The 72,089-nt window shown below is 43.8% G+C and overlaps 1 long non-coding RNA gene across 1 annotated transcript; it reads right to left on the reverse strand.

Annotated features, from left to right (window-relative positions):
* Nucleotides 1–32,242: 32,242 nt before the first annotated feature.
* LOC147577148 (uncharacterized) lies at nucleotides 32,243–38,832 on the reverse strand. The gene is made up of 2 exons (XR_015255759.1): nucleotides 38,234–38,832; nucleotides 32,243–33,887 (listed from the first exon to the last, which is right to left on the reverse strand). It is a non-coding gene; the product is annotated as an uncharacterized LOC147577148 (long non-coding RNA).
* Between the last annotated feature and the right edge of the window lie 33,257 nt (nucleotides 38,833–72,089).

Raw genomic sequence — 72,089 nt, forward strand, 5'->3', positions numbered from 1 at the left:
CTGAGGCTTATAGACATTAAGAAACTTGCCCAAGACCAAACCATAGTGAGGATTCAGGCTTCAGTTTGACTGCAGGGCCCAAGGACATGACAGGTGTGAGAATAGTTAGAACCACACCTGCCCCGTGGTAGACACTCAGCACAGCTGTCACCTCTGCCACTAGATGCCATCACTGAGCCCAGGGAAATGGGCAATTCCGACCACTGCTGCCCAAATCAATCCTCTGCCATATTTGCTTTTTACATGTCTCCTTTCAGCTATGGATGGCTTAAATTAACTAAGCCTAAGTCATGTATTGGAGCTTCCAAGATGTTCTGGGAATTGCTACGTAGTGGGCAGGAAAATTCATAACCACTGACCTGGCCTGATGCACACAAGCATGTTCAGGCAGCCCTGTTGTTAGTTGAAACACAATACGGTCAAAGCATCTGTTAAAATATCAAAATCCTTCCGAACCAGCCGGTAAGTCATCACCATCTCCAGCTCCCAAGTGCCCACCACCATCCAGGAAATCCCAGCTTTCCCCTAAGATACTCCCTCAGTTCAGCGACTGGGATGGTTACCTTTATGTCACCTTTACTGGGCCATGGGGTGCCCGGATATTTGGGTAAACATTATCGTGGGTGTGTCTGTCTGTGAGGGTATTTCTATATGAGCTTAACATTTGAATCAGTGGGTCGAGGATAGCAGATTGCCCTCCTTAATGTGGGTGGCCCTCACCCAAACAACTGAAGACCTGAATAAAACAAAAAGTCTGGGCAAGAGGGACTTCTCTCTGACTGTTTCAAGCTGGGACATTGGTCTTCTCCTGCCTTTGGATTCAGACTCAGGCTGGAACTAACACCACTGGGTCTCCTGGGTCTCTAGCCTGCTGACTGCTGCTCTTGGGACCTCTCAGTCTCTGTAATCATATAAGTCAATTCCTTCTATATTGGAAGAAGATAGATAGAGGTAGATAGATAGATTAGATAGATAGATGATAGATAATAGAGACAGAGACAGACAGAGATGATAGAGAGAGAGACAGAGAGAGATCTGGTATATATCTGTTTCTCAGGAGAACCCAGATTAACACATTATCTAAAGGGTTGATGCCTGGCCAACAGCCTTTGGGACCTTCCACAAGCCAGCGTGGCAGAGTATCACCGTGATTAGCTGCTGCCAGAGATGCCCCAGTAATTAAACATTTTGGTTCCCCCAACAGATGCACGCCTCCGACTGCTCCAGGCAACAGCATCCCCGGAGAGCACAGAGTGGAGGAGTCACCAATCTGAACTTCTGTATCACGCCAGGTCCCACCCATCTGCTGGAAGAGAGGCGTCTCGTCCTGCCGGTCCATCATCAGTGCCTGCTCGCCAGGCCTGAGCCAAAATGCTTCAATAAGTCTTTGCCATCTGGGGGTGGAATCGACTGAGGGGAAGTGGGGGTCCCCCAAGAGGCATGGTGGTTGTTACCACGGGTTGTTACCAGACATCCATAGGTGTCTGACTTGTAATAGATCTGTGTCCAAGATCCAGGTCCCATACCTGTAAGTCCCTGTGCCAAGAGCCCACATAAAAGGAAATCGCAGTTTTGTCTTCATTCTTCCTGGACCCATTCACACACAGACCTAGATGGGAGGGAACTGCATGGTCTTTTCCACTCTGCATATATTTTCCAGGATAATCGGATGTAGGAGAAAAACATATTTAGTCAAATAAAGAAGTCAGTTTGTCACAGAAACTTCTGTAGGAGGGGAAAAGGCTCAGAAAAACCACAGGAAAGTAGACAAACCCCCAAGTTTATAGGGAGTGGCAATTGCTGTTTGTTGTCTGTGCTCAGCAGTAAAACAACTCAACATTGGAGATTTAAAAAAAAAAAAAAATCATCAGTTCCTGTGTGTTAATGCGGGTTTAGCTGCGGGCTTCGGGCCTCTGATTCTACTCATTCTGGGTGAGAGATGTGTGAAAAGAGGGAATGTGTGCGTGTGTAAGTGCTGGGGCAAAAGAGGGAGGAAGGGTGGGAGAAGGAGAATATAGAAAACAGAACGAAAGCAGCATTTGAGACAGATGGCGAGGGAGGAAACTACGACATTTCCTTTCTTGGCTTAACTGAGGCAGTGGATCGGAGCGGAGTGTTCGGCTCCAGAAGATGGCTGTGTGAGAAGCCCTAAGGGGGAGCACGGGGTGGCAACCAGGAGCCAGAGCAACGCAGCCAGGGCTGCCCCCAGAGTCCTGGGGGCTGCTGTGTTGGCCACTCTCTGACCCCTTTTGTGTCTAGGTTAGACAAGATTGACGAGAGACTGGAGCCTGGCGTTCCCCAACAAGCTGGTGAAGGTCCACATTGCTGTTTAGTCTTCAAATATTTCACCTTGACCTTCCTGCAGCTTTGGTATTTGTCTGGTCCTGCACTTGGGGGAGGATGCAAGCGATCCTGTTGGTGGCAAGATATTGGTGGCCAGCTCCAGATCCAGGGCTCTTGGCTGGCAGGTGGAGGGGACAGGATGCCTGGGGCCCCAGGGAGGAAGAGCGGACTCCGGAGACCCCAAAGATGAAGGTCACCAAACTGGGAGCAAAGGTAGCACAGGCTCCTTCTGTCTCTCCTGATAATGGCCTAGGATGTGTGCTGCCATGGCTACGGGAAGGGAGCGGGGAACAGAACAGTTTTATAGGCCTAGATAAGATTTCAGCTGGACTGGGAGGTCTCCTTGGTGTGCTAAAATGTCAAAAAGCCATTCAACTTTCCCAAGGTCCTGGGAGCCAGCCTGATCTCTGTCCTACTCAGAGGAATTTTCCAAGACCCATGACATTAATATGATATGAAGGAATTATGTTTCCTTCTGGGCAGGGGATGGACTGCAGCAGATTCTGTTTTTCAAAAACAGCTGCTACATCTCTCATCGTACATGTTCTTCTAGAACAGGGGTCAGTCAACAAACTACAGCCTGTGGGCTAGCTGTCTGTTTTTGCAATTAAAGTTTTATTGGAACACAGTCTTGCTCATTTTGTCTATGGCTGCCAGGGTGTTGCAGCTTCCTGACGGAGCACCGGGAGAGCTCCGGCAGAGTCTGGCTGCCTGCCGCCCATTGTTGGCGTAAGCCATGCATCTGAGCGCCACCCAGCCCCCCTTCCCTCGCCTCTGCTGGGCTTCTTCCGTCAAGGTGATGGGCTACAGCTTCAGGTCCCCTTCTGTACCCCGGCTCCCCCAAGCCCCACCTTAACTGTCTAGCCCTTCCCCGTGACTCTTCTCCCTTCCCCCTTTCTATGGCTGGAATGCAGAAGTGGTGGTGGCCTACCCCTAGGGCTAGGATGGAACGAAGACAAGCAAGAAAAAAAAGGGGGGGGGGGAGCCAGTCACCGAGAAAGAGGTCACAAATTTAAAAGATGCCTTTCTATCTGGGGAGGACTCACAGGGTTTCCCCCACAGGGCAGCTTTTAATTTAAATTACTTCCAACCCACAGCAAGACTTGTCTTTATCCAAGATGGGTCGGTTCCCAGGATGGCCCATGGCAATGTCTGTGCAGCTGAAGGGTTGAACTGTCTCAGGAAGCCAAATGGACAGCCGAGAGCACTGGAGACATGCCCTTAGTGATGCACATGCTGTAGCAAGGCACCGACACACCACATTCTCCCCCCAAGAATTGGGGATCATTCCAAATGGACCGGCTGCTCTGGGGAAAGGCACATCAAGTTCATCAAGTCAGGGCACAGTTGGCAAAAACAGCCATTTCGTTTTACGGCTGACTTAGTAGCTGTTTCAGCTGGCTTAAATTTCTTTGAACATTTAGCAATTAACCCCTTCTTAGCATGTTCTAGAAAATAAAGTATCTTGTAGGGTCTGCTGAGCATTCAGGTCTGGTCCACAGCCTATCATCTGCATGTTCCCAACAACAAATGAGAATCTCTAACAGCTGGCAATGGCATTTGTGTAAACAGGTTAGGCAAAATTTATTGATTTGTGCAACACCCTTTCAAGGAAATTTTCCAAGGTAGAAGGTTGGGTCGCTGCCTTTAAAGAATTAATTGTACTTGACTTTTTCATTATTGAGGGTGAAGAGGGAGGAAGTGAATGAACTTGAAGACATCAGACCTTCCCCTGGATCTGCAGAGATTCAAACTCTTAGTACCTCAGTTTCTTCCTCCAGAAAGAGGACGTGGGATTTATCTACCTTGTAGGGATGCGGTGAGGATCAAAAGGAGAATCTGGATGGAAGATTTCTGTCAACTGTAAGGTGCTAAAGCCTAGTCAGAGATTTGTTAAAACTAGTTCCCTCTTATATTCTCTCTCCTCCTTCCACAGGCACGTAAACTCCAAGTGTGCAAACTCAAAGTTTGCTGTTATTAAAATTATAGATGATCAGACCTGTGCTTGATCTTATTTTAGCTCCCTGTTTGCAATGTCATCACAAAACCAAGCTATGATTAGACCAGGAGCTCAAGCTAAATGAGTCACAAATTTGGCAGGATTTGCCTCTAGTGTTTTGACAAGTGTGTGTGTGTGTGTGTGTGTGTGTGTGTGTGTGTGCGCGCGCATGCGCATGTGAGCACATGCATATATACTCATGAGCACCAGGCATAATCACTCACTGGGATCACTCTGATTAACGACACCATAAAACCCGGTGAACTCTGCGAATGTCTCTCCAAGACACTCAGTCAAGGATCTTGCATACTATACTCATCTCTGCATTTTCTTTCCTGTGGATATTCAACAAATAGCTGATGGTGGAAGGCTCTGAGGGTGTTAGGCTGGGTCTGGGTGCTCCTTCTGGGCCCAATGTATCGAATTCTTTTTTTTTTTTTAATGTTTATTTATTTTTGAGACAGAGAGAGACAGAGCATGAACAGGGGAGGGGCAGAGAGAGAGGGAGACACAGAATCTGAAACAGGCTCCAGGCTCTGAGCTGTCCGCACAGAGCCCGACGCGGGGCTCGAACTCACGGACTGTGAGATCATGACCTGAGCCGAAGTCGGACGCTTAACTGACCAAGCCACCCAGGCACCCCTATCGGATTCTTATATATTCATGCATTTGGAGTTTCTACGACTTTATCTATTTTCTTTCCCATGTATGATCTTTACACTAGTAAGTTGGCAACGGTTCATGGTCCCACACCAAGTTGCCTGCCTTAGCATACTAGCTGCTGCCCTGGAAAAACTCACCTTGGGTCCTACAAGATCTCTTCCACTTGTACTTCCAATATAGAGCCTTTACTATAGGACAGAACTCCCAAAATAAAAGACTCCCTGTCCCTAAGATAAATGTGTCAATTGTAGAGATAAGGGGGAAGAATCAGAAAATAATAAAAATTTGCTTGAGATCCTGAATGTAAAATTCCTCCACAGTTTCCTCCTCTTCCTGTTAAAAAAAAAATTGTTTTGGAAAAGTGACTTTGGGCAGGGGAAGAGAATGTTGGAGCATGGCTGTGACTACTCTGGTCAGATCACTTCCACCAGCTCATTCTCCTGGAACTTCCACACCCTGGAATGCTACTTCTCGTTAGCAACATGGCCTAAAGATCTAGGCTGACATCTTTGGTGGGTTTTGAAAGAGAGTCATGCCCTGGATGAGGTAACTTCCACAAAGAGCTGCAAACTCAATGCTCCCTACTTATTCCCTATGCTCATCCTGATGGTGCGAGTCTTGGAGGGACAGAGGCCAAGAAACTTTGTCATTTGGTGAAATCCACAAAAAGGGCACAGTTGAGCAATTTCAAGAAAACCATAACCCAAGGTGAGTTCAAGATACAATGCTTTCTACCATCATTTGTAATCAAAGGATTATAAAAAGAAACCACTTTTTAAAATACATAAATTATTACTGGCATAGCTATTAGCATGCTTGCTTCCTGACCTCCAGAAAGCTTGTCTCCATTTTACAGACCATCAGATGTCTCAGTCTCCCAGCGCAGCTGTTACCCCCGGACCACTCTCCCCACCACTGCTCTGAGCATGCACTGGCCCACCCCAATCTTTGACACTGCTCTCCCTCAGACACTTCCACTGGGCCCTTCGGGTTTCACATTCCGCCATCGCTAAAATCTTCTAGAGCTTTGCCATCTTCTCTGAGCCTTCCCTTCACCTCTTGTCCTAACTCTGGAAACTGGGTCTGTTCTGAAGACACCACCTCCCCCTGAGCCCTACCAAGTGGAGGCTGGTTTGTTCTCTCACAATTATCCTCCTTTGCTCCATAATTACCACTTCCAAGCCATTTTCCATTCTTCTACTGAAAGAGCAGACCTAGGCTGGCCGACTCCATCTTGTTCTGTATCCTCTATCTTGAGTGACTATGTCCCCGACATGGCCGCAGAAAGAAGTTCCCGCTCAAACCTCAGACCACGCCTCCTCCCCTTGAGTAACTTCCCACTCACCCATTCAAACTTCCCGATCAAACCAGGCCCGGCAACCTTCGTGATGGGACTCTGACCTTTCCCCAGCCAATCGGCTAGCAAGCCAATCAGCTGAGGCCACGACCCTTCCCCAGCCAATCGGCTAAGGCCATGATCCCTATAAAACCTTTGTGCTTTTGAAACCCACTCCCCCCACCCCACCCCCGGCATCTCACCGCTGCATCAGTGCAGGTAGGGGATTGAACTCGAGCTAGCTCGAATAAAGGCTCTTTGCTTTTGCATTGGACTCGGCTCCCTGGTGGTCTTTGGGGATCACGAATTCTGGGCATAACACTCCCTGCAAAACCCAGGTTCCTCTGAAGCTCATGCTTCCAAATTAGATCTTCCCAACCTCTCTCTGGCCCTGTAATCTCATAATCCCTAAGGATCATCCCTTAATCATGGAATTTTCCAGCACTTGGCCCCCTATCTTTCTCTCCACTCAGGCTCTGTAACCACAACTTCAAATACATATGTGGATGACTCGTCTTCATTTCTCACCTCCATTTATCCTTTTCTCTAATGCCCTGCCCCCAGTCACCCTTGTCCATAGTCATTCTGACCTCATCACCACTGACAAAAGCACCACCTCAGAAACCTTCCTGCTCACTTACTCAGACAAGTCATTCCAACCTACCAACCCTGCTTCTCCATGGAGACTTTCAGTCCAGAAGTGATGGTTTCTTTATCCGTTACCCCCTCAAGAGTCTACCCTCCTGTTTCTCCAAATTACATTCTGTGATCCGTCTTTCCACTCACTGCCTGGCAACCTCCCCCGACTCCCTTATCCTCTCTCCCTGCCACATGCTCACCTGGTTAAGTCCCAGCTCACCCGGTTAATCCCAGCTCAGGTTGAATTCACCCTCCACCCACTCCAGACCTCTGAGTAGCAGCTCCCGCTGAAGGAAAATGCACAACTGTGCCAACGGGTCTCACATTAAATTCACGGTGACTGCAACCTTACGTGGGCCTTATCTGGATAGCTTGTCCCACCTGCCAACAGATGCCCTGCCATTCTTGAACATGACCCTCATGGACTTTCTTTTCTGTCCTCAAACTGCCCACATCCCCTCCTCTGGCTTTATTTCCAGATGAGTATCTTGTCTGATATTTTGATGAACAAAAAGAAATCAGTCAGAAACTCTCCCACCTTCCTACTACCAAATCTGTCAATCCACCTGTGTCTGACCCCAAACCTCTACTCTCCCTCCTGCTAAGATGGATGAAGTATCCCTGCTCCCGTCTAAAGGCAACACCTCCCTCTCACCTTCTCAAAGCTGTCGCCCTAAAGTTATTCCTGCTCCCTAACTTCGTGGACAACCTCGAAGCCAGACACTTACCCCAAGTAGCTCTCAAAAAAGCATCCCTTATCTCCCACACCTTATCTGGGGGCAAGGCCAAGACTAGCATGGAGAAGGAGAGATACCGGGGCACCTGTGAGTGTGACCTTTAACTTCCAGCCCTCAGTGCCTTTCTTGCCTCTTTCTAGTCCTGACCTTGTCTCTAGGCTCTTTGAAGCCATGCCCCAGTCTCTTTTTGTATCTTTTCCCCAGACTGTGACAAACTCCTAATTCCTCTTTAACATTCACCACAGTTATAATCAAATAATTGTGTAATTATTTGTTCGATGTCTATCTCTCCTACTGGAACACGAGCTCCCTGAGGCCAGGAGGAGATCGACCACATTCACTGTCATCTTCCATAACGACTCTGTTCCTCAGTTTCCCTGTCTGTAGAATGGGGGAAAATAAAGTACTTAATAGATGTTGGGTTTTATGATTAACAATATCCACAGCAGTTGGTAAATTACCAGCACATAAGAGGTACTTCGTCAATAATTTGAATGAATCCATAAATGAAGAAATCATTCCAGGACTGATGCATGGATGAAGATTCAACAGGTTTGAGTACTTTTCTGAATGTAGCAAACTATGAAAAATTGGCAACAAAATGACCTGAGGATACAAGGCTTCTCCTTTTTCTGGTGGCTCGTGAAATGCACTCCATATATATCTTCCTCTCCCATACTCGCGGTTACCTTTATTCTGCTGTCCCAGGTGCCCATTATCAAACCAGGTCCAACCTGCCCTTTCCTTCCCAGCTCCAGGGGAGTCACTGCGTGAAATCTTTGGCAAAACAAAATCATTAGCGCAGCTTTCCCCTGACATACTGGATAAGGCTTATCAAGCTCTTCAGGGAAATAGAAAGGCAGGGAGACTGTTCTGCAAGTTGCTACAGCAAAGTAGTTGCTAAGGAAACAGCCCTATCTCTGGTCTCCTTTGCTACCCCTCAGGGCCTTCCCACCCTTCCTAGGGCCCATGCCACCCTCCTGACAGGCCCCTGTACTTCTGTTCCCTCCATCTCCTTCCTCTCCTTGGAGAGGAACAAAGAGAGACCAAGTCTAGGCCAGACAGCCAAGGAGGCCCTGCAGAAAGCTTTCAGGCTCCTGTTCCTAGTGACCCATTGGCTTCAGGGGCCTCAGCTCTCAAATCTGATCCCCCCCCCTTCCCTGCACCTCCCTCTCCATTCCCCCCCTCCTCAAACACTGCAAACACGGCACCACAAAATGCCCAGATGCAGGCTTCGGTTTGGCCCTGCAGGATTGACACAGATAACCCCGGGCACTTGCCAAAAAGAAATAATAGCTACAACCTGTTCATAGTATCAAGAAGTAAGTGGTATGGGGCAACGCCTTGGTCTCTGGGTGTGGTTTCTCTCCCAGCCTGGTGGCCTGCACTACACATCTCGGAGGAGTCACGGCAGCACAGCCTTAGGCTCCCATGGGTGCATCCACAGGAGCAATTTTCCTTATTGCGTCCCCTTACCCACTGTTTCTCTTCCCCCCTCCCTCACTCCCTCCATACAGTCAGCTTTCTGACTTTCTTCAGCTTTCCCTCAGGGTCAGCCGTCTAATATTTGATTTCACTTCGAAGGTGCTATGGCCTTCTCTGTTCCCCTCTCTTGAAGCATGGCCCAGATCTGAATGGCTGCCAAGCTGGGAGTAGAAGCAGCCCCGTGTTTCCCAGCTTCCCAAGACCCTCCCATGTCTGCCTCCCTTACCCATCAGCCCTTGCTTCAGGGTGACCTTGTTTCAAAGCATCAGTCTTGGCAGACGCCTCCTTTCCTTAGCTTCCCGGGAAAACCTGTGGCTTCGCTACGAGACAGAAGCTCTTTTTTTTTTTTTAATGTTTATTTACTTATTTTTGAGAGAGAGAGAGAGAGAGTACGAACGGGAGGGACAAAAAGAGAAGAAGAGAGAGAATCTCAAGCAGCCTCCGTGCTCAGTGCAAAGCTCAATGCAGGGCTTGATCTCACGACCCTGGGATCATGACCTGAGACAAAATCAAGAGTCAGACATTTAACTGCCTGAGCCACCCAGGGCCCCAAGATGGAAGCTCTTTTAACTATACACGTTGCTAATAGAAAGCTCTTTAGATATTTGTTTTACAATAGGAATTAATAGAAAAACATAGACTTTTTCCAAACCAGGCTTTCCTTTATATTATTTTGAAGGGACACTCCTGGATCCAAATGAATAAGATCTTTCCACTGGGAACGACTCCTGAATGACTTGATTTCCAGTCACAGAAAAAAAAAAAAATATGCATATATATATATATATATATATATATATATATATAGAAAGAGAGAGAGAGAGAGAGTCAGAAAATCACTGTTGGATTTAACTGGACACTGAAAATTCACACTAACGTTAGCTCCTTATCTTTCTTATCTTTCTGTCTTTTACAAGGAGACTCTGCTGGCATGCCAGGCTTTTGGCAGAAAAAATACGTTATTGTTCCAAGTACCTGACTGAGTTGAAAACATCCTTGTTGGGTGTTTCATTCTGTGTTTGAGTGAACTAAAAAATGAGACAGGCACAGCTGTATGTGTAGGGACTTGCCTACTTCTTAGCTGTGTGACCTCAGGTGAGTTACCATTCCTCTCTGAGCTTCAGCGTCCTCATCTTTACAATAGGGATAAAACTGCGGTCCTTACGCCATTATTGTTAAGAATAACATTGAAATGACTTATGTGAAGCACCTCGTATGGTGCCTGATACATAGAGGCAATCAGTGAATGGAAGTCACAACAGGAAAGCTGGCCTGTGTGCAGGTTCAACCAAGGGTGGAGGGGGGTTGTGGAAGAGACTGTTTTCCACCTAGGGCACCAGACTCCTCACTGCACAATTATCCATTAGGCTCATCCTTCTCAGGCCTCCTATCTTTGATATCTAAAGACGTTCACTTATTAGGAACTTCCTTGGGACAAGTGTAGGTCTGACAAGGGACGTCTGAATCCAGGAGATGAAGTGGAAACTACATGTATTTTATTGTAGTAACTAAAAATCGAGTTAACTAAAGCTTGCGGTTTACTAAGAACGGATGGTGGGGCTGCCCACCAGGGTTTTCTCCCCGTCTTCCTCAGAAAAAGAAGCTGTCACGTCACAATTGGGCAAGTCTTCTGGGCCACTCTTTGCTACGAGCATGTAAGCCGGGGACACCCCTATAATGGAAAAAACACCTTTTTGAAAAATGTTTACTTATTTTTGAGAGAAAGAGAGAGAGAGAGACCCACCCCCCCACCTTCACCAGCGCTCCGTCCCACAAAATTCAAATCTTTGAATTTAGAAAAAGGGATCTTGGCCTAGGCCCATTGGCCCCAAACCCAAAAATATAGTTGAGAGAGAATTCATGAACTGGCTTTGACCCTAAAAGGGGAAACAGAAGGAAATGGTAGTTTTGTCCTTTTGAGGCCATGGCTCTTTGGATCTACTTATACCCTGGTAATGAGCAGTATATGTGAGTGGAAAAACACAGCTGGCCTTTGGGAGCTCAGACCCTTTAAGGCTTGGGGAGCCCTTCTGACAGAGAATAAAGGATGTTTTTTCTTCTTAAGGGGTGGCTGAGTCTATCAGTCTTAACCCAACCATTTATGAGGCAAATAGACTCCAAAAACAGCTCCGATTCCACTCTCATAGGACAATCTGTCATGAAAGGAAATGGCAGGATGAGATCAGCAAGCAGCTCCCAGATAGGCAAGCTTAGAAGGTGGTTAGATACAAACTCTGGTCTTTCTGATATTCCTAGCGAGCAAAGGAGGCCCAAGGGTTTCTCTTTAGGGCCCAATGACACATATTCATCCTAGCGCAAATGATAAAAAGAAAGTCAGAAAGAGAGACTGGGGAAAGAAAAATGTAAATCAGAGGCAATTGATTTACTGTGTGATTGTGGTATGAATTTCCAATCTCTCCTGACTATGAGTCAAAGGAATCCTCACTGGGGAGTGGGCAAGAACGTCTGTGTCCTGATCCTATCTTTCCCCTTCTTTTATCACCTGGTTCTGCAATCCTCACTGATCCCCCTTTGTGTGTCATGCCTTCCACATTTCAGGCAGTGGGAAGGATGCTTTCTTGAACAAAAGTGCCCTGGATATTTTAGCTTTTACACTGAGATTCCTACTCTCTCCAGCTTCCGATTGCTCATGGTTCCAACCTGAAGGCACAGAGCTTCATCACCTGTATTCGTAGCTTTAGCTCTGCCTTTGTTCTTGCGACATTGAGGGAGTTTGCCCTCTTTTCCCGAGTGAGTTGTGAAATGCCTGCTCCTGGTTTACTGGGAATGCCTTGTGCTGCCTGAGCAGCTGAACACCTGCCTCTCTCCCCTGTGTCCTCTCTGCCTGCCTTGCAAGAGGACGAGGAGATCTTAAAGCCTTCCTTGTTTATTGGGTGGCAAGAGACGTAAACAGACTGAAAAGCCTGTCCTGAATCATCACCAACTCTGCTAGTGCACTGTCAACAGCACCCCCCCACCCACCCCCCACCCCCCACCCCCCACTGGCCAAACCCCAGCCTCAGCTCTCTGAGGCCTTTATTTTCCTGGCTTGTTACTTACCTATTTCATGCCCATGTCTGTGCAAGCTCCCTAGGCTCCAGACACACACTGCCCAGCTCAGCTGGGCCCCAGGAATTCAGCCCGGAACTCTGTAATCAACCAAGGTACCACTAGGGCGGCCGCCACTAGGAGCACATTTAGTGACACAAAAGGTCCCAGACAGACCTTGGTCTCTAAGGCCTCCAGCTGCCGGGGACTGGCTTGTTAGGCCAAAGCTTGAGGAGTTTTAAGTTTAGAAAATTCTCAGTCCCTGATATCAAAATCACCAACTTTAGACGCCCCGTGTAAAACATACAAGGTATATGCACTGAAAGGGTATCAAATTATGAATATTGGAGTTTTTGATTGATTACAGGTTTTTTGTTTGTTTTTAAAATTATCAGCCTGGGGGCGCCTGGGTGGCTTGGTCGGTTAAGCGTCCGACTTCGGCTCAGGTCATGATCTCACAGTCTGTGAGTTCGAGCCCCACATCGGGCTCTGTGCTGACAGCTCAGAGCCTGGAGCCTGTTTCAGATTCTGTGTCTCCCTCTCTCTCTGCCCCTCCCCTGTTCATGCTCTGTCTCTCTCTATCTCAAAAATAAATAAACATTAAAAAAAAATTAAAAAAAAATTATCAGCCTTCACAAGAATCTCTATTGTGTTTTTGCAAACTTTGTGTGTAATATTCAAGTGCGTATTATAACTTCAAACTTTTTATTTTGCAACAAAAAGCCCAGAGGATCTTTTGAAGAAAAACACAAATAAGCACAGGAGAAATAATACAACAATGATAAGATCCCCAAACAGCCCATGCAGTAAAATTAAGGGGAAAAAGTTCTAACAGGTTCCATTCTAATTCCAGCAAAGTCCTCCTCAGAGAATGGAGATAAAGTATGTGTGTGTAAGTGTCTGAATGTGTCTGGGGGGCTGCAGGTGCATGTGTGAGTGTAAGTCACAGGAGTGTAAGCATGTATGTGAGTGGGGATGTGAATGCATAAGCATGTGTGAGGGTAAGTGTAACTGAATGTAAACGTGAGTGTATAAGTGGGAATGTGTGTGTGTGTGTATGTGTTGAGTGGGCGTAAACAGCAGTGTATTTGTTTGTAAGTGCAGCTTATGTGAATGTGAGTGAATGCACATTGAGTGTGGGCGTGAATGTGTGCCTTGAAGTTGTGTGAGTGTGTGTTAGGTGTGTGAGTGTGTAAACATAAGCTTGTGTAAGCAAAAGCGTGTGAGTGTCCACATGCACGAATATAAATTGTGTTATGAATGTGAGCGTGTGTGAGTGCAAGTTGTGTGAGCGTGTGCGTTTACTATGAAAGAGGATCCAAAGATGCAACGTGACAGGATCTGGGCTCGGAAAATCAATCACTTCTTCTTCTTTTTTTAAATGTTTATTTATTTCTGGGAGAGGCAGGGGGAGGGGCAGAGAGAGGGGAACAGAAGATGTGAATCGGGCTCCGTGCTGACAGCAGAGAGCCTGATGTGGGGCTCAAACCCATAAACTGTCAGATCATGACCTGAGTCAAAGTCAGATGCTTAACTGAGCCACTCAGGCACCACTGAAAGTCAATCACTTCTGAGCACGCACAACAGCTTGATTATGAGACCATCTCAGGAACTGGTAATGATGAGGATGACCATTTGTATCAGTTCGCTCAGGTCAGAGCTCACTTATGCCTGTTATCCTGGCATAATTATTATTTTGCAGCCATGTTGATATTGTGGCTGAGGTATAGTTTATATATCAGTAAAATACACACCTTTTGAGAGAGCTGGCCAATGACTTTTACAAACACACACACCCATGGAATCATCCCCCTAATAAAGATACAAATATTTCCAGCACACATTCTCAAAAACATCTTGCTTTGGAAGAGTTGTCCTAGTAAAGTCCTCCAGGATTTCTCCTCAGCCCACCAGGAGGAGGGTGGATTTCACTGACATTATGCCATCTTCTGGCCTTTGTATAAGATTTTACACATGCTGGGGGCACCTGGGTGGCTCAGTCGGTTAAACGTTCGACTCTGGCTCAGGTCATGATCTCACGGTCCGTGAGTTCGAGCCCCGCATCACGCTCTGTGCTGACAGCTCAGAGCCTGAAGCCTGTTTCGGATTCTGTGTCTCCCTCTCTCTCTGACCCTCCCCCATTCATGCTCTGTCTCTCTCTGTCCCAAAAATAAATAAACGTTAGAAAAAAAATTAAAAAAAAAAAAGATTTTACACATGCTGGAGAATTGCAGTAAACGTACCGCAGCTGTTTGGAAACCAGGAAGAGTTAAATTACATCGGGTTGACTTGATGGGCTCAGAGGATGTGTGGATTCTGGAAGGTGGAGACTATTAGAACAAACACCTTCATGGAAATTACCATTAATCCAAAGCGTCTGAACTTCCCTTTACCCCGTCTCCGCCACTCTGGCCTTCCCCTGCCAAACTTTCCTTTGATTAAAGGAGTGACTCATCCCCATCGGGAATCATATAGGATCTGTGGGAAAGAGTATGGGATTTGGAGTCTGCCAGGCTTGGCCTTGCAACTTGACTGTACCATTAGCTAGCTCTGTGTCTTTGGGTAAGTTAGTTAACCTCTTAAGGCCTCAGTTTCCTGATCAGTAAAGAGGATAACATGATCTACTCTGCAGAGTTGGGGTCAGGCTTTGATTGAATGAATACAACGTACTTGGTACATGGGCACCAAATATATGATAACTAACGTTTAAGTCAGATTTATTGATCAGAATAAAAGCAAGCCATGGCAGATCAGCTTTTCCAAAAATGGCCACAGCAATGTCTCCAGTCCCATTCATTCTTCTAGAACTTTGCCACTCCCCACCAAGAGGCAGAGTCTCCCCCACCCCACCTTGAATTTGACAGGACTTTGTGACTGCCTGAATGAATAACATGTGACAGAAACAATGCTACATGACTGCTGAGGATAGATGGAAAAAGGCAACATAGCTTTTGCTTGACACTCCCTCTCCCTCGGGATGATCTCCTCTGGGAACCAGCCACCCTCCTGTGAGGAAGCCCAAACTGGCCCCCATAGAGAGACTGAATGGAGAGGCCCATGGGAAGAGGAACTAAGACCCTCAGCCAAGAGCCATAATCAACCACCAGACACGCTCGAGTGAATGAGCTTTTAGATGGTCCTAACCCTCAGCCCCTGAGTCTTCCAACTGAGGCCCCAGAAACTGAGAGACAAATTTAAGCTATCCTTGCTGTGCCCTATTCAAATACCTACCCCATGAATCTATGAGCATAATAAGTGATTATTTAAGCTTCTAAGTTTGAGGGTAATTTGTTACATGGCCATAGCAACTGGAACTCAGGGTAATCAGGGTTTTGTTGGATGGGGCTGACATTTCTCACAGACGTCTGACTCAGACCAAATGAATGCGAACACAGCTCTCGGATTTTGCCCATCTGAACCTCAAAGGTGGGGAGTCTGCTACACAAGTGTGTCCTGTTGCTTGTGTCCTATTGCCTGTTCTTGCTCACAAAATGAATTGATTCCATTATTCAAACTCAAAGTGGTTTCCTATATGCCAACTCCTGGAGCCCTGTCTGTTCTTGAACACTAACCATTTACTAGCCTGTGGGAAGGGGAATCATAAAATAATCAACTATATTATATCCAAACACGCTTTAAGTTCTGTATGCAAACTGGCTGTTATCCTCTCCAAATATCAGTTATGAAAGCTTTAATCCTGTTTATTTTCTGTCTCACAAAGACGGAAACTTTACTCAGTGCCACGAATGCATCTGGGGAAGGAGGGGGTTATGGCAGACTAGCCAGACCTCCAGTGGCAGCCAAGAATCATCAGGAAAATCAGGCCAGAAAGAGGGGCAGCAGCAAGATCAGCTTTCCAGACTGGCCCACAGCAAGAAAAATGGGTCCAATGGGCAGACCATGCAAAAAGAGCCTGACCATGGCCTAGAGCCTGTCACATGGTCATGGTGAGGAAGCTAGTATAAGAGAGTAGTGAGACCATGGGCTTTGGATCAAACAAACCTGGGTTCAGCTCTGGTTTCTCCACATACAGGCAGTGTGAACTTGGTTAAGTACCTTAACTCCTCAATTCTGTCAACTGTCAAAACAGTACCTACATGTGGCAAAGGCAGCTCACTATCTACCAAAGATAGGCACTCCTCTTGCATAGTGCAGTTATGGCTGGAAAGCAGATGCCTAGCATCTAAGTCGGACCATGTGACAAGATGGACCAGTGTGATTGATGTATTAGTGTGCCTTGCCTACATGATCATCCCCTTTCATGGTGACCTTGGAGGCCAAAAGTTGAAGATGATGACCTCACAGGATTGAGTGAGGCTGTATCCCTATGTCACCACGTGGAAGAGACCCACTTGACTAGGAACATGCCCATCAGACTTTGTGTGAGCGAAAAATAAACTTTTACTAGGCGAAGACACTGAATATTGGAGGTGTCTGTTACAGAATGTAGCCCCCTAGTTTAGAGAATTGAGACATACATAGCTGTAGATAATTATAGAGTTGCTTACTATCTGGCTTCCCCATTTGGCTGATGCTCCTTAAGGGCAAGGATTGGGCCCTGGGAGCCACAGTGCCCTCCACTGTGTCTGGTACATACCAAGAAGGTAAGCAAATTTGAATTGTTTATCTGCAGCTTGATGAAGAGAAGAGAATTAGAACCTGGACTTTTTAGCAATAGGAGAAAGAAAAGGTTGATGTTAAAAAAGGCATTTACATTAATACTTCACTACAAAATGTACTTATTTAAACTTTTGTCAAAAGGACCAAAACAAAACAAAACAGAAAATAAAAACAAAAAACGAAAAACAACACCCACCTGGCAGTAAAGTCATAATTTGCCAGTTTGGAACTTTGATCCCAAAGAGGTCCAAGGAAATGAGTTTTCCCATTAGAAGTTTCGGAAAGCAAAGCTTACTATTAGATTTTCTTTAAAGTTCCACAAAACTTTTACAAGTTAATTAAATGGTTGGCTTAACCACTGGTTCATGTTTCCAGCAGATGGAGTGGAGTGGTCTAGGGGAAGAAACAATTGTGTAAATGCAAATTTGGTAGAAAAAATGTACCTGAAAATAATATCTTATCAGTAACATCAGGGTTTTCTCTTTGAATCATTAGGGTGAACAAACAACTCGCATTTATATAGAGCACTTTCCTTTTTTATTGTTCCCAGTGTGTTCCCGCAACAATCCTAAGAGTTAGGGCATGTTTTATTGTCACCGTTTCACTGACAGAAAATCCATGAAATAAAGTGAGCTGTGATTTGGCCAACATCTCATGGCTCACGTGAGAATCAGAAGCCAGGCCCCCTGACTCTCAGCATAGGACTTTTTCTCCACAAGACCTCCCAGGTTGATATGGGTTCAACATGGATGACCACCCACAGAGAACCAAGTCAAACAAACTGTTTTTGAGCCCAGTCTGGGTAACATCTCATGATTGGGTGTCTTACAGGGTAAAAAGTAAACTAAAACACAGTTCCGCAATCCAACAATAACCCGAAAATAATAAGTAGGTGAACAGGTAAAAAACAAAATATTGTAGTAGCAATTCCTCTCCAGGACAGCAAAGACAAGGTAAGACAATTGGTGTGAAATGAGAAATATGCAGCATACTCAGGAAGTGTGATGGCCATCCAGAAAAGGGAAAGAGGATATAGGGCTAGAATCTCAGAAAGGCTGGAGGGGTGGAGGAATTGGGATTTCAGAAAAGGGTAGAATTATGTAATAAAAACTGTCTTATCTGCTCAGCAGCCCTCCCTTATTCTTCTGAGAACATGCCCCCCTTTATTTGGGGGGTCATTCCTTCCCCTATTCCAGTCATTTGGGATTGATTCAGGATGAGGTTGCCAGTGAGAGCATCCTACACCTTGGCTGTTAGTGGGCATGGGACTCATTCTAGCCAATTAGAATTTTTAGGGGGAAAAAAAGAACTGGAACTAAAAGAAGGAACCATTCCTGCTTGTATGAGACCAGTGGTGGCCATGGGTCCTGCTTTGTGGAGGAGATTGGGCTGAGAAAAGGAAGCTGAGATGAGAGATAGGACAAGAGACTACTGGTGGCATCAGGAATGTGGTTCCAGTAGCCTCCACCTCAGCACACCCCTGCCTTCCCTGCAGCTTATGGTCGCATTGAGCTAATCACTCTCTCCTTTCTCCAATGGGGGTCAAGTGGAGCTCATGTCACTTGCACACATAGTCTTGCCTAACGCAATAGGTGGAGAGAGGAGGGGAAGCCGCCCTCTCTTAGGCAGAAGGTACTAAACGGGTCCACATGGAAAGTGTGGAGGCACAAGACTTCTTTGGGGACAGTGAAGAAGCCCGTTGTTCTAGGGCTGAGGATAAGCATAAAGAAAGAGTGAGATACCAAGCACTGAGCATGCTGATTTTGAGACTAGAGCAGGACATGTCCATGGAGACACTGAGCAGGCAACAGGGTGTGGGAGTGGGTCTCCAGAGAGAAGCTAACGCTGATGCAACTCTAGCGAAAAGGGTGCTACACTCGGAGTCAAAAAGACTCCAAAGATAAAGGGAGTATGTGCAGATTAAAGTGGTTCATGAATTTAAGAGAATATTATTCATTTGGGAGCTATCTGTGTGGAGTCATAGATGTAGAAAAGGGAAAGAAGAGGAGAGAGTCTTGGATAAATGATTAGTCACAATTAGTCCATACAATTAAAGCATCAAAGAATCAAGAGAAAGCAGAGTCACAAAAGCCAGGGAAGCAAAGAGTTTAAAGAAGGAGAGATTGAACTGTGGTTAAAAAAGAGAGAGAGAGAGAGAGAGAGAGAACCAGTGAAGCCGGTAAGAAGGTTGGTGAGATGTCTGAATTTGAGGAGCAGGAAGTTATTGGTGAATGAACTTGGATATGGCAGAATGGTAGCGAATGATGGAGAAAAGTTACGGGTAAGGTGATGTATGCTGTCAGTGCCCACCCACATTCCCTCAGTTTTCCAGTGGGCTCCTGCTGACCTTCCAGTGTGGAATCTGCATCTCTGTGCCTGAGAGATCTTTCCCCACAGAATCACAGGAGGCCGCTCTGCCGGTGAGGAAACCCGGAAGTTGTAGGGAATTAACAGCCCCCAGAAGCAGCCCTTGGACATACGAGTTCGAGTTTGTGCATGAACCCCCCCACCTCTCTTGCCTTGCCTCCGCGGGGGGAGGGCAATTCTGACGGGTGGATTTTGCAGCATTTGGGCAGCGTTTCCTCCACTGTGGCACTGTGCAAGTGCACTCGTCCGTAGCTGGGTTCTTTTTCCCGGCTTACTTCTCGAGTCCCCAGCAGCAAGTTCCCTGCATTTCCCATTTCCCAAGTGAATGACTGGCACCTGAATCCTCAGCTCAGCATCTGCTTCTGAGTGAAACCGAGCTAAGAGAGGTGATCCTGTGACTTTGGGCTCAAACTAGGGCACCTGTGAGAGTGAAAGGGTGGGGACGTTGTTAATAAAGATGCTGGGACAATGATGCTGGGGCAAAGCAGGACTCTGCATACCTGGAGGTATGGCCTCCCTGGCTCTGTGCCTCTCCTTTGAGAGGATGGCATTCAAACCCCAATTCCTTAGAATAACAAAGAGTGATTACTGACCATGCAGGAAGTAAAGATGTCTTTTCTTTAGTGAGCATTTGTGTCCTGTGCCCCATTACCTGGAGGGCTCTGGAAAAGAATATGTCAGTTCAAGAGTGGGAAAATATCTCAGGAGGAGAATGGACCATAAGAAGTAGGTCAGTGTCCAGCCCCCAGGAAAACGAGGCTCGTGCGTTTCTGTGATTCTGGGCTCCGAGGCTGCGAGCAATCCTGTCAACCGTGGTCGATAAGACGCTCGTCTTACGGCATCGCTGGGCACCCCCTTCTTGCTCCCTCTCGCCTTCCGTCAGTCACGTGGGTACACGCCTCTCTGCAGCTGCACAAATGGACAAAGCTCCTCTGACAGCCCTTCTTTACCGTCTCGGCTGGTACCAACAGCCCTAAGGGTATCATCTGGAAACCTGGCTGCTTTGATACCCAAGCTCTTCCACTTCACACGGTTCCACAGTATCCTTTGATCATGCCTCCTCTAAAAAGAGAATGTTTTCTGCCAGAAAATCTTTCAAGAAAGCTGCTCCATTTTCTCACATGGTTGAAGAGCAGCTGGATGTGATAGTGTTGAGAAAGGACGAGACACCAATATTTTTTCTCTGCCCTGTGCACATATTAATCCCCATCCCTGGATTCAAGATGCGAGTTGCTGCGTGATGTCAATGGTGCAGACGAAGCGACTCTGGAGGGGGAGGGACCTTGGCTCTCCAGTGCCAGGTGCCGGCTGCTTCCTGCGGCTCCCAGGACATCCCTTCCTGGGAGATGCACCTCATCCCTCTGACTGTCTGTTCTTGACAAACTGGCTCCCAGCTGCCCCACTTGAATGTGGAGTTGATATATAAATAGATAGATCAACATGTGCTGTGCTAAGCCCCTTCTATGTGTGAGCTCGCTTCATCCCCACAATTCCATGAAGCAAATCTCGTTAATCATTCTGTGTTACAAGTGCTAGCTAAGATGCAGAGAGACTAAGTAGCTTGCCGGAGCTCTCAGTAAAGTTTGCAGTTTGAGCAACGGAAAACAGAAAAGCCCATGGGGTACTCCCTGAGTACTTACCCTGAGGTAAGGGGGGGTGGGTTGGCTGGGTTGGCTGAGGAAGGAACAGCTCTGGTGAGTCTCAGTACCACAGAGTTTTCATTAACTCAGAAGATTAAAATACTGTTCTGTAGCTCCACTCCTATCCTAGACCTCAGGCCTGGGGGTATGATGTCCCATGGATGGCCCAGGCACACTTTATCAGGACACCAGACTGTGCTCCTTGTCTCCAGAACCCAGCTTCTTCTCCAGTTCTCAGCTTTGCCGTGGGTTTTTCTCCTGAAAAAAGCTGCCCCTCACTGTGCCCTTGTGTCACAGATCAAATGCATTACCTCCTCAGGAAAGACCCTAAAGACCCTTCCACCCTCTCACTGCCCTTAGATCTTATACACCGGTGTCCTTCTCCGCCCGTCCTCTGCGCAGAACTTTGCTTGTCCCCCATCATGGCAGACAGTAGGCAAGTGGCCATGGGTATCTCTCAGCTAGACCAGCAATAGCTGAACAGTCTCCTCTCACATTTATATTCAGAGGGCGAGTTGCTGAACCAGGCTCTGTGATGCTCCCCAAACACACACATGATTTCCCACCTTGATGGCTTTGCTCGTGCTGTTCTCTCTACCACGAATGACTCCTCTCTGACTGCCCATCTGTTAAGGCACAGTACTAGGTAGCCACTGCTTGATGCCCTCACTAAGCCCCTCGCTGGACGTCCTCCACATCCCCCCGGAACCCTGGAGGCTTTTTGTCTGTATCCCTCTTAGGTCATACGTGTGCTGCCTTCTCCTCTGAGATATGCGTATTTATGTTCACGTTTTCTTTTCCAGTCTGTGGGTTCATCAAAGACTGAATCACAGTTATTCAACTGTGCTTCTTCAATTTGCTTAGCAGAGAGCCTGGCATGTGGGGTGTTTTTGAATGAAAGAAAAGGGTATACTCATGCAGACAGGGAAAAAAGCAATGTCTGGTTCTGAAAATTGCAAATAACATATTTGCCGAATAGATGATGTACTTGATGCATCAAATAAAATACTACTTATATCCCAATTCCTATCCTTTGGACATTGGGTCCAAAGGGTAACTCTGAGAATCCAAACAGATCAACGCTCTGCTTAAAAGAGTAGATTCTAGGGGCTCCTGGTGGCTCAGTCGGTTAAGCAGCCGACTTCAGCTCAGGTATGGTCTCATGGTGCGTCAGGCTCTGTGCTGACAGCTCAGAGCCTGGAGCCTGCTTCAGATTCTGTGTCCCTTTCTCACTCTGCCCCATCCCCACTCATTCTCTCTCTCTCTCTTTCTCTCTCTCTCTCTCTCTCTCTCAAGAATAAATAAACATTAAAAAAAAAAAGAATAGATTCTAACATTGAATTATATTAGTCATGGGAGAGGGCCTAAGAGAGGTCACGTGGGAGTGAATCTTCCCCACCTTCTCTCCTCACCTCCATCTTCCATTGGAATGTTGACAAACCAACTCCAAGGTTTCATACCCTCTCTATGATTTTTCTTTTAAAGAGTCTGATATGGAATTGATTACATAAGGTTTATAGCAAGGTCTTCTTCATTCTTGACTCTTCAGAAGCCTTGTACCTTTTGAGTAGACTTGGAGATAGTGTCTAGTAATGATAATAAGGATAGTACCAGTAGCATAGTAATAACTACCAAGCTCTTTACAGGATTCCTTACTTGGGGCATTTTGATCACAGGCAACGAGAACTAATTCTGGCTAATTTAAGCCCAAAAGAGAGACCTTGAGAAATGTAGTATATGCTGTCAGTGTTCCACTCAGATCCTCTGTAATTTTGTCATACTCACCCAGCAGCCACTGTTGGCTACAGACAGTGCATAGCTGGCCCGTTCACCGGACATCTGGCCTGTGCCAACGCACGTCTCCTCACCTGGCAGATTACCCTCCAACTCCCAGCAGCCCAGGGCCAATGACTGACTAATTTGGGGGTCAGAGAAGGCCAACCACTTGGTCTCAAGGCAAAATTTGCTCCGGAGTGCAATTCACACCAACAGCCACTAGGCTGAGGCTAGATCCCTGCTGAGATGGCATCCTAGCTCTTTCTCTGCTCAATCCTGCTTCCCTCACTTCCTTCCAGATTTCTCCTGAGGGCATCAATAACCATATGCCAAGAGACCCCACCTCAGGCTCTGTTTCTAGGGACCCCAACCTAAGACAAAAGGGCATTGGGAAGACCACAGAACCAAAAGAGGATAATACCCAGGGCAGCCCTCGGGGCTCTGAAGAAGGAACTAAAATCTGACTTCAGTCTGCCTGTCTCAGGATGAATTAGCTCCAACAATTTTCAGGGTTTTTCTTTTCTGCCTACTGAAGATTCAGATTAAAAAAAAATCCTTATCCTGGATCATATGCCCACCTTAGTGCAAGGGTAGAACGAGGCATCTCCTACAGCTGTCCTACCAAATTATTATTGCCTGGGTACCTTGGTACCTTGAGGTAACAAATACCATCTCACTCAATCCTTAGAACAGGCTGTGAGGTAAACCTGTCATACAACTGAAGAAACCAAGGCACAACTCAGGAAAGACCAAGGAGTATACCCCCAATTTTTTACACCCAAAATTTTTTGATTCAAAAATCCTGCTCTGTAGAGTTGACTCCCCAATATTCATTTCACCCCCATATGGATAGTAAGTTCATCATGGCAATCCCATCCCCTTTGGCAGTTATTGGTTTAAGATTGGGCCTGTGTCTTTGTCCTGGCCAAAGAGACACAAGGGGAATTTTTCTGGGCTCTTCTGAGGAATATCTCTTTGTTCCTAAGAACAAGACCCAAGAAGAGACCATCCCCGACTCCTCCCCTTGACATTGCTAAGTCTGGGTCCAACAACCAAAAACTTCCTCAGACATCTTGCTCACCCTTGTTCACGGGTCAGAGAGGTGGGCAAGTCTGAAAGAATCACAGAGACATGGCCCAGTCTGGAGCCTGTTAACACTCTGGTGTCTTTGTTATATGACAAAATAAAATCCCACTATCATTTAGGATATAGCCCAAGATGGGGATGTCTGTTCCTTTTAGTCAAAAGCAACCCAAATGATGTACTTACTACCCTAGGCTGAAAAAGATGCCAAAGGAATGAAGACATTTTCAAAGATAAGTCCCGGGACAACTCATGACTTTGAGAATGGCCATTTCCTAGCTGTGTAACCTGAAACAAGTTTTCTGACCTCTCTGAATCACAGTTTCCTCCTATGTAAAACAGAGATAGTATTTGTATCTACTCCATGACATGGCTGTAAGGATTAAATAGGGTCAAGCATTTAGAAGAAACAACTTACCACCTGGCACAAAGTAAGTGTGCACTAAATACTTGGCTATTAGATATACTCTCGAAAGAAAAGTTGAAATAGAATAAAAAATGAATATTGATTGCTTTTATATAGTTAGTGAATATTTCACAATTTTTTCCTCTACTCTCTCCAGATTGTTTCTGAGATCCGCATATATACCTGACTCAGCCATCGCATCCTTTCTGGTCACACACACAATTCTGTCATGCACCCACTTACAAGTTTGTTCATATTTGAATCGTGAACTTCTAAAAGGCTAAGATTCCTCCTGTTCTGTTTATTTGAATAACATGATTCCAAGAACATGTGAACACAATATATTCTTAGCTCAGTGGTTTCTAACCACAGGTCAAAAATCAAATGGGATTGCATTGGGTTCTTAAACATTTTTGGATCATGAACCCATTTTAAGAATCAAATAAGCGTTGTGGACCAACTCCCAGGCAAATAAACATCCAAGCAAAATGTCCGTACACTGGATCTCTTCGCCTTCCCCGGGCATGAGACTCCCCGAATTAAAATCTTTAAAATAAACCAGAAACAAAATAGTGAATGAATAATGTCATGTGCAGCAGCTTCACAAACTACATCTTGTTTAATCTTTAGAAAAATGCCAAGGTGAAGGGGTTGCTCTTCTCTGCAGGTTCAGAGATAGTAGATTTCATGTATAACATGATACATCTACGTGTTTCACTGTCCTGGCTTATAAGCCCTCCTTGTTTCCTCACAGGCCTGCCATACATCACCAACCAAATTTGTAGGCAGAAACAATCACTTCCATGTCAATTCTGCCAGTGAGAAAACTGAGGCATTCTGAGGAGTAGGTCTCATGAGAAGTAGAGATAGTAGGATAAGGTCAACCCAGGTCATCTGGCCTTCATTCATTGGCTCTCTCCTTCCTTCATTCTCTTATACATCTGAGCATTGTAGGTGATATTGTAGGTGCCAGGCACCGGACCAGGATCTGGTGCATGCGGCACTGTAGAAAGAATCCATGGCAAGTAGGCCTGGATTTGGATTCTAGTTCCATCAGTTAGTTGCTATGTGACCTTGAAGAAGTTAATTAATGCTCTGAGCTGCAATTTCCTTGTCTGTAAAGTGGGGTTAGTTGTGGGGGTTGTCCTACAGATCAAGGAGGTCTATGTCAGGAAAGTAACCTATCCAGGGCCCCCACAGAGTACACACTGGACAGGGGTCACTTGCAGACACATTTGATCTATTTTAGGTTGTCAGATGAGAAGCCCTTCGAGAAAAAAAGTACAGTCCTGCCCAGGAGAGGGACTCAGTAAAAAGGGCAGAGCAGAGATGACGTGCGGTAACACAGGGAACATTAACTTCCTCTTCTCTCCAGACCACTCAGCTGACACTCCTCTTTGTTTTCATGCTGAAAAGGGAAAAATCTTTCCCTGGCAGTTGGAAGCAGATTTTTTCCATTAATCTTCCCTTTGCGTGTTGTTTCACCAAGTTCCAAAGTGACACCAAACAAACCCCAGAATTTCACACCAAGGAGGATGGAAAAATACACCCTTGCCAGGGCTGGGCACAGCCTTTTCAGTCCAGGGTAGTGAGTATATCAGCTGGGTTGTTGTTGGCTCAAAGGAACAGAAATCCCCACCTTGGGCTACATCTTAAATGATAGGGGATTTTATCTTGTCATATAACGAAGACACCAGAGGGTTAGTAGGCTCCAGACTGGCTGCATGCCCAGACAGAGGAGCAAGGGGCCATTTCTTCAGGGGGAATTATCAGCACCCTCTACAGCTGTATCCCAAGAAAACACACCAAAGCGGCTTCCCACAGACCTCCCCAAATATTTGAATGCAGTCTTGAAAGAGTGCTTTAAAAATTTCTGGACGTCTAAATAAAAATGATATGCCTGGGAAATATGAAGACTGCCACTGGGGGGCCAGCCAACCACATGAGTCCTGTCTTCCACCCCAAAGTCTCTATCAGGTGCTAGACTTCAATTTTTCTATTCTGGGGCTCATCAGTTTCCTTCCAGCCATGCTGGATGATATTTAAAATGGATTCCTTGAGCCAGTCCAGTCTGATATCCTCTCTAGATATGGAAAAGATCCCCTCCACACACATAGAATGAAATAAATGGGGACAAGAAAACCAAGCCAGACCTGCAGGCCCAGAATCTAGTCAGGATTGGCTAGAATGTGCCTTGAAGTATTCCCAGTGTTTAGTGGCAGAAAATCAGCCTCCTTGCTCAATGGGATGGTTGTTTTGCCACTGAATAGCTAGCTATTAATTGTACCAATAGGTCTTTTCTTTCACACCAGGGTGGGGCTGGGGTCAGGAAGGTCACTCAATCATCTGAATGTGAGCATCTTGGCTCTGGACACTGTTCTGCTACTTGGAGGCTGCTGGGTCAGCAGGGGGCTAAGGGGAGGGAGTAAGATGTTGCTCTCTCATGCATCTTTCCCTCCATAGGCTTGTGGAGCTGTGGGGCTGGTTCCTGTCCAGGCCCTACCACCCACGGCTGTGTGTGTCTGGGATGGAGGAGGGGGACAGACAGCAACGCAGCCTGCCTCTGGTCCATCTCGAAGCCCCTCTCCCAACCCCTTCCAAAGAAACTCATCCCTCTCCCTTTTTCAGCCAAAGAACAAAATGTTGACCTGGAGACAGATCCCCAAGAAGTCACAACCTACCAGTTCCACAAATAGCCAGACTCGAATCTCAGTGTGGGCTCAGCTGGAACACTCCATTTTCTTGGAACCCATAGGGTCTACCCACTGCCTACCGTGGTTGAGAGCACAGCTCATGTTTACGCTGATCCCTTCATGTGCATTTTCCCATTTCGTCTTCACTCCCACCCTAAGAGGATGAGGAAACAGCAAGAGGAAGTTGATTAGCTCCCCCAAGGTCACCCAGTGGATAAGCAGAGAGCAGGGATTCAAACCCACCATGGCTGAATAGTCTCCCAACATGTTCTGCTGCCTCCCACTGGTTGGATGAGCAAACAGCCCCTCAGAAATGCAGTTTTCTCATCTGTAACATGGGGTATTCTGATGTTTGCATGGGTTAATGTTTGTAAAGAGCCTCACTATGTTGGGTACATAAGGCCTTTTCCTCCAGCCAACTAAGTGTGTGAGAAGTGGCAGAAGATGCACGTTGAGTCAGAAAAGTCTCCGGAAATTAAAGTGTGCGAAATGTATCTTTTTTGCCCATAGATAGCCTGTCCTTTCTGAACACATGTTACTGGTCCCTCTCACTGCTGTCACTGGAATTGTGCTGTCGATGAGGTCCAGGGCATTTGTATTTTTAAAAAGTCCATGAGGAGAGGAATGCTTCATGTAAAGGATATAATTACTTGTGGTAGGGTTTGAAGCACTGAGGTGTTTGGGTTCTGCCATTTAGATGACCTATTCGTAAAGATAGTCCTCCGGCAGCCATAAACCAGAGGCATCACCGCCCAAGAACCAGCAATGGCCACTGGTGAGTAGTGCAAGGCCAGACAGAAACAAGGGGAAAAGGGTTGCCTCAAGATTACAAAGCCACCCCTACTCCCAATTAGTAAAGATTCCAGGAAGAGGAGGGGGAGCGAAGTGGGACCCATCCTGGGCCATGAAGCAGAGGACCTGAGTTCAAGTTCTCCATGCCTACTCTAGACCTGGCTGTGAGCACCACCCTTGCTCCAGCTTGCCAGGCTCTCCATTCAGTGTCACACTAATGTCACACATCCTGTCTCACCTCACCCACACCCACTGCTCCTCTTGAATTGTCCCCAACACCCCCCATGGCGGACTGATCTGGAAGTCCCTGAGTCATCACTGGCTCCTTCAGGCCCTTGGCCTCCCCACCTTACATCCACAAGGTCTCACACTCACTCACACACACCTGTTCTCTCAGCAAATGTGTAATGAGACCTGACCACAGTAGTGAGGGTATGACTCTCCCTGCCCTGGCCTTCCCCATCAGGGCCCTCCTTGAGTGACAGTTCTCCCCACCTACCTTCTCTCTATTCCTTCTCTTCTGACCCACAGCTGCCAGGGAAATCTTTCTAGAGAACTGCTTGGATCATACTCCTCATTGCCTCTCTCTCAGCCCCACCATTAGCCCCCAAGAAGTCACAACCTACCAGTTCCACAAATAGTCTTGAAGAACTGCAGTGAGTATTAAAGGAGATCATGTTATATAGACACTCTCAGCCACACAATAGGTATTTAAGAACAGTTTGTTGAATTGATCTGACTTGTTTGGCTTTTCCCAGGTTAGCTAGTTACCAGTTACCAGGGACTTTCTGGACTCCAGGCACTGAGCCAGGTCATTTATACACATCATCCTTTGTTGTCTTCTTATCAACCCTGTGAGGAAGAGTCTTATATTATACCCATTTGTAGCTGAGGAAACTGAGGCCCACAAAGCTGAAGTACTCTGTCCCTGGTATCTTAGAGAAAGGGCAGAGGTGAGACTAAAATCCAGGTCTAACCGTGATGCCACAGAGCCTCTCTCAGTGGCTTCCTTCTTTGTGAACATAATGCTGGATGTCCTCCCCTCCTCACGGAGAAGCTTGGAGAATCAAATGAGTAATAAACCCAGAATGGTAGGCCTGAGAGGGCCCTCAGAGATCATCCTGTCCAACCTCCTCGTCTTATAGATAAGGCAACTGAGGTCCAGAGAGGAAACTTACCCAACACCCAACAGTTATTGGCAGAACTTGGAACTATAGGTTTTTAACCACCCCTTCTTTTATTGTGAAAAATAACATGCATACAGAAAATAAAATGGCTTAATGAAAGATTTAAAATGAACACTCTTGAATCATCAGCTATTTCAAGAAATAAAACATTCCAACATGCCAGAAACCCCCTCTCACATCTGTCTCCTTCTTAAAGGTAACCACAGACCTAACTTTTATGGGAATCATTTACTTGCTTTTCTTAATAGTATCGTCACTGCAGTATACACCCCTACATGCTACAGTCTGTTTTTCCTAACGTTGAACTTAACAGTGTGATGTAACAGTACATTCCCCTTTGTGTGTAGCTTCTTTCACTAAATAATGTTTGAGAATCTCATCCATATTGTCACATGTAGCTGTAGCCTACCCATGTTTATTGTTGTATAGTACTTGTACTGGGTTGAATACTGTCTCCCCAAAATTCATGTCCACCCAGAACCTCAGAATGTGGCCTTTTTTGGAAATAGGGTGTTTTTTTTGTTTTTGTTTTTTTGTTTTTGCAGATGTAATGAGTTAAGATGAGGTCATAGTGGATTAGAACGGACCCTGAATCCAATGATCGGTATCTTTATAAGAAGGCCATTTGAAAACACAGAGCAAAACAGAGAGGAGAACACAATGTGAAAACAGGGGCAGAGATCGAGGCCATGAAGCTACAAGCCAAGGAACGCCAAGGGTTGCTGGCAACCACCATGGGAGAGACATAGAATAAATTCTCCCTCAGAGCCTTCAGAAGGAACCAGCCCTGCAGACATCATGCCTTGGGACTCCTAGCCTCCTGAATTGTGAAAAAATAAGTTTCTGTGATTTTAAGCAACCCAATTTGTGATATCTTGTTATGGTAGCCCCAAGAAATGAATACAGTATTCCACTGTGTGAATCAGTCACAGTTGGTTTATAAACATACCACCATTTCTTGATCCCTTCTGTAGTTGAGGTAGTTTGGATATTTCAGGTGGGAAACACTTATGGATAATGCCTCTGTGAACACTGTTGCTCATGTGTCCTGATGCAAAAGGACATGTGATTCTCTGGATGGCATGCCTCCAATACTGCTACCTGAGTGGCCATCCTTCTATGGCCATAGCAGTAGAACTTTCTGGTCCTGGTCATGAAACACACTCAGATGAAGGCAAAAAGGACAACAGTATAATCAGCAGAGCTCTTCTGGGGATGCCCCCTCTGACCTGCCCCAGCTGCAGCTGAAGCTTCAGAATCAGGGCCCTTCAACCTTTCCTGCCAGAACTCTCCCCCAGGCCTCCATCCCTGGCCTTGCCGTGACCCTGACCTAGTCATCACTTCCTGTGTTCAGGAACCACCCTCCATTGACTTTGACCTTGCGTCTGCCCCCAGCCAGAGTCTCTAAACTCCCGTTCAGCTCCTTCCTTCTTTTGCTGGTCAACTGGGTTTGGAACTGCACCCTACTCTATTGTTGTTCACTGGGCTCAGCCAATACATCTCAGATCAAAAGTCCTTAACAATGGGCCCTTTACGCAAGGAGAGGCTTCTGAATTATTTTCTTTCCATCTACCAGGAAATCCATTGGCTTTAGAGAATGGCTTCTTTTAAGGACAGGGGAAGGTTGAGGACAGAAAACACAGGCATCATGGGGCAGAAGAGGTAAATGGTGTATGTGGTAGAAGCAGAGATGTCAGTACATGTGGCTGGAACAGCATCTCCCAGTGGGAAAGTCACAATAAAAAAGAATGTTTGTGGGGCGCCTGGGTGGCTCAGTTGGTTGGGCATCCGACTTCAGCTCAGGTCACGATCTTGCGGTCCCTGAGTTCGAGCCCCGCATCGGGCTCTGGGCTGATGGCTCGGAGCCTGGAGCCTGCTTCCGATTCTGTGTCTCCCTCTCTCTCTGCCCCTCCCCCGTTCATGCTCTGTCTCTGTCTCAAAAATAAATAAACGTTAAAAAAAAAAAAAAAAAGAATGTTTGTGTCAGCCTCCAAATGGTTGCCTTTACTCGGTGCCCATTCCTCAAGATGAGTCACTTCCTAAACTTCCAGGGCCATGAGTACAATTATTTATTTGACACGAACATTGAGCTTGTTTTCATTGCTGCAATACTATCCCAAAGCATATTGGGCTGGCTTGTTTCTGAGTAACAACATCCTCTTATTATGAATTCTGTATTTCATTTGGACCTATCTTCATAGCATTTGTATTACTCTGTACAACTCGTTCTGGGAAATTGTGAAAATAGCAATACTGAGGTGGATAGAATTCTTTTTTTTTTTTCCTTTTATTTTTAGGGAAATCCTACTGCTTTGATTTTGAAATCTGATGACAAATCTGTGGTTAACTCCACCCATCAGTGCTCTGAAGCCAGGAGTTGAATGTTTTTTCTGTGAAGATTTCAGCAGCCAATACTCATTCACTCTTGCTCTTCCTACAGAGAAGTTCTGGGAAGGTGATGGGTGAAGGGGAGGTGTGGTTGAGAGCCCAAATGCCTAGAGTTATGGTAATTGGGAAATTTTTAAAAAGAACCATGACTTTTCAGTGATGCCAAGGTCTTCCCTCCCAACTCATAAGTTAACTGGAGGTTGGAGGTATATCAGCCAAGGTTAAATCAGGAAAGCAGAACCTTCATGAGGAATACAGAAAAACACAGATTTGGAATAGGGATTAGACCTTGAGTAATGGTGGGATTTGGTGAAAATGTCTGTGTAGAGCTGTTACATCTGCATTTGGTGGGAGTCAGTCCTAAAGTCATTGTAGATTGGCAGGTCTGATAGTTTGGAAGGAAGGAAGGAAGGTGGGACAGGAAGTGGAGGAGAGCAAGGGCAAGGATAACTATAAACTATGGGAACAAACAGTAATCTGCAAGGACAATCTGAAATCCATGAGAACCAGTTGAAAGCCATATCTGTCTCCCATCACCTCAACATCAACTACATGGAAGCTGGGACCCTTCATCATGGAGCCGCGCACATACCCAGCCAGGACTGGGAGAAGCTTCAGGAGGAGGTCCAGAGGGAGTAGCGGAGGTGGCAGGGCCACTGCTGCCCTGCACCAGCTGAGTCAGCCTGCAGATCAATGATGAGCTACAGCAGCACCTTGTGCTCTACCCTGACCTTCAGATCGTGGTGACTGCAGCTTCACTTCCAGCTGCCAAATCTGATGTGAATTTTTCATATGACAATTCTCACCCAGACTACATAAGGAAAGGAATTCTGGGAGATGTGGTTCTGGTAGCTAGATTAACATAATACAAAACCATCAGAGGAGTGCAGTCAGAAATACCAGGCAGATGTTAAGTATGATGCTCCATTTTGGAGGCACCGCTCAGTTAACATATACATACTACTTACTGTGTGCCAGACACTCTCCTAGGCATTTGTGTATATTCATTACATATACTCATTCAATCCTTTCAACAGCCCTATGAAGTAGTTGCTTTTATTATCCTTATTTTTCAGATGAGAAAACTGAGTCCTGGAGATCACAAAGCTAGTAACCAAGAGGCAAATCCTAATACAACAGCAGTAATGTTAGGCAGTCTTTCATCCATCCTTATTTTTTTATGACCTGCCATTCTTTAATCTGAATTCTGCTTTTGTTTACTTTTCTATTTTTTAAAAAATATATTTGTCCTTCTCTCTGAGAACTGAGAGCCTCTGACTGAGGTCCATGAATACATGATCCTGGTATGATTATAGCTCTCCTCTTCCCTGAAAACCATCTGAAAAAGAAACCAATGTATTTTCTCATCTCTTCTCCATTCCAGGGTAAAAATCTTTGCCTGGGAAGAACTCACCAGAATACTAACTAGGTTCATTTCCCAAGGTTATATAAGGTGGCGATTAAGAGCCCAGAATTTGAATTCCATCTTCATTGGGCATTGGCTGTGTGACCCTGGGCAAATTATGGGCAAGTTGAGCTAATATTGTTATTTGTTTTAGTCAGTTATTGCTGCATAACAAATTAACCCAAATAGTGTTTTAACCAATTATTAATTCTTGCTTGTGTATCTGAGGCTTGTGTATCTGTAGGTCTGCTGATCAAGGCTGGCATCAGCTGGGTGGCTTTGCTTCAACTGAAGATTCAGCCAGGCTTCAATCTTCACTGATTTGGGGTGCATTCTGTTCCATGTGTATTCAGTGTTACTAGGAGGCAGCAACTACTGAGTATAAACTCTTCTCATGGAAATGGAAGAGGTACAAGAGAAACAGAATCCAGCACTGCTCCTTTAGAACTAGGCTCTAATCTGTCATACCATCATGTCTATGCACATTCCATTGGTCCAAATGCAAGTCAAGGTCAGGGAAGTACAAATATACATGGCAAATATAGATGGCAGGTGGTGTAGACAAAGAGAGGGGGACGAACTGGAGCCAATAATGTATAATACTTAACAACGTTATTATTATTTAAAAGCAAACAATTATTCTTAGATTCTCCTTTAAATACATTTCTAGATTGCAGAAGTTTAACTTTCAGAAAGAAAAGCGGAAGTGAGTTGATATTTCCAATTTGGACAGTTGACTAAATGGACAGCATTCAGAGGAGAACTTTGGGCTTGTTTCTCTGCTCTCCTCCCAATACCTCTAGGTCAAATTCTGCGCCACAATATCCATTGTAAATTCCTGTGATCCACAGGCTTTGGTTCATTGATTGATGTCATCTACATATTGGTATCCTTCACAGCATCAACTGCATGCCTCAAACATGGTTAGGTGTACTTGAAGCCCGACCTAGGAGACAGAGGCCCCATTCTAGGGTCTTACCATCTTCTGCTTCCTTTCTAAGCATCCCACCCAAGGACACTTCATCTCCAACATATAAAATTTGAACCATGATTCTCAAGAATTCTAGGGATAGATTGTGCCTCCAGGGAGAAAAGTCTGTTTCATCTTTGTGACTCAGGTATGTCAACGGCACAAGCTTGAATTTCCTTGCTTCTACATGTCTGCATCTTGTATCTTCTTATTGTTAATGTGTCATTTGTTAAAAAAAAATGTTTTGTTCCCATGGTGGGGAGTATCATCCATATTTATTCTCTGGGGTGAGCTTTCTTCATTTATTTATCTGGAAAAAAAATAAACACTTTTTTTTTTTTTTGGAGAATTAACATTGGTCAGCTGACCTCCCTGTAATTGGGGCAGACTTACCCTGAAAGAACCTTTTATTTGCAGAAGTCTTAACAACAACAGCATCAAATCAAAACCAAATCCCTTTGCCAGTTCTCCACCACACTACAAACTCCTTGAAGGAAACAAGTCATGTTGTCTTCACGTTTAAATTTGCACAAGGCCTGGCACACTTGGAATTCAAATTATCTTTGTTAATTAAATGAGTAAATTCCAAACCTCTGTGACAGGGTCCTCGTGGCAATACTTCTGAAAACAAGAATATCGCCAGGTTAAGTTGCAGTGGGTGTGGAAGCAATTTTATAGGGAATTATTAATTGTAGGCAAAATTATGACATGGGTGTATAATTCTCTTCAAATCTCCGAGTCTCAGTTCTACAGACTTCATTCTCAAAGTCCTGCTACCCTATAGTTCTCTGGCTCTCTCCCATGATGCAAAAATGTAGATGGGGTTTAAGGCTATTTATTTATTTTTATTCACAATGATTTATGAGCATCTATTATAAGTTGGGCACTATGCAGGTTTTAGGGACTAAGAAGTCAAATATAGCATGGTAACTGCCCTTAGGGAGTTCACAGTTTGATGGGGGATATAAATGTGTAAACTAATGATTATCACACTGCATGACAAACTCCCAAATGCTTCATGAATCCAGAAGAGGCATCCCCCGTACTTCCTGGAAGAGGTGACATCTGAGCTGATTTTTGGTGGACAAATGAGTTGGGGATGGGGTGCCGTTCCAGCAGAAGGAACGGTATGTACAAGGACTCATGTTGGACACCAGCAAACGTTCTTGGAACACCACGGAGGTCCACATGGCTGAGGAAAAGGGTGTGAGCTCGGGTGTGGCCAGAGCTGTAGCCGCAGAGGGAAGCAGGCTCAGGCCTGCCATCTCTTAAGGCGTCTTGAGAAGTGTTGATTTATCCTGGGGCAGTGGGGAGTCACCAAAAGTTTGTAAACAGGAAAATGACCTGATCAGATTTGTGATTTAAAAAGATACAGACATAAATCAAGGAGACTAGTTCTGAGACCACTGCAATTATCAGGAGAGCAAGTGGCCCTGTTGAGAGGCCCCTACTCAGTGACAGGTCAGTTGTAGAGTTTCACCCCACGATGCTCTGCACATGCTTTGGTCTGTGTGCCTTTAACACATTACAAGCTTTGGCTAATTTTTTGCACTTGACTTGAATTTCCTTGTTTGGTGGTCATTTCATCTTGCCAAGTTTGAAGTTTACAGCCTACAACGTTTGATAGCTTTTCAGTACATAGTTTTCAGACTTTTTTTTTTTTAAGTGGAAAACTATGGGGATTTTTCATGCTTGAAACCCAGGAGTGCATAAATGGCTTAGTTCAAACTTTTCCCAAAATATTGACTTTGGGTAAAGACCAAATATCTGAATTTCAGGCCAGAGCTCAGTAAAAGGTTAGATATCTTTGTGGTTTCTTTTTAAAAAAGAGAGTCTCAGAGAGAGAGAGAGAGAGAGAATGAGAGAGGGAGAGAAGAGGAAAGAGAACAAGAAGTTTCTCATTTCATCATTTGAAGAATTAGCATCTGAAAAAATAAAATCATATCCATCCATGTAAGCTTCCCCAATTCCATGAAAGATGTCAGTATCAAATTCTGAACTTTTGGATCAAAATGTAAGACTCAGTATTCCCCATCACACTCAGCACTCTCTTGCCATCTTCCTTCCTTTCCTGGCTGTACCTGCAGTCTCTCCCTAAATTGTCACCACCAGCAGGACAGAGTCCCAAGTAAGAGTGGCCTGGGCTGTTTGTCACTAGAATATAAAAGAATTTTCCAATGATTCTCCAAAGAGAAGCAATAAGCAAGTAAAATTAAAATTTTGCTTTCCATTTTCTCAGGTCTAAGCTCACCATACCTGATTCTGAAGCCGAGTGTAATGCAACTGGATATAACCCATTTGCTGTCCCCTCACAACTCCCTTAGACCAGGGTTCTGAATGCTGTGGAAATTTAGAGGCTGTTTGGGTTAACTATTACTGTACAAAACCACCCCAGGACGTAAGGACTTAGAACAAAACATTTTATTATCTCCCACAATTCTGTGGATTGACCAGGTGTTTATATGTCTTGCTGGTGTTGCCTGAGGTATTGGGATGGTTGGAAGGTCCTCAAAGGTTTCACTCATATGACTGCAAGTTGGTGCTGGCTGTCAACTGGGAGTTCAGCTGGGACTATCTGCTGGAGACCTCAGTTCTCCTCCACTTGGGCCCTTCACATGGCTAACTGGACTTCCTCATGGTGAGGCAGCTGAGTTCCAAGAAGGGATATTCCAATAGGTGAATGAAGATAGAAGTGGCTATTCTCTTACATAGAGTACTTCTATGTTCTGTTGGTTAAAGCCAGTCACACAGCTAGCCCAGATTCAAGGGGAGGTGAAATTAACTACCACTTATTGGAGAAATGGCAAGGGAATATTTCATGAGAGCATATGAGATAGGAGATAGAGCTGTGACATCTCTGGCCAGAAGAAGAGGAAAGACAATTCAAAGAGGCTTTGTGGACAGCTAACTTTGAAGCGCTTAGACTTAGATGGTAACGGTCAGACTCAGTGGTCCCTGGGGAAGGATGGTGTGAGTAGCTATGCACTAAACCCTTTACAGAGAACAAGCACCCTCACAGGCTTGTTGCCTGGGAGGTGGTTATAAATATCCTTCCTGTAAAAATGGTCTTTAATTCAGTCTTTGTAATTCTGGCCCAGCACACAACCTGAACCTGAGGAAAGTAGTCGTTGTCACTTCCTTCAAAACAAGTTGCCAACTCTGGGTCATGAGACCCCAGCGACAACTAATGGACTCAGGATCCCAGAGTAGAGAAGCTAGACCCAGGGGAGACCAGCAGCCAATGAGAAGGCCTAGCTGAAACTCTGTCCAATAGGATCACTTCTTATTGGTAAGGCATAAACAGTTACAAGGGTGCCCAGTTCCTCACCCTTTGGAAATTGTAATGCAAAATGAATTGAGAGAGGAATGGTGAAGCAGAAAGCTGAAAAGATGAAAGAGAGATAGAAGAGGAGGCAAAAAAAACAACAACAAAAAAACAGCTGAGTCATGAGGTTCTGATGGAGTCAATGTGGCAGAAAGAAGTGGATTCTCAGTTTTGGGGAACAAGATTCTTGGGACACAGCAACAGTCGGGTTGAAGGGTGAACACATTAGTTTTCTTTAAGTCTGACCTCATCGCCCAGCCCTCACCTTTACTCCCTATACTCCAGCCACATTGGCCTTTGTATTCCTTAAACGTGCCAGAGTTGTCACATATGAGCTTTGTACCAAATGATCCCTATGCCTGAAAGATTCTGCCCCAGCCCTTCTCCCAGCTGGCTCCCCTAGAGCTCTCAAGTCTCGGCTACCATGCCACTTCTTCAAAAAAGTCTTCTTGGTCCATGCAATCTGACGTAGCCTCACCCCCTTCTCCCTTCTCCCTCTCTATCACATCCCCAGATTCTTTTCTTCATAGCACTTGTATTTTTGTACTGTCAATCCTCACTTGAGTGGAAGCTCCATGCAGGCAAGAACCTTATGTGTCTTATTCACTGCTAGAGTCCCCAGAGCCTAGCACACTATCAGACACAGCTGGTGCTCAATAAATATTTGTTCAGCTGAATCTTTATTCCTCACAAATTGAAGGAGCCTCACACAACAGGACAAGGTCCTGAAACACTTCATGGTAGAGAGACCCTTTATGCCTACAGCAAGATAGACAAAGCCATAGAACCCACCTGTATTGATGAATATTTAAGTTCCCTAAAAATAGAACAGAAACTATTACTGAATAAAAGCAAAGCTAAGGACATTTTGCACCCTTTTAATTACTGGATAGAATTAATCCAGACAGAATACTGGATTCTTTCGGGGAGGAGCCAAGATGGCGGAACGGCATGGAAGTTTTTTGTGTGTCTCGCATCCATGAAATACAGCCAGACCAACACTAAACCATCCTACACACCTAGAAAACTGACTGGAGGATTAACACAACAATCTGCACAACCTGAACCACAGAATTCAGCAGGTACGTGGCATGGAGAGGTGAACTTGGGGAGCAAGAAGCCGCGGGAAGGTGCTTTTGTGAGCAGAGAGAGGTCAGAGACTGGGGGGAGAATACGGGAAAAGCACTCCTCCCCAAAAGCAGGTGGAGAGAAAGTAGAAAATTGGAAACAGCCGCAGGGACTAAACCAAAAAGGGAGAAAGGAGAAGGTTTAAATTCCATTAAGACTGTAAACAAGGGGAGCGCAAAGGCTGCAAGTCCGCAGCTCCATACCTGGCGGTGCTCTGGTGGGAAAGGTGAATCCCCAGGGACAGAGTGGGGTCCAGGAGGTCCTCGGGCCACACGGGGAAAAGTGGTTCCACTGCTGGAAGGACATTTGGTAGAGACTGTTGAAGCCACCTGGTCCCCACAGACCCCAGAAGGCGGCCACATTCGCTGGTGCTGGAACAAGGTCCTTAAGGGTGAAGCCTAGTGCCAGATGTGTGTTGTGATTTTCCATAATCCCTGAAACGCTGCTGCTACAATGTCTCGCGAACTTTTCCTGGGGCGGGCTGGCACCTGGCCGCAGTCTCGGGGCACCGGCAGCAGCAGGGTCCAGCAAGCGTTCCTGGGTGTGGCCGACATTCGGCCCTTACTCATTCGGCCACTGCTCGGTGAGACCCTCCCGCAGAGGGGCGGAACGGGTAAAAGCCACAGTCCTTCGGAAGTAAGGGGCCGGAGAAAACAGCCGCATCTGAGACAAAACTCAGGAGAGAGGTACTGCCTGGGGCTTGGTTACGGAGAGTGAAAAAGTGGGGAGTGGACAAGAGCTGAAAAGAGAGGACCAGTGCGCGATTGCTGATCTGGGAGAACAGACTGGGTAGTTGGGTGGCGCCATTTTAACCGTTCCCGCGCATGCGGATACGCACCTACGAGCTCTGCAACAATCCACCCTGGTAGGCTAGCAGCGCCATCTAGTGGAGAACGGAGCCATTACACTGAGCCCCACCCAACTGGGCCAACCTGGATCTTCAAGAACAAGTCTCACCGCCAGCTTAGTTTATGGACTATAAAGCGCTACGTAGACTGACTTCTAGGGGAAAATGAAGTAATTTCAGTCCTACTTCAATCTGTTAGCAAGTCCATCTATTCAATTTTCCTTCTTTCTTTTTTTTCTCTTTTACACTTCTTTTTCTTGAATACAGAAAGAAAAAAAACTCATTTTTATTTTCTATTTTTATTAAAAATATTTTTCTTTAATTTTTATTACTATATTTTTTACTTTTGTGTAATTTTTTTCAAATTCTATTTTACTTCCATCATTTTATTTTAGTCTACTTCAGTGTATTCACCTTTTCAAATTTTCAAACGATTTCCCTTTTTTTCTTTCTTTTTGTCTCTTTTTCATTTCTTTTCTTTTTCTTGAATGCAGAAAGAGAAAAACTTCATTTTTACTTTCAATTTCTATTAAAATATTTCTCTTTAATTTTTTTACCATATATTTTGCTTTTATGTAAATTTTTTTCAAATTCTATTTATTTCCATCATTTAATTTTAGTCTACTACAGTGTATTCACTTTTTCAAATGTTCAAATGATTTCCTTTTTTTTCTTTATTTTTTTTAATCTTTTTTCTCTTTTTCATTTCTTTTCTTTTCCTTGAATACAGAAAAAGAAAATATTCAAATTTATTTTTAATTTTTATTAATTTTCTTTAATTTTTTCTACTTTATTCTTGACTTTTGTGTATATTTTTTCAAATTCTATCTTACTCCCATCATCTCATTTTAGTCTACTTCAGTGTATTCATTTTTTCAAATTCTCAAACGATTTCCCTCCCCCCCCCATTTTTTTTCTCTAATCTGTCAAACCACTTTCAACACCCAGACCAAAACACACCTAGAATCTAGCATCATTTATTCAGTTTTTGTGTGTGTGTTTAATTTTTTAATTTTAATTTTTTTAAATTTTAATTGTTTTATTTTAATTTTTCTACCTCATTAATTCTTCTTCTCCCTTCAAAATGACAAAATGAAGAATTCACCCCAAAAGAAATCACGAAGAAACAACAGCCAGGGATTTAACCAACACAGATACAAGCAAGATGTCTGAACCAGAATTTAGAATCACGATAATAAGAATACTAGCTGGAGTCGAAAATAGATTAGAATTCCTTTCTGCAGAGATAAAAGAAGTAAAAAATAGCCAGAATGAAATGAAAAATGCCAAAACTAAGCTGCAATATTGGATGGATGCAGTGGCAGCAAGGATGGATGGGGCAGAACAGAGAATCAGCAGTATAGACAACAAACTTCTAGAGAATAATGAAGCAGAAAAAAAGAGAGAGATTAAGGCAAAAGACCAAGATTTAAGAATTAGAGAAATCAGTGACTCATTAAAAAGGGACAACATCAGAATCATAGGGGTCCCAGAAGAGGAAGAGAGAGAAATAGGGGTAGAAGGGTTATGTGAGCAAATCATAGCAGAAAACTTTCCTAACCCGGGGAAAGACAGACATCAAAATCCAGGAAGCACAAAGGACCCCCATTAGATTCAACAAAAACCGACCATCAACAAGGCATATCATAGTCAAATTCACAAAATACTCAAGCAAGGAGAGAATCATGAAACCAGCAAGGGAAAAAAAAGTCCCTAACCTACAAGGGAAGACAGATCAGGTTTGCAGCAGACCTATCCACAGAAGCTTTGCAGGCCAGAAAGGAGTGGCAGGATATATTCAGTGTGCTGAATCAGAAAAATATGCAGCCAAGAATTCTTTATCCAGCAAGGCTGTCATTCAAACTGGAAGGAGAGATAAAAAGTTTTCCCAGACAAACAAAAATTAAAGGAGTTTGTGACCACTAAACCAGCCCTGCAAGAAATTAAAAAAAAATTTTTTTAATGTTTTTATTTATTTTTGAGACAGAGAGAGACAGAGCATGAGCAGGGGAGGGGCAGAGAGAGGGGGAGACAAAGAATCTGAAGTGGGCTCCAGGCTCTGAGCTGTCAGCACAGAGCCCGATGCAGGGCTCAAACTCACAGAGTGTGAGATCATGACCTGAGCTGAAATCGGACACTCAACCAACTGAGCCACCCAGGCACCATATATATATATATATATATATATATATATATATATATATAATATATATATTATATATATAAATACCAAAAGCAACAAAGATTAGAAAGGACTAGAGAACGCCACCAGACACTCCAACTCTACAAGCATCATAATGGCAATAAATTCATACCTTTCAGTACTCACTGTAAACGTCAATGGACTCAATGCTCCAATCAAAAGACATAGGGTGACAGAATGGATAAGAAAACAAGATCCATCTATATGCTGTTTACAAGAGACCCACTTTAGACCTTAAGACACCTTCAGATTGAAAATAAGGGGATGGAGAACCATCTATCATGCTAATGGTCAACAAAAGAAAGCCGGAGTAGCCATACTTATAGCAGACAATCTAGACTTTAAAATAAAGACTGTATCAAGAGATGCAGAAGGGCATTATATCATAATCAAGGGGTCTATCCACCAAGAAGACCTAACAATTGTAAACATTTAGGTGCCAAATGTGCGAGCACCCAAATATATAAATCAATTAATCACAAACATAAAGAAACTCATCGATAGTAATACCATAATAGTAGAAGACTTCAACACCCCACTCACAACAATGGACAGATAATCTAATCAAAAAATCCACAAGGAAACAATGGCTTGGAATGACACACTGGACCAGATGGACTTAACAGATATATTCAGAACATTTCATCCTAAAGCAGCAGAATATACATTCTTCTCCAGTGCACATGGAATGTTCTCCAGAATAGACCATATACTGGGGCACAAATCAGCCTCAAGTAAGTACAAAAAGATTGAGATCATACCATGCATATTTTCAGACCACAACGCTATGAAACTCGAAATCGACCACAAGAAAAAATTTGGAAAGATAACAAATACTTGGAGACTGAAGAACATCCTACTAAAGAATGAATGGGCTAACCAAGCAGTTAAAGAGGAAATGAAAAAGTATATGGAAGTCAATGAAAATGATAACACCACAACCCAAAACCTCTGGAATGCAGCAAAGGCAGTCATAAGAGGAAAGTATATAGCAATCCAGGCCTTCCTAAAGAAGGACAAAAGATCTCAGATACACAACCTAACCTTAAGGAGCTGGAAAAAGAACAGCAAATAAAACCCCAAACCAGCAGAAGACAGGAAATAATAAAGATTAGAGCAGAAATTAATGCTATCGAAACCAAAAAACAGAACAGATCAATGAAACCCAAAGCCAGTTCTTTGAAAGAATTAAAATTGATAAACCACTAGCCAGTTTGATCAAAAAGAAAAAGGAAAGGACCCAAATAAATTAAATCAAGAATGAAAGAGGAGAGATCACAACCCAACACAGCAGAAATTTAAAAAAAATAACAAGAGAATATTATGAACAATTATATGCCAATAAAAAGGGCAATCTGGAAGATATGGACAAATTCCTAGAAACATATACACTACCAAAACTGAAACAGGAAGAAATAGAAAATTTGAACAGACCCATAACCAGGAAGGAAATTGAATTAGTAATCAAAAATCTGCCAAAAAACAAGAGTCCAGGGCCGATGGTTTCCAGGGGAATTCTACCAAACATTTAAGGAAGAGTTAACACCTATTCTCTTGAAGGTGTTTCAAAAAATAGAAATGGAAGGAAAACTTCCATACTCTTTCTATGAAGCCAGCATTACCTTGATTCCAAAACCAGACAAAGACCCCACTAAAAAGGAGAACTATAGACCAATTTATCTAATGAACATGGATGCAAAAATCCTCAACTAGATATTAGTCAATCGGCTCCAACAATACATTAAAGATATTATTCACCACAACCAAGTGGGATTTATACCTGGGATGCAGGGCTGGTTCAATATCTGCAAAACAATTAATGTGATTCATCACATCAATAAAAGGACAAGAACCATATGATCCTCTCAATAGATGCAGAGAAAGCATTTGACAAAATACAGCGTCTTTTCTTGATAAGAACCCTCAAGAAAGTAGGGATAGAAGGAGCATACCTCAAGATCATAAAAGCCATATTTTAAAGACCCAATGCTAATATCATCCTCAATGGGGAAAAACTGAGAGCTTTCCCCCTAAGGTCAGGAACAAGACAGGGATGTCCACTCTCGCCACTGTTATTCAACATAGTATTGGAAGTCTTAGCCTCTGCAATAAGACAACACAAAGAAATAAAAGGCATCCAAATCAGCCAGGAGGAGGTCAAACTTTCACTCTTCGCAGATGACATGATACTCTATATGGAAAACCCAAAAGATTCCACCAAAAAACTGCTAGAATTGATTTATGAATTCAGCACAGTTGCAGGATATAAAATCAATGCACAGAAATCAGTTGCATTCCTATATACCAACAATGAAGCGACAGAAAGAGAAATCAAGGAATTTATCCCATTTACAGTTGCACAAAAAAACATAAAATACCTAGGAATAAATCCAACCAAAAGAGGTGAAAAATCTATACACTGAAAACTATAGAAAGCTTATGAAAGAAATTGAAGAAGACACAAAGAAATGGAAAAAGATTCCATGCTCCTGGATAGGAAGAACAAATATTGTTAAACTGTCGATACTACCCAAAGCAATCTACATATTCAATGCAGTCCCTATCAAAATAACATCAGCATTCTTCACAGAGCTAGAACAAATAATCTTAAAATTTGTATGGAACCAGAAAAGACCCTGAATAGCCAAAGCAATCTTGAAAAAGAAAACCAAAGCAGGAGGCATCACAATCCCAGACTTCAAGCTATACTACAAAGCTGTAATCATCAAGACAGTACGGTACTGGCACAAGAACAGACACTCAGATCAATGGAACAGAATAGAGAACCCAGAAATGGACCCACAAACGTATGGCCAACTAATCTTGGACAAAGCAGGAAAGAATATCCAATGGAATAAAGACAGTCTCTTCAGCAAGTGGTGCTGGGAAAACTGGACAGCGACATGCAGAAGAATGAACCTGGACCACTTTCTTACACCATACACAAAAATGAACTCAAAATGGATGAAAGACCTCAGTGTAAGACAGGAATCCATCACAATCCTCGAGGAGAAAGCAGGCAAAAACCTCTTTGATCTTGGCTGCAGCAACTTCTTACTCAACACGTCTCCAGAGGCAAGGGAAACAAAAGCAAAAATGAACTATTGGGACCTCATCAAAATAAAAAGCTTCTGCACAACTAAGGAAACAGTCAGCAAAACTAAAAGGCAACCGACAGAATGGGAGAAGATATTTGCAAATGACATATCAGATAAAGGGTTAGTATCCAAAATCTACAAAGAACTTATCAAACTCAACACCCAAAAACCAAATAATCCAGTGAAGAAATGGGCAAAAGACATGAATAGACACTTCTCCAAGGAAGACATCCACATGGCCAACTGACACATGAGAAAATGCTCAACATCACTCATCATCCAAGAAATACAAATCAAAACCACAATGAGATACCACCTTACCTGTCAGAATGGCTAATATTAACAACTCAGGCAACAACAGATGTTGGCGAGAATGTGGAGAATGAGGATCTCTTTTGCATTGTTGGTGGGAATGCAAGCTGGTGCAGCCACTCTGGAAAACAGTATGGAAGTTCCTCAAAAAACTAAAAATAGAACTACCCTACGACCCAGCAATTGCACTACTAGGCATTTATCCACGGGATACAGGTGTGCTGTTTCGAAGGGACACATGCACCCCCATGTTTATAGCAGCCCTATCAACAATAGCCAAAGTATGGAAAGAGCCCAAATGTCCCTCAATGGATGAATGGATAAAGAAGATGTGGTATATATATACAATGGAGTATTACTCGGCAATCAAAAAGAATGAAATCATGCCATTTGCAACTACGTGAATGGAACTGGAGGGTATTATGCTAAGTGAAATTAGTCAGAGAAAGGCAAAAATCATATGACTTCACTCATATGAGGACTTTAAGAGACAAAACACATGAACATAAGGGAAGGGAAACAAAAATAATATAAAAATTGGGACGGGTACAAGACATAAGAGACTCATAAATATGGAGAACAAACTGAGGGTTGCTGGAGGGGTTGTGGGTGGGGGGATGGGCCAAATGGGTAAGGGGCACTAAGGAATCTACTCCTGAAATCATTGTTGCACCATATGCCTACTAATTTGGATGTAAATTTTAAAAAATAAAAAATGAAATAAAAAAGGGTATTGGAAATTTAAATTATAAAGGTGGTAGCATGAGTGAGTAGTTGTGATTATTGAACTGTTCCCTATTTTGACAGTGGTGACGGTTACAATTGTCAAAATTCATAGAACTGTATACCAAGAGTGACTTTTATTGCTTGTGTAATTTGAGGAATAAACAATTTAGGTAATTACAAAAAAAAAAGAATACTGGATACTTTCCATTCATACTCAAGGACAATCAAAATGAGTCAAGTAATTTCTGCTCATTGGAAACTTTTGAGGATCTTCCTTCCCTCAACAGCTCACCATCTGCCTTCCCACCACCGCAAACATGCATTCTAAGGTAACACTTGTAAATATGTTTGGGTTTGCAGATGATATGCCTAAGCTATATGCATATCTTTCTGAGTTTTGTCCTCTAAACAAGCATTCGATGTCCTGAACATTTTAACCACTGATCTTAGAGGAAAACCTTCTAAGGCCAAAAGCTTTTGAATGCCTGAAAAAATACCTGAAAAAAATGATATTGTTTCTCAAACAGAACAAACATAATTCAAGAGATGTTTGAGCAAAATGTACATCAAACATTACACAATGTCTACTTGTTCACTGAGCTATGTTCTTGTACTTCCCGCGGGGTAGAAGGGTCAGAGTACCTTTTAATATCCTTGGGGGATGGGGATGCTATCAAAGGTCGTATGCCAAGCATTGCTGAACCTCGTTACACTCACACTTTTCGGTGTTCCCAAGCCTTGACTGACATGGCCTCATCTATACACGCATCTATACGTGAAGTCTTTGCCACACGAACAAGATCTACAGAAGTAAACTGACATGTACTTGATTTTTGAGTTAAGGCTTAGTATGTGATCTGTGACTAGGATTCCCAATTCCCTGGGAGAGAACCAATCTCAAGTACATCCCATTTTCCAATCAATAGACTTGTCCTTGTCAGATCCCATGTCCTCACTTTAGTATAGAGGACAAGGATCTCAGGGTATGACTCAGGGTGTGCAGCAAAGGGGGTCTCAGGATCAGGGTTCCCCTGATGGCGTCCTCAGGCTGACTCTCTCATCCCACTCTCCTGCCTCCATGTTTCCAGTGGAAGCAGCAATAAGGGATTAAGGACCCATCAAGAGAATCTTCTGGAAGCCTTGGGAACTGGATGAGAAAGGAGGTCAGGAAGTGAGGAGGGAGACTGGGAAAAGCATGCAGAGATTACAAACTCCCATATATAATTAATCGAGGTGGGAGCTTACTTAATGGAGAAAATCCTGTCAGTCCTTAAGAGGTGAATTTTGAACCTCCATTTCTGTGGTGCATGTAATTTTCCATACAAATTATCTCTCAGAGATTCCCTGCCAGATATTGATTCCCATCCTCCACATTGGAGCTCTAGTGTTTGGGTTTGTTGCAAAGCATCTTCAATATGTGTTCAATATTGTGTGAGCAACTGAAGAATGTGGGGACTTATAACAAATCTAAAACAGCTTAAAATCAAGGGTTTGGTGTAAATAGCTTTGCGGTTGTTATGTGTTCAGTGTTTTCACAGGCTGTTATTTCAGACCATTCCAAAGTATAGAGAAGTCATCCTATTTTTAAAGACCTCCAGAGTAGATTCCACTGTCTTCTTTCACAGCCTGGTCTGTGAAACTCTCAGAGTTGGCAAGTGTTCCTCGGATCTAACTAAATTCTGCCTGCAGAAGCTCAGGCCACCCAGCCATGGGAACCAGAGGAACCTTCTACCATCTTGGATATCATCTTCTTCGGGCCTTCAAGATGGTCAGTAAGCCTTTGGAGACTTGATAATCTTAATTCCCATAGCCTCCTTTGAATCTGGAGAATCTGCTCTTCTAGAAGCCCAGTATTGAATTTCCCCCTCATCAAAGAGGTCTTTTCACCTGCTGGAGAGAAGGAAAGTGGCACTGTGAGCAGAGCTTAGTTTCGAGGGTGAGTGGGTGAGGGAGCAAGAGGTCCTGGCGCCCACACAGGCCTGCCTGTTCATACTGCTAGCCCTGCCAGCTGCTGTCAACTGCTCCCCCGGCACTCTGTGCTCCAAGTCAGGGGACTAATCTCCTTCCCCCCATGTTTGTCCTCTGCTCTTCAAGGAATAGGGGCCAGAAGTGTCAAGGAAGTATGGCCTCACCCAAGAGGAAAAGGAAGCTCAAAAGCTGGCTCAGAGGGTGAGGTTCTGCTGGGTCATAGGATGCATCTGGCCTTAACATTTCTGAGGAAGGAAGGGAGGCAAGAAATCAGATCCCAGTGACCTTCTGAAAGCTGCTCAGACTCTGAGATTTGCCACATGCCTCTGATTGCCCAGATTAAGGCTCAAAACTGACTTGAGATCTCTTCCAGCTCACATCCTGACTCCAATATAAGGGCTACACAAGAAAGAGAATGGAGGTTATGACCAGGAAGTGTTGCCATGCCATAAAATTCCAGGGGGTACTATTCACACAGGAAGGTAGAACACTGAAAAAGAAAGATTTGTGGGTAAAAGGTGTATGGGGGTGCACTGCCTGCATTGAGAGAGTAGCCCTGAATACAGGCACAGCTTAGGAGCTCCCAGATTCCCCATGGCCTGGGTGCAGGGAGTCCTTCAGAATGCAAGTTTCACTGACGTGCAGTTGTGGGTGGAAAGAACATTTGTCTTTAAGTCAGAGGCCTGAGTTCCACCTCGATCTCTAGGGACACACTGGGGGTCTTAGGTTTTTCTGGGTTAGATCAGTGGTTTCCACACAGGCTACCCATTTTGTGCCAAAAAATTTCACAGACTTCCACATGACACATCTTCCAAGGTGAGTTAAGGCCTAAAGATAAAATATAGGATGAAACTATTGCCCTATAAAAATGTCCCTTTAAAATCCTTTAAATTACTTGCAAACACAGAGATACACTTATTTTGATAGGCATTTGTTAAGATCAGAGACCCACTGAGGGGAAGTAGTCACATCTACCAATCATGCCCAGCATCTCTTCATTGAGAGGAATAGTAGTCAAATCTCTAAGGTTATTAAATGGTTATGGGTTTAATTTTTGTTTTGCTGTTTGTGAGTTTGCTGAGCCCATCTCCTCTAATTGCATGGATTCAGTATGCACACAATGCAACTCTCTCCTAAATGTATTTTTTTTTAATTTTTTTTTTCAACGTTTATTTATTTTTGGGACAGAGAGAGACAGAGCATGAATGGGGGAGGGGCAGGGAGAGAGGGAGACACAGAATCGGAAACAGGCTCCAGGCTCTGAGCCATCAGCCCAGAGCCTGACGCGGGGCTCGAACCCACGGACCGCGAGATCGTGACCTGGCTGAAGTCGGACGCTTAACCGACTGCGCCACCCAGGCGCCCCTCTCCTAAATGTATTTAAATATGTTTGTTGATTAGAGGCTCCTGGGTGGCTCAGTCTATTTATTAAGCATCTGGCTCTTGGTTTTGGCTCAGGTCATGATCTCACAGTTCCTGAGTTCGAGCCTTGCATTGGGCTCTGAGCTGCCCGTGCAGAGCCTGCTTGGGATTCTCTCTCTCTCTCTCTCTCTCTCTCTCTCTCTCTCAGAATAAATAAATAAACTTTAAGAAATTGTTGATTAAAAAAAGTTCGGTGTGAGGGGCACCTGGGTATCTCAGTCGATTGAGCGTCTGACTTCAGCTTAGGTCATGATCTCACAGTTTGTGAGTTTGAGCCCCATGTTGGGCTCTGTGCTGACAGCTCGGACCCTGGAGCCTGCTTCGGATTCTGTGTCTCCCTTTCTCTCTGACCCTCCCCCGTTCATGCTCTGTCTCTCTCTTTCTCTCTCAAAAAATAAATAAACATTAAAAAAAAATTTTAGGGGCGCTTGGGTGGCTCAGTTAGGCATCTGATCTTGCAGTCTGTGAGTTTGAGCCCCGCGTGGGGCTCTGTGCTGACAGATCAGAGCCTGGAGCCTGTTTCAGATTCTGTGTCTCCCTCTCTCCCTGACCCTCCCCCATTCATGCTCTGTCTCTCTCTGTCTCAAAAATAAATAAACATTAAAAATTTTTTAAGTTCAGTGTGATACATGTGACTAGAAACTCAGAAAAGTTTTTATATGAATTTGTGTTTTATTTGTTGCAACAGCATCTATGCACATTTGTAAAAACTTCTAAAAAAAATGTACAGGTATGGGGGTGCCTGGGTGGCTCAGTCAGTTAAGAATCTGACTCTTGATTTCAGCTCAGGTCATGGTTCTTGAGATTGAGTGCCTGCTTGGGAGTCTCTCTTCTCTCTGCCCCTACCTCCACTCACTCTCTCTCTTAAAACAAATTTTTAAAAATGTACAGGTATGGTGAGATGTATGAATTATCCAGGGATGGATGGTGCTAGATGCAGATGGGCTAGCTGACCCCTGGCTGTATGGCCAAGATGGTCAAGTGGGAGCTAAGTTAATGGGAAGCTCTGAACAATCCGCAGCTTGAAATCTCAACTTGTCTGTGCTCCGCAGGCAAGTCTGTGCTGATTGACCATGAAGGGTGTCTTGGCTTTCAACCCACATTTCAAAAAACTAATTTTTAAAAAGAGTAGTTGGTGGGGCGCCTGGGTGGCGCAGTCGGTTAAGCGTCCGACTTCAGCCAGGTCACGATCTCGCGGTCCGTGAGTTCGAGCCCCGCGTCAGGCTCTGGGCTGATGGCTCAGAGCCTGGAGCCTGTTTCCGATTCTGTGTCTCCCTCTCTCCCTGCCCCTCCCCCGTTCATGCTCTGTCTCTCTCTGTCCCAAAAATAAATAAACGTTGAAAAAAAAAATTAAAAAAAAAAAAAAAAAAAAGAGTAGTTGGACTTATTTTTATCTAGTCCCTGGACGCGAGTTATACCTTACATGCTGCCTTGTCATTTTTAGGGTGTTTGTGTGCATTATTACCTGTGGATCTCCGAACAGCCCTCGGAGGCCGGCAAAATGAGTACATTTCCCATTTTTCAGACTCAGAAACCAAAGCTCCAAAATCCAAGGGTCTCGTCTGAGATCCAACAAGCTAAATAAATATTAGAGCTGGAACCAGAATCCAAGTTTTCTAGTTTAAAAACGGTCTAGTTTCCAAAACATTAACATAAAACACAAGCTCTATCACTGCGCTTATCTGGAAGGGTTTGTTTATTCTTGCCTAAAACAGAGACATTCCTATGTGACCACTGAACTTTCCTTCCAGCCCCAGAATAATTCTTTAAATTCTCAGCTCGAATTCCTCTAGAGGAGTGCTGTTCTCTGGACCTTGTTCGTCTGCCCCCCTCTGGTGGCCGTTACACAAATAACAGGTCGTAGAGCAACTCCTAGGGCAGTGGTTGCCTTCTCTTTCATCAATCATTCATGCAAACAGCACCTACTATGTGCCGGGCTCTGCACTAGGTGCTGGACATACAAAAGTCAACAAGTTAGGCACTGCCGCCAGAGGCAGTAGACAAACAAGTGAATCGATGATTACAAAAGAGTCATGGGGGAAGTATGCAGAAAATGCTAGGAGTATGCAAAAGACACCTGGGCTGGCCTTGTGGGTAAAAGAGTAGATACCTAGGAAAGGAAAAGCAGTGCCTGAGCAGAGTTCCAAAGACCAAATAGGAGTGGGAAGTGGGAGGAGGCATTAGGACTTCAGGGAGCTGCTGGGATCTAGTTGAAGATGGTGGAATTCAGACCACAGGTTGCAAGGGAGAAGACCAAGAGGTAGGTCAGAGGGATTGACTGGGGCCAAATGAGGAAAAGCTTTTTATGTCATGCCAGCATTTGAGCTTAAAACCCCTAGGCTAGAGGTCTCCAAACTTTTTCCGTCATTTGCACCATCAATTAAAATATTTGAGTATGGGGGCGCCCGGGTGGCTTTGGTTGGTTAAGCATCCAGCTTGAACTCAGGTCATGATCTTGCAGTTTGTGGATTGAAGCCCCGCATCAGATTCTGCAATGACAGTGTGGAGCCTGTTTGGGATTCTCTCTCTCTCTCTCTCTCTCTCTCTCTCTCTCTCTGTCTCTGTCTCTCTCTCTCTTTCTCTCCCCCCATCCCCCACTTGTACTCTCTCAAAAACAAATAAATAAAAACTTAAAAAATAATATTTGACTATGCATCTCTAACAAATGAGTATTTATTTAAACAATTTAATACCTAAGCAATGCAGTGTGATGATTAAGAGTATGAGGACTAGAGCCAAACTGACTAGGTTCAAATCCTGACCTTGCTAGTTATTCACGGCGTGACACTGAACAAATAACCTCTCTGTACCTCAGCACCTTCATCTGCAAACTGAGGAAAATAGCAGGCCTAACTTGTAAGATTGTGGAGGAGGATTCAATGAGCTAATTCATGGGGAAAATTTAACACAATGCCTGATACGTAGTATATGTTATATTAGCTAATGGTATTAAACACATTTACCATTTATTGCTATTATAAAAGTGGAGTTGAGATTTACAACAAGGAGGGACCCAATTTACTCCCAGAAGGTCTATTTTAACGCAAACTTAGTCCAAAATGTCAAGAATTAATCTGGTCTTCAAAATCTTCAACATGAAGAGCAGACTACTCCCAACCCCCCACCTGCCTATCTAGGACGAAAATAGCTTTGTCATCCCTGGATCCTACTTATGCCCAAACTCGTGCATGTAGGTGATTCCTCCATTTAACTCAAAAGGGGCCAGGGGGCAGGGCCAGAGAGCCCCAGGGGATGATGTTACTTGTCTGAGCACCACCCTTTGGAATTTTAAAAAGAAGATATAAATACCTAATAAACTACCTTAGAAAAACATTTTTATTTTAATTATTAGGGTACAAGCTATTACTGTGCTCTCTAAAAATGTGTTTGTGCAAAGATAAAACTTGCTTGATTTTTTTTATAATCTCGGTTTATAAAACCATGTAACGTAGCCATTCAAATTTCTAGTTCTAAATTCATATTATTCCAGTACTTGGTTTTGAAATAATTGAAAAGGAGCTTCACCAACATGCATAGATACCAAATGCAAAAAGTGCTTTATGGACTATGCCCTAAAAAATAGTGATATTCATCTTCCTGTCTCATCCACCAATTATGCAAAGGTATTTGTTGAAATTTAGCTGACAGTTTCCATTTTTCCTGAAGCCAATCCGTTGTTCTTGCAAAATAATTGGAGGGTTTTACCTTTTCACACTGTTAACAAATTCGTTTATTTAAATAATTTTTTTAATGTTTATTTATTTTTGAGATAGAGACAGATTGTGAGCAGGGGAGGGGTAGAGAGAAAGGAAGACACGGAATCCAAAGCAGGCTCCAGGCTCTGAGCTGTCAGCACAAAGCCTGACTCGGGGCTCAGACTCACCAATCGTGAGATAATGACCTGAGCTGATGTTGGACACTCAAACAACTGAGCCATTCAGGAACCCCACAAATTCATTTATTTTAAAAGATTTGTATATAACATTAGAATACCCTGTTTCCAAGTTTTTATTTCTTTAATTTTTTTAAGGTTTATTTATTTTGAGAGTGAGGGAGAGAGAGAGCACAAGCAGGGGAGGGGCAAAGAGAGAGGGAAAGAGAGAATCCCAAGCAGGCTCCCTGCGGTCAGCACAGAGCCCATTGTGGGGCTTGAACTCACAAACCGTGAGATCATGACCTGAGCTGAAATCAAGAATCAGATACCTAATGATTGCACCACTCAGCGCCCCAAGTTTTTAAAGTAAGTTGATAAATGAGCTTTTATAGATGTCCCACTTAAATAATTTTCAGCCTTAAAACCACATAACCCTGGAAAATTTTCCACTCTCCATTTTCAGTATAAACTAAAGGCAGGAGTTTATTTTCAAAAGCTATTACTCTCTCACACTTTGTTACAACATAACCTTTGCCTCCAAGAGACAAGTGTATTTATTTTTTTCCAAATATCTTGTAGGTACATTTTCCTGACACCACTTTCGTCATGGAAAAGGTCAGCAGATTTAAAACCTTGTCCATTTATAAAAGAAAGATTCATAACATGCTTACCTTTGATAATTCTTTTAAGTACTTTGCCAAGGGGAAACCCTTTTTACCTCGCCTCGTATTGATTATGAGACCAGCTGTATTTCTCATCTTTATTTTTTTCTTCTTCTAGCTATGGAGTTGTAACTTGCTTTTTTCTTCTTTTTGTTAAAAAAAAAATTCATACGTACACATATCTATAAAACAAAAAGCCCTCACTGGGCCTACAGATGAAATATATAACACTCTTACCCAACATAATTTTAACTCAGTGGTATGCTGTAAAATGTGTAACAACCAGAAGTCTGAAAAGAAGAAAAGACCCTGATTTGTAGTATTTGCCAACTTCCGGGGATAAACATTCTCACCATGGTCAGTTGCAAGCTACCAACATGCTGTCCCTGATCGCAGAGTTGGGAAGAGATGCAAAGCAGCAAACCATTAGATAACGTGTCCATCATTCAGCTACAGAGATGTAAATGACCCCAAGAGCTTACATATTAGGGCGCCTGGGTGGCTCAGTCAGTTAAACATCTGATTTCAGCTCAGGTCATGACCTCATGGTCCATGAGTTCCAGTCTTGCGTGGGGTGGGCACGAGCCCCTGGTGAGCCCCACTTCTCTCTCTTTTTCTCTCCCTGTCTCTCTCTCTCTCTCTGCCCCTCGCTCACTTGCACCCACTCTCTCTCTCAAAAAAAAAAAAAAGCTCACATAGTAGCAAAATGTGGTAAAATAGGAAGTGATGAGTATATGTAAGTATGCATGACTTTTGTTTTAAAAATAATTTAAGTATAGGTTTATATAATTTTATATTTAATAATGGCTCTGCTTATCAACCAGCTCACAAAACTCCTGAAAATTTGGTAATATGCTCTCATGACCCCTTATAAAACTGTCCCGCCCACCATTCTGACCTTGTTATGCTAAAAGAGCAGAGCCCTGTCTGTGTTTATCTGTGCGTGTGCGTGTATACATGTGTGCATCATGTGTGTATTTGTGTATGTTCCAACTATAAATTGTCTTTACTTCTGAAGGAAACATTTATATGCTAGACGTCTGATTTTTTTCTATAAGGAGCTTTTGAAATTAAATATTTTTTAAAAAGAATGATTTGGTCAAGTTCTAACAAAAATGTTAATGTGTGTTTTACATTAATTTTAAATGTTAATAATCTGAATTCACATTATATTTACCGGTTGGTTTGGGAGTAATCAGCATCTTTTCAATATTGACTTCTAAGCTATCAATGAGCATGTCTCTCCATTTACTCTTGTCTTCTCTTTACATCTCAATAAAGTTTTAAAGTTTTTTTTACTGTTGGGCCTTTTTAAGTGTGCTACTTGGTAATACATGATTCTAGTTGCCATGGCTAATAGAATGGATTTTTCCCTAATATTTCCAAATTGGTTATTGATATTATGTAAAAACCACTGATATTATATATAAAAACTGTTGTTTTTTATATATTTATTATATAAGCAGGGCTCTTTTTTAAAGTTTATTTATTTATTTTGAGAAAGAGAGAGAGAAAGAGACAGAGAGGAGTGGGGGAGGGGCAGAGAGAGGGAGAGAGAGAGAGGGAATCTCAAGCAGTCTCCCTGCTTTCAGCAGAGACCCCAATGTGAGGCGCAAGCCCATGAACTTTGAGATCATGACCTGAGCCGAAACCAAGAATCAGACGCTTAACTGACCGAGCCACCCAGGCGCCCCTATGTAAGCAGAATTTTTATCGGAAAATATCTTTAGCTTTTAAACAGTATGTAGCAGGTCTCCAGAATCAGTGCTCAGAATCTCAAGCAGGCTCCAGAATCAGCTTGGTCAGGTTGGAATCCCAGCTCTAGCACTCACCACTCACCACCTACTTTATCTTCTAGAACTTCATTTCCTTATCCATACAATGGAAGCAATAATAAGTGTGCCTTGTAATGTTCTTGTAAGGATTAAATGACATAATATAGGTAAAGCACTTCACGGGGACCCTGACAGACAGGAAGCACTTGGACAATAAAAATGATTTTATATTCTTGAGCCTCTTGGATTTGCCATGTATATTATCACACCTGTATATAGTGATACTTTCATATTCCGTCTTAGCAACATTGACATTCACTTTTTTCTCTTTTTAACTAAGATTAATGGGTTCTTTTTTTTTTTTCCTATTGAATTGGGTTAACCAAAATTTTGAAAATGTTGAATGATAACCATGTTATTGGCCTCCCAAATCTCATTCTTGACTTTGTTAAGCAGTACATTAGCCTTTCATTGTTAAGTATGATGATAACAATCAGTTTCAGAAAGATATTATTGACTTTTTCATTTAAAATTTTTCCCTATTTACTATTTTTTCAAGAAATAAGTAGAAGGTAGTTTTTCTCTTTTGGCTATCAATGAGATGAATTATTATAAAACATTTGTATATGATTCTTTTATTACTTTAGTTACTCATGTAATATTTGATCATATCCTCCTTGTAAAAATGTTAAACAATACAGAGCTATACAGAAAAGATCAAAGGTCCATTCTTTGGCCCCATTACTATCTCCATTGACCCTATCCTGATTGCTCAAGTTATCTTCTATAGAAAAAGCTTTTTTTACATTAATTTACAAACACATGTATAGATACATAAATACATAGTTCTATTTTTTTTTTTTTTTTAATTTTTTTTTCAACGTTTATTTATTTTTGGGACAGAGAGAGACAGAGCATGAACGGGGGAGGGGCAGAGAGAGAGGGAGACACAGAATCGGAAACAGGCTCCAGGCTCTGAGCCATCCGCCCAGAGCCTGACGCGGGGCTCGAACTCACGGACCGCGAGATTGTGACCTGGCTGAAGTCGGACGCTTAACCGACTGCGCCACCCAGGCGCCCCTAGTTCTATTTTTAAATATTAATGGGATCATTCTATAATATAATTGAGCCCACAAGTTTTGTTTTGTTGTGTATTTTTTACTTAATGTGTCAAAGATTTTTCTGTTTCAGCACATACAGAGTAACACATTCTTTTTTAGTTAGCTGCTTCATATTCCTTAGTGTGGAAATAACAGTGTGATTTAGTCATTCCCGTACTGATGAATATTTAGGTTGTTTCTCTTTTTTGGTAATACAAAAAAAATTCTACAATATACATTCTTATAGACATTCTTGTGCCTATATGAGAATTTTTTTTAGGACACCGCCATAAGGGATATTGAGAAATCACAGATTAGATTTTGTTTTAATTTAGTAGATTCTACCAAGTTACACTTCCAAAGGGCTATACCAATTTATCCCCCCACCAACAATGTCTCAGATTTTTCTATGAGGATCATGGATATATTAATGTTTTCTTCATCCTTAATAAATTTTGCTCGTTTGTGTTTTATTAGAAAACATTCATTTACCCACATCTCACAACTCGTAGTACAAAGGTCAACATAATAATCTATACGATAAAGCCTGTATGTCTCTCCTTTATCTGTGGTTATAGTCCTTCCCTCATTCTACAGTGTTTGTTTTTTTCCTGTCCTTTTTCTTGATTAGCTTTGCAGAAGGTTTCTCTTTTCTTCTCATGTTTTAAAGAAACATCTCTTTGATTAACAACTGACCCTTGAACAACATGGGTTTGAGCTGTGCGAGTCCACTGCTACATAGATTTTTTTACAGTATAGTACTGTAAATGTATTTTTCTTTCTCTTCCTTCCAGAGCTTCTTTGTTCTAGCTAACTTTATTGTAAGAATGCAGCATATGATAAATATAACATGCCAAATACGTGTTAATCGGCTATGTTATCACAAAGGCATTTGATCAACAGTCGACGATTAGTGGTGAAGTTTCAGGGGAGAGTCAAAAGTGGTACGTGGGTTTTCTCTGTGCCAGGTTTGGTGGCCCTACCCTAACTCCCGTGTTATTCAAACGTCAACTGTAGTTAGCAAACTTACTGATTTTCTCTTTTCTGACCACTCATCTCTGTTTTAATCTTCATCGATCCCTTCTTACTTTTCTTAGTCATATTTTCTTGGCTCTCCTTTTAACTTCTGGTTGAACGGTTTATTTTTTATTTTTTTCTTGTTTAATTATAAAAGCTGGTAAAGCGCCTAGTGGTTCTACGTGCACAGCCTTGGCCTTCTTGCTTATGTAATGTCCCTGTTATCACTGCTTTCTAAACAATCTCTAATTGTACTTTTGATTTCTCTTTAATCCAAAGGTTATGTAGGAGTATGTGGGGTTTATTTTGTTGTTTTCCTTTCTGAGTTGCTCTGCATTGTAGTCCAAGATTGTGGCCTGAATTATTTCTTCTTCATCAAATATGTTAAATTTTTTCTTGTGGCGTAATCGCCGATCACATTTCACAAATGTTGCATGAGCTGCAAACAGAGGATAGATTCTCTGCAGGGAACAAAGGGTGACATATATCTGTAGTTGGGAAAATATTTTGATACGACCTGATTCGAGTCAGTCAACTGAATCACTGAATGCGGTTTTTAATTTTTTTTAATGTTTTTATTTATTTTTGAGACAAAGAGAGACAGAGCATGAGCAGGGGAGGGGCAAAGAGAGAGGGAGACACAGAATCCGAAGCAGGCTCCAGGCTCTGAGCTGTCAGCACAGAGGCCGACGCCGGGCTCGAATTCATAGAGTGTGAGATCATGATCTGAGCTGAAGTTGGACGCTTAACCCACTGAGCCACCCAGGCACCCCTGAATGCGGTTTTTAAGTCACAGAAGACAAAGTGGTTTTTTTTATTGAAAGAGCCAGGCTTTGTTGAGATTTTAGAAGAAGAAGATGGAGGAAGACAAGGAAGAACAGGAGGAAGAGGGAAGAAAAGAAGGAAGAAAGTTACTTTGCTCAGAATTCTAGAAACTAGAGCCTAAATATCCTCCAATTTTGGAGGACTCGCTAACTATAGAGATTTGTACTATCAACCCTAGACTCGAGAAGATGGCAGAAATAATAGAAAACTAATTTTCTATACTTGAGGGGATAAGTGCATAAGGAAGAGGGTTGGAGAGGTATAGGAAAGTTGGATGCACGTGAGTGTTTCCGAGTGGTGGCTGTGGTCCTGCCCTTGCCCAGTGTTGAAATCCTGAAAGAGAGGAGGGAGGATTTGGGTTTGAGGCTCTGAAGAAAGCCCTGTTTCTCCCCTGCAGCCCTAGAAGAAGGGACCCTCTCCAAGTGTTCTATGCCAACACAGTGTGACCACCTTGGAGTAGAAAGTGATGGTAGGGCTGATCTAGACAAAGAGAGGACTCTAGTGGCTCTCCGATGACTGCTGAGAGGGCTGGCAGGAGAGTTTACCTGGGCAAGGGGTGCAGTTACCTGCGTTAGTGGGGAGAAGGCTTAGGCTCCAAAATCACAGACATACCTCAGGACATTTGCCAGAACTGAGGTAAGACCCAAGGCTCCCAGGAACCCTGGGCACAGGTCCAGCCAAGAAAACAGACTAACTTTGTCCTTTGGCTACTAAGGAAGGAGGCTACCACCAAATACCAAGTGGGACAAGATTGTGCAGTAGATACCAGTGTTGTCTCACACATCTTCAAAACCATAAGGTTATCTGAGCCTTTTAAACCCAAAAGAAACCCCACAGAATGGGAAAGCAACCTCAAGAGATGCAAATTTTCTTCATATTTTAATATCTCTGGGATGGGGATGTGAGTTACAATCAATGACCCCATATAGTTGCCCTCATTTGGCCAGTTTGTAGTCATGACATAGTCATGGGTGTCTATTTATGTGTGAAGATCAAAAGTACCAGTTTCAAAACTTGCAGAATAAATGGGTACCAACAACTTGGAGAAAAATCCCAAAGTAATAGGGAAACATTCATTACCCTTAGAAATACAATGGTTGTAGGGAGGGATGAGAGAAGCAGTTAATAAAACACTCCCAAAACAGGACCCAAAAGTTGGGGTTTCAGATTGGGTTCCCCAGGAAGTAGGATCTGATATGAAGATAATCATGCAGAAGTCTTATTAGGGAATACCCCTGGAATTGACACCTGTGGAAGAAGCAGATTGGGTGGAGAAAGAAATTGAGCTGTGATGTAGTCACAACAAAGGACTCAGCCAAACTCATGGGGAGCTCTGAAGCTGGCTGGCCCTTTACAGTAGTTCCAGGTTGGGGCAAGGGGTCAGACCTTTATGTCTCTGTGTTGGCCACTTTTAGGGGTCACATCTTGGGCAAGGTGGACTTTTTTCTTTTTTTTTTTTAATTTTTTTTTTTTTCAACGTTTATTTTTATTTTTGGGAGAGAGAGAGACAGAGCATGAACGGGGGAGGGGCAGAGAGAGAGGGAGACACAGAATCGGAAACAGGCTCCAGGCTCTGAGCCATCAGCCCAGAGCCCGACGCGGGGCTCGAACTCACGGACCGCGAGATCGTGACCTGGCTGAAGCCAGACGCTTAACCGACTGCGCCACCCAGGCGCCCCAAGGTGGACTTTTTTCAAATAAGGCAATCCTGAAAGAGGACTGACAAGTGAGAGCCGTCTGCCGGCAACAATCCCAGCAGCTGAGGGAACAAGAGTTTCCTTGCTAAAGGAGAATCTGAGTGGCACATCATAGCTTTCACCACAACATGCTGGCTCTACCTGATTGAAAATGTGGCTTACAAAGCACCCGGCACCATTGGCTTTTGGATTTTTTATGGATTCATTTTAAGAAATGCTTTACCACCAAAGCTCTTGATGGCATAAAGGATAATATTGTGTGGAAAACACAACATCAATGAATCTGAGTCAAAAAAAAAAAATGATGCCATTGGATTATGGTGCTGCATAATTATGGTGTTGCAGGCCCACACTCAGAATAGATGTCTCTTGCTGTGAGAACAAATAGCCACGGAGTGGTCAGTTGGTCTTCCGGAGGAGAAGTGCCATATCAGGGACTCAGCATTGGTCTCTGTTGCTGGCAAGTCAGACATTTAGAGGGGGCAATAGCTGTATCAGTTTTTAAAAGTGTGATTCCATGTAATTAGGTCCATGTGGAACCTCTATGTCTGTACCGTGGCCAGTCCACTCATGGGTCCATTTGATAATTTATCATGCCATATCTGGGGAAAGCTAATGATGAAGTCTGGCTGATGTCAACTTTGGTTGGGCATTTTGTCTACCTGGATGTTCAATTCCTGTTTTGTGGTGGATGCTTTATAGTGGATACTAACATGTCCTACAAAAATCTTCACACTTGATGCTCACTCCCAGAGATTGTCTACTTGCTTCTACCCCAGAATTTTTTGTTCCAAATCTTCCAGTCATTGTCTTTCTAGACCTCTAGACAGTACATCAACTCTTTGAACATTTCCCATGAGTCCATAAATATTCTTATCTTGGGCAACTTGTATTTCCACACAAAGTGGATAGCAGGTGCACTACCTAGAGCTCGACCCATCAACAAGCTTTTCCCTTTCCACTTTCTTTCAGTGCCAATGCTGAGCGTGGTTGTGATACAGAAGCTTCATATTCAGCTTTTATCCACGTACTGAACCAATACAAATGTAAACCAAGTCAAGGTTTTTCCTCTTCCATCAACTGGTCTTATAGGATCCCTCATGTGGCTATAAAGATGAGCTGATAAGCTGACGGAGGGGTGCAAATGCAAGAATGGTGGGTGACAGGTAAGCAAACTGTCCATGCAGTTCACTCATGCCCTCTTGTCTTGCTTGGGCTCAATTCCAGGTGTACCATTTCCATCTTACAGCGGATTGCTGCTCACCTCACCCAATTTATGCCTTAGAAGATCCAACAATTTGGTATAGGAACTGAATTTCGATGTCAAAAATCAGAGTCGGGGTAGCTCTATTTTCTCCTTTTTATGATTTACAATAAATATAACATTTGGAAAGATTTCCCAGGACCTCAAATTCCTGGAATAAGCAGAAAAAATGGGGACAGGAGATGATTTGGTTGTGAGGTCGGGATCCATAATGATGGCAATCTGGAATTTGAGGAGCAAATTCAGTGGCGAGACAGACTGGTTTCAAGCAGTAATAGCACTTAGGGACAGGGTTGGAGGCAGAGAAATTCCTAAAGTGAGTGGTTGACTGAGATGAGGACATCCATAAACAATGGAGCCACATATTTTGGATGCTCATATGTTTAAAGTTCCATAAGCACCTCTTACATGAAGCACAGAAGTGATATGAAGCACAGCTGAAGGTGGACACTGCCTGTATTCGGCTATGTGATAGGTTGAATACAGCCACAAAACCTTTGCCACTCTTCCCAAGAGGGAGTCTCCCCCCCTCAAATATAGGCAAACTCTGTGACCTGTTGGTTTGATCAACAGAATATGACAGACATGCCAGTGTGGTGTAGCTTCCAGGATTAACCCCCAAGATCACTATGCTGTGAGGGAACCAAGCCTCTGGAGAAAAAGAAGCCATTTGGAAGAACAGAAATGCACTAGAGATGTGCACAAGGCCAAACTTGATGCTGAGCTCTGCCAGATGGATGGCCCCAGCTGGCATCCCCTGGAGCAGAAGGACCACCCAGCTCATCCCTGCCTGAATTCCTGACACACAGAATTGTGAACAAAAGTCAACAGTTGCTGTTTGCACCAACGAAGACTTAGGGTAGTCTATTATGCAGCAGTACATAACTACAACAGGTTACTACAGTGTCCAGTGACAGCGGGCTTACCAGAAACCATAGTTTCGATGACTCTTACCCCTTTAGATAGCACAGAAATGAACCCATCAGCAGTCCGAGTGAGAAGCAGTGGAGAGAGAATCCGGAGACACTGACTCAGTAAGTCTGTCTCTTTAAAGGAAACTCATGTTCTATTTGGTTTTCCAAGGCTCTCTGTCATAAAGGAGACACTGGCTTTATTATTAGAGCATCTCACATGATTAAGCTAATGTTTCTATATTCCTCCTCCTCAACCACACCTCCTTCTCCCCACCTCCACCACCATCCCCGCCACTGACAACAAAAAGGCCTTGCTTGAGGCTTATTCTGCAAATATGACATATGTACATAAAATCATCCAAATAAAAGAACGTTTTCAATAAAATGAACTTAGCCCAAAAAAAGCTCTTTTTAGTATTTTTATATAGTTTTCTTGACCTTGATGAACAAGTAAATGCAGCATATCCCAAGGGCATCTGTCTACTCAGCTCTGCAGAGAACTCCCTGGAACTTCTCCGAGGAGTTTACTGAGCTCCTACTATGCTCCAGGCACTGTTCTAGGCATTTGGGATACATTGGCATACAAAATAGGTCAAAAAAGATAAAAATCACTGTCTTCTTGGAGCTTACACTCAACTGAGGAGAGACAGACAATAAATACAATAAATATGTAAATTATATGGTATAACAGAAAATGATAAGTTCCATTGGGAAAGTAGAACGTGGTGAGGTGGAATAGCGTTACAGGAGGAGGGGAACAAGTTTCAGTACCAAACAGTACCACACCCATTGAGGTAGGCCTCATTAAAGAGATGACTTTTGCACAAAGACTTGAAGGAGGAGAGGGAATGGCCACCTGGGTATCTAGCAGAAGGGCGTTCCAGGCAGAGGCAACAAGGAGGGCAAAGATGGGAATATGCCTGGTGAGTTCAAGGAACAAGAATATTATTGTGCCTGGTGAGAAATGAGGGTGAAGAATGAGGGTGGGAGAGAGAGAGGGTAGTTGGTGGGATAAGTGTCAATCATGTAGAGCCTTTGGCCATTGTAAAGTGTGGCTTTACCTCTGATTGAAGTGGGGGCCATTACTGGCAAAGAAATGACGTATGCTGATGTGCCTTTTCCACAGGATCCCTCTGACCTCTGAACTGAGAATAAACTTGCAGGGAACAAGGACAGAGGGAGTCTACTGCAATAATCCAAGGGAGAGATGAGGATCCATGCCCTGAGTTGGGGCTATGTTGAGTACATGGCATATAAAACACGGGGGAAAGAATGAGAGGAATGTAAATGGTTTTTCTTGTTCTCTTTGACGTACCAACTTTGCTCTAGACTACGGCTTGAGGCTGAACTGGTCCCGGCTGATCTTTTCTGGGGATTATGACAAATGGAATGGAGGTAGTGAGAGAGAAAGGGAGACTGTTTCCTTCCAAGTGTGCCGGCAACTGCTCATCTTAGAGGAGTGGCTGGCCGGTCCAGAGAAATCTGATCCTCGCTTGATGCGTATTTTGGGGAACTGAGTGCTTGTGCACTCTTTGAACAGGAAATTCAGCCAGTCAGTCGATAATGGCTGAGTTTTAAAGACTGAAAATACCTCTCATCTAGGAGCACTGGCACCCAGCTTCCTTCCAAAAGAGCTGGGGGAGGAACTTGCAGCCAAATATGCAGCAGGACATGTCGGCGAAGAGGAGTAAGTTCTCCTGGGCTTTTGATGTTCTAACGTCACTTCCCTTTACACGTGACTCACAGATAATCCCATGCCTGCCACATTCAAGGGAGTACAATGAATGCTCTAAAGGAAACTGTCTGGAAGGATTTAGCCCCAGAGCTGAATTCATCCAAGACCCACATCAAATACTTGGAGTGAGCTGATGACCCTGTGACTCGTCTTATTCCTCTAAACACATGATCATCCCCAAATAAATCCACCTCATCAGAGGTTCTTCTCGGTTGTGGTTTGGTCAATCAAAACTTGCTGCAGTTTCTACAGAGGTTTAGGAACCCTAAGGGAACTTGACTTTTAAAAGGTGGTCTATTGTATTTTCCATTGCCCCTTTTCTGTATATCTGGCCTCCTTTTCTCTTTTTCCTCAGCTCAGCCCCAAGACTCTCGCTGTTTCTTTCAATCAACCAACACCTTTTGGGGACCTCCTATGTACCAAGCACTGAGCTCAGCTTTACAGATTCAGAGCTAAATAATTCAAAATCCCTAGACTTAATTGTATTTACTGTAGAAAGTGCAGGGACTTGTACAGAACCCTGATGTACTATGAACAAGAGCTGTAACTGAGTACCCCAAAGGAAGGTTAGATTAGCCTCTGTACCAAGTCTTGGAGTGTGAGATAAAGAGATAAGTTTACACATAGCAGAGGAAATAATAGCTAATAACTACAACCGGCTCCTCCCCCAAATATTTTTTTTATTATTTTTGTTTTGAGAGAAATAAAGAGAGACAGAGCAGAGGAAGGGCAGAGAGAGAGGGAGACACAGAATTCAAAGCAGGCTCCAGGCTCCGAGCTGTCAGCACAGAGCCCTACGCAGGGCTCAAACTCACAAACCATGAGATCATGACCTGAGTGGAAATCTCAACTTAACCAGCTAAGACACCCAGGCGCCCCCCCCCCCAATATTTTTATACATATAAAGTTATTGTAAGTGTGTTAATAGAAAAGATGTATAGTACCCAATTTACAAATAATAATAAAATCTACAATACTTATTATTGTAGATTACATTAGTCAGTTAATTCTTGTAAAATGTTTTCACTGATTTTTGCTGAAACTTTGAATCCATAACCAAACTATGGCTGCAACTGATATGAATATTTGTTGCTATTTTGTTTTCATGAATGAGGAAGATAAAAGTGAGATAAGAACGCATGTCAGGACTTCACTGGATGGTTGATGACATGAGCCACTTTGCTGAATCAGGTAATCGTTTCAAATATCGGAAGAGTATTTTCTTAGGTTTTTATACTATTCATAACATAATACTTATAGACATGACACATTTTTTAATGTAATATGTGTTATTAACAGTTATCTGTCGTTTTCTCGGTTTTTTTTAAACATTTATTTGTTTGGGGGAGACAGCAAGGGGGGGAGGGAGGGAGAGAGGGGGACAGAGGATCCAAAGGAGCTCTGTGCTGACAGGCCAACAGCAGCAAGCCCGATGTGAGTGAGGCTCAACCTTAGGAACGTGAGATCATGATCTGAGCCACCCAGGTGCCCCTTACCTGTTACTTTCTTAAGTCTGGGCAATCAACAAAACAATAAATCAAGTCCTGATTTGTAGCATTTGTTGATTTCTGAGGCTGCCATGGCCAATTTCAAGCCACCAGCGTGGCAAATAGATGCACAGTAGCAAGCTATGATACAGTATTTCCAGCATACAGATACAATAGACATAAATAACCTCAAGGGCATTAAGTAACAGAAAAATGCAGCAAAATAGAAAGGATGAGCTTTGAGCATTTATTTCCTTTTTAAATATAACTTATCAAATGATGAGTTAATGTAACGTAATGTTTAATAATGGCTATGTTTAACAGTCGTCTTGCAAATTGCCTGGAAACTGAACAACTGGTTCTCGTCAACCTATTCAAACCACCTCCAGCACAGAACTGATCCCAGCATACAGTGGGAATTCAAATAATGACAACTTCCTTTCTTTCTTCTATTAAGAACCAAAAAAATAGAAATAAATTAGCTGAGGTGAGAAAAAAAAAAAATGACTGCCATGAATCCATAAAGAAAGGGCTTTCCAGAAAGCACTGGTAATGTTTGCCCCTCCTTCGTCTGAGTGCTCTCTGGGTGATTTTCTCTGGGAAGTGTCAGGCCCACTTTGCTCTGTGAAGGAGAAAGGGCTCTGTGGAATGACCCACATGTGTCAGTCTCCCTCCCAAGCAGGCTGAGCGCGATGGGCTTCCCCACAGAGCAGATAATGCTCCCGCTTTGTGTCCAGACAAGGGCGCTCACCCCTGCCTGACCTCACATGCTGTGTCAAGTGACATGGATAGACTGTCTCCAGCGGCTCAGCCATCTTCTTGCCCAGCAAGAACTGGAAATATTTGTGACAGTGGCACAAAGAACATTTCTCAAGCGTCAATCGGGAAAACACTCCATCCTTCTGAAATTCATGTGACAAAACCCACGGGGAGTAAGCTGCTAATATTGAAATAACAAAAGCCATATGCTCTCTGACAGCAGTTTGGGTTTTAAAATACACCTCACCATCCCTGTGAGCTGGTGCTTAACAATCCTTCTTCAGACACCTCCACCAAGCACCGATGGGCTTGCTCTCAGGATGACAAAGAACCAGAGTGTTCCAAATGATGGTCTTAAGGGCTTTGTAAAATGTGATAGCACCTTTTACTTGGAGCACTCGGCAAGGTTTCCTTTGCCTACAGGCTGGAAAGTGAGGACAGGTAAAGAGGAACAGAGAGAGCTAAGAGGAAGTCACGTCCCCAAGCTGGGCAAAGTGATGGTCAAGCTGGATGAGTATCCAGGGACGACTGCTTCATCTTCTATCTCAATGGCCACAAGAGATGGCAGAGAGGACCAGCCATACTGCACTTCTATTATTTTGTCCTACACTCTCCCTACTTCTTAGAACCTTCCTTCCCATTTTCTAAGAATCAAGCCACATGGTTTCCATGGGAGCAACCAGTTTGTGCAATATTATCTTGCTCCTCTAGCTACAGATGATGGATTCAGGGATAGGCATCCAGCCCGATTAAAGCTAATCAATCTTATCTCCTAGGAAATTTTGACTTTGTGCTTTGGAAAAGGGATGGGTCTCTCTCCAGAATGCTGAATCTGCCACATGCAAAAATGTGGTCCAGTTGGTGGCCATGTTCCTCGGTGTAGATTAAGTAGGAGACAAAACCAGTCATTACATGAGAGAAAAGAAAAGAAGACAGTAGAGAAAAGCAGAGGCAAGCCATGGTGAGAAATCATTTCAGGTCCATGGTTCCACTGGGATCCTGATGCCCAAATGCCCTGCTATCTCTAGGTCCATATCACTCTTATAAGCCTTTTAAAGCCCTGAATGGCTAGCTTTCCAGGTAATTCTGTGCTGACCAGCAGTGTCCTCTGATGAGTTAGTTTACCATATGGCTTCCTGTTTGCTGCTATGAAAAAATGACTATTTTTGAACTGTCATCAATGGCAATAATAATAGTAATATTTATGGAGCCCTTACAAGTAGCAAAACAGTGCATTTAGAACTGTACATAATTTAGTTCATCTAATCCTGCCAACCTTCCTATACAGACGGTATTATTTTTATCCCTATTTTACAGATGGGTAGCAATGGGTCTTTGAGCTTTCTGTGATTAAGCATCTACACCCCATGGGTCCACTAGAACATCTGAGGAGCTGTGTCCCTTGAGTACTACTATTTGTCTCACTAAACATCCTTATTTCTGTTTCAAAAATATGGCTGTTCTGTTAATTAATTAATTAATCTGTGTTTTGCCTTTGTTAGGAAAGAATTTGAGGAGCACTTTAATAGATAGATGATAGATAGATTGATAGATAATGCAGTGCAAAATAATACATTTTATTGAATGCTCAATTGGGATAAAGAGAACGTGCAAACAAGAAGATACGATGAATGCAGGAATAATGACTGTGCAGCAAAAGCATCCGACACAGCGTAATATGGAAGACACTTACCACAGCGTTATTTACAATAATACAAAGTTAGAAAGAAAGCATAGGTACCACATGAAGAGACAGGATAAATTACGACACATCCATTTGATAAAACGTACCATAAAATCAGACCAAGGACGTTAGAAAATGGTCACAATAGATTTTTTTTATTGATAAAACAGACTGTGAGTTGTGACACCCGTTTTGTGAAAATTTAAGGGAGATGGGAACAAACCTCAGGCCACAAATTCAAGTCTGCAAGTAACCATCTTTCTTTAATTTACTTTCATAATGTTCAAGTGGTAGGAATGTAATCACATAACAGCCACACACCTTGCCAGAGTTCTGGGCACCGTATCCTGAAAACGCAACGGTGCCATTCTAACTCGCCCCTACCCGTGCCTTCTCCCCACCTCCTCTGTTGCCAATGACATACACACTTTGGCCACTGGAGTATGCCCGAGTAGGAACAAAAATTCATTTGAAGAGATACATGTCCATATTATCCCAGGGTACATGAAATACTAGTGAATTGTTAGCCCACATTTGTCACTCGTAATAGAGTTATCCACAATCTCGCTATAAATTCACAGAGGGTGAGTATACTCACTCTTGCCTGGGCTAGACCATGGGACATGAATGGAGTCTTGAAATGTGTTTGCATGGCTGAGCCATTCTCTTGTGCCCTTGGATCCACTGTCACAAAAATACACTCTGGGTAGTTGCTGCCCCTTTGGCCTGGGCCCCTGTGGAGCTGAGGTGAACCCAACCTGCAGACTGGAGCCTGGAACAGAATGCTGACCCAGCTAAGTTGTAGCCAACCCATGGAACAGTAGGCATAGACTAAAAGATTGTTTCATGCCACTGAACTTTGGGATGATTTGTGACACAGCACTGTCGTGGTAATAGTTCACTGATATGTGTGCATCATGTTCCTCCCCACAGCACCTCTGCTACAAGAAAACCACTGGATATACCCTTTGGAGAAGAAAAACACATGACAGAGGAGTTCATCCAATAAAGTTATTTGATGTCAACAAGTGTCCTTGCTGTCTTTCTGACTTGGTCTCTGTGAAGCATTTAGCTAGGCTTCTCCATGATATTGCAGCCTCGCATCCGTTTTGTTTGGTCAAGCAGCCTGCAAGGGTGTCCAACGGGCAGTAGTCCACTCATGCAAGCACGGGCCCTAGATAATAGCCCCCAGAGTCATGAGCAAGTGTAAGTTCCTGATACGACTCTCCCAACAGCCCTTGTGATAAACAGTCTCCCTCACCTCCCAGGGCCTTCCCCCTCACACTGTGTGTGCCTTTGATAAGACCCCCATGGACCTTACCAAAATTCTTCTCGTTTTTGTTTGAATTGACCGAGCTGGTCTCAGCCTCAGAACCCCAAAGCACTTCACCCATGAACCCTAGTAAAGGCATGTGCCCAGGGCCTGTTGCTCCCTTTGTCTGCACCCTGCCTTGACCTCCCTGTGGCCCCTGGAGGCATGCTGTGTACTTCCTCCAGGACCTGTGAATGATAAACCTATTTCAGTTTCTCCTGTGGTCTGTTGTTGAACCACAGCTCACCATCCCAGACCCTCTGCTTCCCTTACCAAATGTTAATTTAACAAAGTCCCAACAGTCTCCTTTTCCAGCTCATGGGATCTGTCTGAAGTGTGTCCAGAGAGGAAACAAATGCATATGGCCCAGTATGACCTCGCCACACAGAGGCAAATGCCAACTCCAACGGTTCAGGTGAACATCAAAACATTTGCTAAAAGACCCCAAACCCCAGGGTATGTTTCCAGTGTGGAGACCTATTGTCTCTCATCTAGAGTACGTTGTCCAATATCGCCAAGGATTAAACAAAATCATGTGTGTGAAACTTTGTTGAACTGTGCTCCCAGATAGGAGCCCCAGCCGTTCCATATTTGAAGTCAGAACAGAAGGAGGGGTTGATCCTTGGGCATGGGCCAGGCTTTCAGCTGAAGGAGAAACCAGCAAAAAAAAAACCTGATTTTTTTTTTTTTTTTTTCCCAGCGAAGATATATTGGAGAAAATTCAGAAACTCAGGTAGTGAGGTGAAAGACCATATCTCCTATCTGGGTCTGCACCAGTTTCCCCCACACTGGTGTATATACATCAAGTGAGGAATGTCCGTGTTATCAATTGATTCTGTAAAAGAACAAGAGGAAGACACACTGCTATTTCCAAGTTTTGTCGATAACGGAAAGGGGGTTTCAGCCCAGGGAACTGACAGAGCCCAGAGAGAGTCCGACAGAGACAGAAGTGCCAATGGGCTGATGGGCAACAAGCTATGAACACTAATAAGCAATGGTGCTCCTTGAGCCGCCCAGATCAACTAATGTTCCTCATATCCTTTTCTTGGAGTCAGCTTCAGGGCAGTCCAAATTAAGAAGGGTTTGTTGTTGTTGTTTTTTTTAATGTTTATTTATTTTTGAGAGAGAGAGAGACAGAGTGTGAGTGGGCAAGGGGCAGAGAGAGAGGGAAACACAGTCTGAAGCAGGCTCCAGGCTCTGAGCTGTCAGCACAGAGCCCAATCTAAGGCTCAAACTCATGAACCGCAAGATCTGAACCAAAGTCAGACGCTTAACCAACCGAGCCACCCAGACACCCCCAGGGGGGTCCAAATTAAGACATGAAGATTGCTCAGATTCTTTCCCCCGTGCAGAGAGACTCTGTCTTTTTGATATAGTCAGCTCACAAACTGGGCGTCTTAAGTAACAGAAATGATTTTCTCATACTCCAAGACCAGCCGGGTTGATTCCTTCCGGGGCTATGAGGAAGAATCTGGCCCATGCTACCCCAGCTTCTGTGGTTTGCTGGCCATCTTTGGCGTTACTTGGCTTGTAGACGCATCACCCCAACCTCTGCCTTCATGTCCTCCTGGTGTTTCCATGAGTGTACATCTGAGTCCGAAGTTCCCCTTTGTACAAAGACACCAGTCATGTTGGATTAGGAGCCCACTCCAGTATGACCTCATCATCACTAATTACGCCTTCCATGAACCTATTCCAAATAAGGTCACATTCTAAGGTACTGGGGGTGAGGACTTCGACATATGAATTAGTAGAGGGAGACCATTCAACCCACAACAAGTTGAAGTACGGTATAATGGTTAAGGCACGGAAAGGAAATTGACTCCGTTTGAATTTTTACTGTTCCATTTCCTCGCTCAGTGACCTTAGGCAACTTCTTAACATCTCTGAATCCTAGTCTCCTCACCTATGAAATGGAGAGGATAACAGCCGTCTCAGAGAGTCGTTGGCAGGATTAAATTCAGTGATGCGTCTAAGTGCAAAATAAGTGAGAATAAATCATTCTTGTTACTGTTCATAGCTTGCTGCCCATCAGTCCTTTGGCACTTCTCCCTCTGGCAGAGTCTCTCTGGGCAGCCCCCTGGGCTGAAACCCTCTTTCCATTATCATTACCACTTGGAAATAGCAGTGTTCCTTCCTCCTGTTCTTCCTGGGGTTGCCTGGGCTTTTCTTTCTTCAGAGTCAATCGATAACATTGACATTCCTCACTTGGTAGATGAGCCTGCATGGGGGAAACCAAGAGTGTGCAGCATGGGAAAGTGAATCAGGAAAGGGGAGTCTCCAGCCAACAGTGTCTGAGCGGCGTGGCGGCCACTCTGGGCAACTGGAGCCCCATCCTATGGAGGAACTCCAGGAAACAGACAAAACACGGACCTCGGAGTTATCGCTCAGAAGAATGGAGGAGTCAAGGCATTTACGCACATTAAATCCTATTAATCCTGGCTGAGAGCTACGCTGGAGGAGAGGTAGCATTAATCTCCTGATGCTTCTGGCCTACCGTGTGGGTAGACAGGAAGGCCTCCCACAGTTTCAAAGAAAGCCCTCAGGCAGGAGTTGCAGCTATTGGTAGTTGAAATATCGCCTGCGGCACAATGGAGGCCCTAAGGACATGGTAGAGACACTTCTGTAGATTTCTCCTCTTGTCCAAACCAGCATCCCAGTGGGTTGGTGAACCATGTTATTGGGAAAAGTTAAAGTTGAGCGTGAGCAGCAAATGATCCAGGACCAATATCGCAAGAGCCACCAAATTAAACTTAAAATTCGTGGAGAACACTCATTTCTCATTAGCAGGAGTGCTGCTGCCATAAAGGCAAATTCATTACCTGAATGGTCTGGGGGCCTCCAGGTGGGATGAGGATCATCAGTGTTAATAAACCTGGTGCCAAAAACCAAGTGCAAATCTAAAGTTGTTGTTTGCACAAGCGGGAGAGGAACAGAGAGAGGGGGAGAAGAAGAGACTCTCAACCAGGCTCTGCACTGTCAGCACAGAGACTGACGCAGGGCTGGAACTCACCAACCGTGAGATCGCGACCTGAGCCGAAATCAAGAGTCGGATGCTGAACCGACTGAGCTACCCAGGTGCCCTCCTGAAGGCAAATTTAGAGCTCGGTATTCTGTCTCGGTCAAAGGGGTGTGGGCTGATCACAGGTAGGTGGCCATTTTTATTGTTTCCAGCATCCAGGGAAACACGCTTCTCACAAAATAAATGCTGGACTTGTGTTTGGGACCCTTTCTTCAATCCTTGCAGTGCCCTTTTTATCCGTCCAGGGCCAGGTCAAGTTCACCACTCCCTGCCCATCAACCCCGCAGAAGCTACTTGGTCTGGACTGATGTTCAGAACACTTGTCTGCTCTGGGAGGTAACATCAAACGATGCAGG

Source organism: Puma concolor, chromosome C2 (assembly GCF_028749965.1).
Source record: "Puma concolor isolate L17-30 chromosome C2, mPumCon1.1.hap2, whole genome shotgun sequence".
NCBI lineage: Eukaryota > Metazoa > Chordata > Mammalia > Carnivora > Felidae > Puma > Puma concolor.